Genomic DNA, 72,089 nt, shown 5'->3' with positions numbered 1-72,089 from the left:
ACCTTTATAGTCACCCAGTTACGTTGTGACGTTTGATACACCCAAAGCACTCCTACGGTATCCAGGAGTTGCACAATCTCACGGTCGAAGGAAAAGATACTTGACATTAGAAAAGCATTAGCATACGAACAATACGATCTAGTGCTAGGCTTAGGATTGGGTGTTGTCCACCACATCATTCTCCCAATGATGTGATCCCATTATCAATGACATCCAATGTCCATGATCAGGAAACCATGATCATCTATTGACTAACGAGCTAGCCAACTAGAGGCTTGCTAGGGACACATTGTGATCTATTCATTCACACATGTATTACTGTTTCCTGTTAATACAATTATAGCATGAACGATAGACGATTATCATGAACAAGGAAATATGATAATAACCATTTTATTATTGCCTCTAGGGCATATTTCCAACAGTCTCCCACTTGCACTAGAGTCAATAATCTAGTTACATTGTGATGTATCGAACGCCCATAGCATTATGGTGTTGATCATGTTTTGCTCGTGGAAGAGGTTTAGTCAACGGGTCTGCAATATTCAGATCCGTGTGTACTTTACAAATATCTATCACTCCGCTCTGGACATGGTCCTGGATGGAGTTGTAGCGGCGCTTGATGTGCTTCGTCTTCCGATGAAACCTGGGCTCCTTGGCTATGGCAATGGCTCCAGTGTGATCACAGAAGAGTGTCATAGGACCCGACGTGCTTGGAACCACTCCAAGGTCGGTGATGAGCTCCTTCATCCAAATTCCTTCATGAGCCGCTTCTGAAGCAGCTATGTACTCCGCTTCACATGCAGATGCTGCCACGACTTCTTGCTTGCTGCTGCACCAGCTCACTGCCCCACCATTCAACACATATACGTATCCGGTTTGTGACTTAGAGTCATCCGGATCTGTGTCGAAGCTAGCATCGACGTAACCCTTTACGACGAGCTCTTCGTCACCTCCATAAACGAGAAACATTTCCTTAGTCCTTTTCAGGTACTTAAGGATATTCTTGACCGCTGTCCAGTGTTCCGCACCGGGATTACTTTGGTACCTCCCTACCAAGCTTATCGCAAGGTTTATATCAGGTCTAGTACACAGCATGGCATACATTAGAGAGCCCACGGCTGAAGCGTAGGGGACAGAACCCATCTTCTCTCTATCTGCTGCCGTGGTCGACGACTGAGTCTTACTCAATCTCATACCTTGCAAAACTAGCAAGAACCCTTTCTTTGAGTTTTCCATATTGAACTTCTTCAATATCTTGTCAAGGTATGTACTTTGCGGAAGACCTATGAGGCGTCTCGATCTATCTCTATAGATCTTGATGCCTAATATGTATGCAGCTTCTCCAAGGTCCTTCATTGAAAAACTCTTGTTCAAATAGGCCTTTATGCTCTCCAACATCTCTATATCATTCCCCATCAATAATATGTCATCCACATATAGTACGAGGAAAGCTACAGAGCTCCCACTCACTTTCTTGTACAGACAGGCTTCTCCGTAAACCTGTATGAACCCAAACGCTTTAATCACCTCATTAAAACGAATGTTCCAACTCCGAGATGCTTGCACCAGCCCATAGATGGAGCGCTGGAGCTTGCACACTTTGTCAGCACCCTTAGGGTCGACAAAACCTTCTGGTTGCATCATATACAACTCTTCCTTAAGGTTCCCGTTAAGGAACGCTGTTTTGACGTCCATTTGCCAAATTTCATAATCATAAAAGGCGGCAATTGCTAACATGATTCGGACTGATTTCAGCTTCGCTACGGGAGAGAAAGTCTCTTCGTAGTCAACTCCTTGAATTTGTCGAAAACCCTTTGCGACAAGTCGAGCTTTGTAAACGGTTACATTATCGTTTGCATCAGTCTTCTTCTTGAAGATCCATTTATTTTCTATGGCTCGTCGGTCATCGGGCAAGTCCACCAAAGTCCATACTTTGTTCTCATACATGGATCCTATCTCAGATTTCATGGCCTAAAGCCATTTGTTGGAATCCGGGCCCGCCATCGCTTCTTCATAGTTCGAAGGTTCACCGTTGTCTAACAACATGATTTCCATCACAGGGTTGCCGTACCACTCTTGCGCGGAGCGTACCCTTGTGGACCTTCGCGGTTCAGTAGTAACTTGATCCGAAGCTTCATGATCATCATCATTAACTTCCTCTTCAGTCGGTGTAGGCACCATAGGAACAACTTCTTGCACTGCGCTACTTTCCTGTTCGAGAGGGGGTGTAATTACCTCATCAAGTTCTACCTTCCTCCCACTTACTTCTTTCGAGAGAAACTCTTTCTCTAGAAAGGATCCGTTCTTGGCAACAAAGGTTTTACCTTCGAATCTAAGATAGAAGGTATACCCAATAGTTTCCTTAGGGTATCCTATGAATACGCATTTCTCCGCTTTGGGTTTGAGCTTTTCTGGTTGAAGTTTCTTCACATAAGCATCGCAGCCCCAAACTTTAAGAAATGACAACTTAGGTTTCTAGACAAACCACAGTTCATACGGTGTCGTCTCAACGGATTTAGACGGTGCCCTATTTAAAGTGAATGCTGCAGTTTCTAATGCGTATCCCCAAAATGATAGGGTAAGTCGGTGAGAGACATCATAGATCGTACCATATCTAATAAGGTGCGATTACGACGTTCAGACACTCCGTTGCGCTGCGGTGTGCCAGGCGGCGTTAGTTTTGAAACGATTCCACACCTCCTTAGGTGTGTGCCAAACTCGTGACTCAAATATTCTCCTCCACGATCAGATCGTAGACATTTAATTTTTCTGTCACGTTGATTCTCAACCTCACTCTGAAATTCCTTGAAGTTTTCAAACGTCTCAGATTTGTGCTTCATCAAGTAGATATACCCATACCTACTCAAATCATCGGTGAGAGTGAGAACATAACGATAACCACCGCGAGCTTCAACGTTCATTGGACCACACACATCAGTATGTATTATTTCCAATAAGTCGGTGGCTCTCTCCATTATTCCTGACAATGGAGTCTTAGTCATCTTGCCCATGAGGCACGGTTCGCATGTGTCAAATGATTCAAAGTCAAGAGACTCTAGCAGTCCATCAGTATGGAGCTTCTTCATGCGCTTAACGCCGATATGACCAAGGCGGCAGTGCCACAAGTATGTGGAACTATCATTATCAACTTTGCATCTTTTGGTACTCACACTATGAATATGTGTAACATCATGATTGAGATTCATCAAGAATAAACCATTCACCAGCGGAGCATGACCATAAAACATATCACTCATATAAATAGAACAACCATTATTCTCTGACTTAAATGAGTAGCTGTCTCGCATTAAGCAAGACCCTGATACAATGTTCATGCTTAAAGATGGTACTAAATAACAATTATTAAGGTTTAAAACTAATCCCTACGGTAGATGTAGAGGTAGCGTGCCGACGGCGATCACATCGACCTTTGAACCATTCCCGACGCGCATCGTCACCTCGTCCTTGGCCAGTCTCCGCTTATTCCGCAGTTCCTGCTTTGAGTTGCAAATGTGAGCAACAGCACCGGTATCAAATACCCAGGAGCTACTACGAGCGCTGGTAAGGTACACATCAATAACATGTATATCACATATACCTTTAACGTTGCCGGCCTTCTTGTCCGCTAAGTATTTGGGGCAGTTCCGCTTCCAGTGACCTTTTCCCTTGCAGTAGAAGCACTCAGTCTCAGGCTTGGGTCCGTTCTTTTTCTTCTTCCCGGCATCTGGCTTACCGGGCGCGGCAACAGCTTTGTCGTCTTTCTTGAAGTTCTTCTTACCCCTGCCTTTCTTGAAACTAGTGGTCTTGTTGACCATCAACACTTGATGCTCCTTCTTGATTTCTACTTCTGCAGACTTGAGCATCGAGTACAACTCGGGAATGGTTTTATCCATCCCTTGCATGTTGTAGTTAAGCACAAAGGCTTTGTAGCTTGGTGGGGGAGACTGGAGGATTCTGTCAATGATAGCATCATCCGGAAGTTCGACTCCAAGTGAAGTAAAACGACCGTGTAACCCAAACATTTTGAGTATGTGCTCACTGACAGAACTGTTCTCCTCCATCTTACAGCTGAAGAACTTGTCGGAGACTTCATATCTCTCGACACGGGCATGAGCTTGAAAAACTAGCTTCATCTCTTGGAACATCTCATATGCCCCGTGTTGCTCAAAACATCTTTGGAGCCCCGTTTCTAAACTGTATAACATGCCACACCTGACCAGAGAGTAGTCATCACTCCGTGCTTGCCAGACGTTTAGAACGTCCTGGGCTGCTGCGGGAGCGGGAGGGTCACCTAGCGGCGCATTAAGGACATAAGCCTTTTTAGCTGCTTCAAGGATGAGCTTCAGGTTGCGAACCCAGTCCGCATAGTTGCTACCATCATCTTTCAGCTTGTTTTTCTCTAGGAATGCGTTGAAGTTGAGGTTGACGTTGGACATCTACAATATTTATAAAGACAACTTTTAGACTAAGTTCATGACAATTAAGTTCATTTAATCAAATTAAGTATGAACTCCCACTTAAATCGACATCCCTCTAGTCATCTAAGTGATACATGATCCATGTTGACTAACCCGTGTCCGATCATCACGTGAGACGGACTAGTCACCATGGTGAGCAACTTCATGCTGATCGTATTCAACCATACGACTCATGTTCGACCTTTCGGTCTCTTGTATTCGAGGTCATGTCTGTACATGCTAAGCTCGTCGAGTCAACCTAAGTGTTTCGCGTGTGTAAATCTGGCTTACACCCGTTGTATGCGAACGTTAGAATCTATCACACCCGATCATCACGTGGTGCTTCGAGACAACGAACCTTCGCAACGGTGCACACTTAGGGGAATACGTTCTCGAAATTTTAATAGGGATCATCTTATTATGCTACCTCGTTTTAAGCAATAAGATGTAAAACATGATAAACATCACAATGCAATCATATAGTGACATGATATGGCCATTATCATCTTTGCTCATTTTATCTCCATCTTGAGGCATCGCATGATCATCATCGTCACCGGCGTGACACCATGATCTCCATCATCATGATCTCCATCATCGTGTCTTCGTGAAGTCGTCACGCCAACTACTACTATCACTACTACTATGGCTAACCGTTAGCAATGAAGTAAAAGTAGTAAGCACATGGCGTTGCATCTCATACAATAAATTAAGACAACTCCTATGGCTCCTGCCGGTTGTCATACTCATCGACATGCAAGTCATGAAACCTATTACAATAACATGATCATCTCATACATCATACATGCAACATCACAACTTTGGCCATATCACATCACATGTCAAAAGTGTTGGGTAACGTAGCATGTGAAAAGTGTTGGGTAACGTAGCATAAATTCAAAATTTTCCTACGCATGTTCAGATCTTCCTATGGAGAGACCAGCAACGAGAGAGGGGTAAGAGCATCTTCATACCTTTGAAGATCGCTAAGCGGAAGCGTTGCTAGAACGCGGTTGATGGAGTCGTACTCGCAGCGATTCCGATCTAGTGCCGAACAACGGCACCTCCGCGTTCAACACACGTGCAGCCCGGTGACGTCTCCCGCACCTTGATCCAGCAAGGAGGAGGGAGAGGTTGGGGAAGAAGACCAGCAACACGACGGCGTGGTGTTGCAGGAGAGACGAGGTCTCCCGGCAGGGCTTCGCCAAGCGCCGGCAGAGAGGAGGAGGAAGAAGTGGAGGGCTGCGCCGAGGGAGAGGGAAAACCGTGTCCTCCAAAGGTCAAAAGTGCCCACTATATATAGGGGAAGGGTAGAGGGGGTGCCACCCCTAGGGTTCCCACCCTAGGGGGTGCGGCAGCCCTCCCAGATGGGGGGAGTGGCGGCCAGGGCAAGGAGGAGGGGTGGCGCACCCCTCTGGTGGGCCTAAGGCCCAACTTAGTTAGGGTCCCCCCCCCCTGCCCCTTTTTTCTGGTGCACATGGGCTGGGTGGGGGGGCACCAGCCCACTTAGGGGCTGGTTCCCTTCCCCACTCAGCCCATCTAGCCTCCCGGGGTCGTCACCCCCCTTCGGTGGTCCCCCGGGACCACCTCCGGTGGTCCCGGTGGTCCCGGTACGTTACCGGTGATGCCCGAAACACTTCCGGTGTCCGAAACCATCCGTCCTATATATCAATCTTTACCTCCGGACCATTCCGGAGCTCCTCGTGACGTCCGGGATCTCATCTGGGACTCCGAACAACTTTCGGTAATCTCGTATAACAATTCCCTATAACCCTAGCGTCATCGAACCTTAAGTGTGTAGACCCTACGGGTTCGGGAGACAGGCAGACATGACCGAGACATCTCTCTGGCCAATAACCATCAGCGGGGTCTGGATACCCGTGGTGGCTCCCACTAGCTCCACGATGATCTCATCGGATGAACCACGATGTCAAGGATTCAATCAATCCCGTATACAATTCCCTTTGTCTGTCGGTATAGAACTTGCCCGAGATTCGATCGTCGGTATACCTATACCTTGTTCAATCTCGTTACCGGTAAGTCTCTTTACTCGTTCCGTAGCACGTCATCGTGTGACTAACTCCTTAGTCACATTGAGCGCATGATGATGTTCTACCGAGTGGGCCCAGAGATACCTCTCCGTCACACGGAGTGACAAATCCCGATCTCGATTCGTGCCAACCCAACAGACACTTTCGGAGGTACCCGTAGTGCACCTTTATAGTCACCCAGTTACATTGTGACGTTTGATACACCCAAAGCACTCCTACGGTATCCGGGAGTTGCACAATCTCATGGTCGAAGGAAAAGATACTTGACATTAGAAAAGCATTAGCATACGAACAATACGATCTAGTGCTAGGCTTAGGATTGGGTCTTGTCCACCACATCATTCTCCCAATGATGTGATCCCGTTATCAATGACATCCAATGTCCATGATCAGGAAACCATGATCATCTATTGACTAACGAGCTAGCCAACTAGAGGCTTGCTAGGGACACATTGTGATCTATTCATTCACACATGTATTACTGTTTCCTGTTAATACAATTATAGCATGAACGATAGACGATTATCATGAACAAGGAAATATGATAATAACCATTTTATTATTGCCTCTAGGGCATATTTCCAACAAAAAGTTCAGGTCTTACATAGTTGATTCCAAAGTCACTATTCACACTGGTCACGCTGCTATTAAGTACCTCATGGAGAAGATAGACGCTAAACCTAGACTTATCAGATGGGTTCTCTTGCTACAAGAATTTGTTTTGCACGTTGTCGACAGGAAGGGTGTTGATAACCCCGTAGAAGATAACTTGTCTAGGTTGGAGAACGTTCTTGATGACCCACAACCTATTGATGATAGCTTCCCCGATGAGCAACTGAATGTCGTCAATACTTCACATAGTGCACCGTGGTATGCTGATTATGCAAACTATATCGTTGCCAAACATATACCACCTAGTTTCACATACCAGCAAAAGAAGAAATTATTCTTTGACTTGAGACATTACTTTTGGGATGATCCTCACCTTTATAAGTAAGGAGTAGATGGCGTTATTAGATGTTGTGTACCTGAACATGAACAGGGACAGATCCTACAGAAGTGTCACTCTGAGGCCTACGGAGGACACCATGCGGGAGATAGAACTGCACATAAGGTATTGCAATTAGGTTTCTATTGGCCAACTCTCTTCGAGGATGCCCGTAAGTTTGTATTGTGTTGTGACGAATGTCAAAGAATAGGTAATATCGGCAAACGTCACGAAATGCGTGATACGTCTCCAACGTATCTATAATTTTTTATGGTTCCATGCTATTATCTTGTCAACTTTGGATGTTTTATATGCATGAATATGCTATTTTATATCTTTTTTGGGACTAACCTATTAACTCAGTGCCAAGTGCTAGTTTCTGTTTTTTCCATGTTTTTGACCCTTTTTCAGACGGAGTCCAAATGGAATAAAACTTTGCGATGATTTTTTTGGACCAAAAGAGACCCCCGAAGATTTGCAAGAAGGACAGAAGAGCCACGAGGCAGTCACAAGCCCATGAGGCATCCCCACCCCCTAGGCCGCACCTAGCGGGCTTGTGACCTCCTCGTGGGCCCAACCGACGTAATTCCACCGCCATGAATACCTATAAATTCAGAAACCCCCAAAAAGAAACCTAGATCGGGAGTTTCGCCGCCGCAAGCCTCTATAGCCACCAAAACCAATCTGGAGCCCGTTTTGGCACCCTGCCAGAGGGGGAATCCATCTCCGGTGGCCATCTTCATCATCCCGGCGATCTCCATGACGAGGAGGGAGTAGTTCTCCCTCGGGGCTGAGGGTATGTACCAGTAGCTATGTGTTTGATCTCTCTCTCTCGTGATCTTTAGATGTCATGATCTCGATGTACCACGGGTTTTGCTACTATAGTTGGATCTTATGATGTTATTCCCCCTCTCCCTTCTTGTAATGAATTGAGTTTCCCCTTTAAAGTTATCTTATCGGATTGGGTCTTTGAGAACACTTGATGTATGTCTTGCACGTGTCTATCTGTGGTGATCAACTTGCGGGTTTGTGACATTGGGAGCCAATGCATATGGGTTGGCACACGTTTGGATATTCATGTGAGTACTCAATGTATGTTTTGGTGATCAACTTGCGGGGTTCGTGACATTGGGAACCTATGCATTGGGTTGGCACACGTTTTGACTCTCCGGTAGAAACTTCGGGGCACTCTTTGAAGTCCTATGTGTTGGTTGAATAGATGATTCTGAGCTTCTATGATGCATATCGTGTAATCATGCCCAAGGATACTTGAGGTGACAATGGAGTATCTAGGTGACATTAGGGTCTTGGTTGATATGTATCTTAAGGTGTTATTCTAGTACGAACTCTATGAAATATTGAACGGAAAGAATAGCTTCGTGCTATTTTACTATGGACTCTTGAATAGATCGATTAGAAAGAATAACTTTGTGGTGCTTTCGTACCCGACAATAATCTCTTCGTTTGTTCTCCGCTATTAGTGACTTTGGAGTGACTCCTTGTTGCATGTTGATGGCTAGTTATATGATCCATTTATGTTATCATTGTTGAGAGAACTTCACTAGTGAAAGTATGAACCCTAGGCCTTGTTTCCACGCATTGCAATACCGTTCGTGCTCACTTTTACTTTTGGTTACCTTGCTGTTTTTGTAATTTCAGATTACAAAAACCTATATCTACCATCCATATTGCACTTGTATCACCATCTCTTCGCCGAACTAGTGCACCTATACAATTTACCATTTTATTGGGTGTGTTGGGGACACAAGAGACTCTTTGTTATTTGGTTGCAGGGTTGCTTGAGAGAGACCATCTTCATCCTACGCCTCGTGTGGATTGATAAACCTTAGGTCACCCACTTGAGGGAAAATTGCTACTGTCCTACAAACCTCTGCACTTGGAGGCCCAACAACATCTACAAGGAGAAGGTTGCGTAGTAGACATCAAGCTCTTTTCTGCCGCCGTTGCCGGGAGGCTAGGTAAGCGGCACTACCATCCCGTCAACGAAGCTCTTTTCTGGCGCCGTTGTCGGGGAGGTTAGCGCTTGAAGGTATATCTTTAGATCTTGCAATTGAATCTTTTTGTTTCTTGTTCTTTCACTATAAAACTACAAAAAATGGAATTGAGGATGCCTCATATGCTCCATCTTTTCAATGTCTTTCGTGAGCATGATGGGAAGGAAAATTGTGATCAAGTGTTGAAAGAAGAATTACGTAGAATGCTTGGCATAGAATATGTGAATGATGAGCATGATTGCAATGTTGTTAGCATGAATTCTTTGAATACCCATGATGCTAATGATATGCAAAGCCACGAGCTTGGGGATGCTATATTTGATGAAGATGATCTTTTAGTTCTTCCACTTTGAATGATCAAAATCATTTTGATGAAAGCATGCCCCCTATCTATGATGATTATTGTGAGGATACTTATGCTATAAAGAAGAGGGATGATAAAACTTGTCATACTCTTGAGAACCCCTTTGCTAAACCTTGCTTTTTCATTGTGGACACAATTTGTAATGCTCAAGTGTTTTACGATACTCCCACTACTATTCTTGAGAATAGATTTCCTTATGTGGAGAGTAGTAAAATTCCTATGCTTGTAGATCATGAAAAGAAAGCCTTAGGTTCTGGTTATATTGTTGAATTCATTCATGATGCTACTGAAAATTACTATGAGAGAGGATCATATGCTTCTACTTATTGCAATAGTATCAAGCTTCCTCTCCATGTGTTGAAATTTTTGAAGCTTTGCTTGTTTTACCTTCCTATTCTAGTTGATTCTTGCTCCAATAAGTTGTTTGATCACAAAATCCCTATGCATAGGAAGTGGGTTAGACTTAAATGTGCTAGCCATATGCTCCATGATGCTACCATTATGTTCCAATCCTTATCTTTTATGTGAGCATCATTGAAATCGTCATGCCTAACTAAGGGCGTTAAACAATAGCGCTTGTTGGGAGGCAACCCAATGAATTTATTTTTGCTTTTTGCTTTTTGTTTTGTTGCGTGCACACCATCGTAATTATGTTATGATTGTGTTTTTTTGTGTTTCTTTTTGTGTTTGAGCCAAGTAAAACCTTTATGACTAGTTTTGGTGATGGTTGTTTGATCTTGCTGGAAAAAGACAGAAACTTTCCGCTCACAAAATTATTTTTCATTTTTATCCAGAAAGAGCTTTTGAGTTTATTCTTATTGCTGCTAGTTGATACTCCAATTGCCAAAATTGTCGTAATTTTTTAGAATTTTTGAGATACCCTAAGTATACGAAGTATACAAATCATTACAGACTGTTCTGTTTTTGACAGATTCTGTTTTTAATAAATAGTTTGCTTGTTTTGGTGTTTCCATAGATTATTTTGAGTAATATAAATTGTGGAAATAGTAATATACAGTAGTCATTGTGTGAAAATAATTATGAGTCTTGTTTTTACAGTACCCAAGTGATTTATTTGCTCGTTATCATACTAACCCATCTCACGAAGTTCCGTTAAGTTTTGTGTTGTGAAGTTTTCAAGTTTTGGGTAGAGTTTCGATGGACTATGGAAAAGGAGTGGCAAGAGCCTAAGCTTGGGGATGCCCAAGGCACCCCAAAGCCATATTCAAGGACACCAAAGAGCCTAAGCTTGGGGATGCCCCGGGAAGGCATCCCCTCTTTCGTCTTCAATCCATCGGTAACTTTACTTGGGGCTATATTCTTATTCACCACATGATATGTGTTTTGCTTGGAGAATCATTTTATTGTCTTTGAATAAGGTACTCAGGATCTAAAATTCTTAGATGGGAGAGTCTCCACATAGCCAAATAGTTGTTCAACTACTCATTGAGCTTCACTTATATCTTTTGGAGTAGTTTGTCTTTTGCTCTAGTGCTTCACTTATATCTTTGTAGAGCATTGCAATGGTTCTATTTTATAGAACTAGTTGAACTCTCGTGCTTCACTTAGATCATTTTGAGAGTCTTAAACAGCATGGTACCTTGCTTAGGTTATGAATCTAGTCCTAATAGGATATGCATCCAAAGAGGATATAAACCTTCATATTCATCTGCATTGATTAGTAAGAGAAGTTTCATTCCTCTCAATTGGTTTTGAGATATGGATATGGTAATATTAGAGTTATGCTACTAGGGTGTTGTGAATCTAGAAATACTCGTGTTGAACTTAGTGATTCCCGTAGCATGCATGTATGGTGAACCTCTATGTTAGGAAGTCGGAGCATAATTGATTTATTGATTGTCATCCTTTGTGTGGCGGTCGGGATCACGCGATGGTTAACACCTACCAACCCTTCCCCTAGGAGTATGCATTTAGCACCTTGTTTCGATTACTAATAAAAACTTTCGCAATAAGTATATGAGTTCTTCATGACTAATGTGAGTCCATGGTATAGACGCACTTTCACCTTCCACCATTGCTAGTCTCTCTAGTACCGCGCAACTTTCGCCGGTGCACAAACCCACCATATACCTTCCTCAAAACAGTCACCATACCTACCTATTATGGCATTTTCATAGCCATTCCGAGATATATTGCCATGCAACTCCCACCGTTCCATCTCATGACATGTGCCGTCACTTTCATATTGCCATTGCATGATCGTAAGATAGCTAGCGAGATGTTTCAATGTCATACGCTAAGCTAGATCGTTGCACATCCCGGTATAATGCCGGAGGCATTTCATATAAGTCATCATTCCTCTAAGTATTGAGTTGTGAGTAAATAAAAGTGTGATGGTCATCATTATTAGAGCATTGTCCCATGTGAGGAAATAAAAAAAGAGACCAAAGATGCCCACCAAAAAAAAAGAGACCAAAGAGCCCAATCAAAAAAAATGAGAGAAAAAGAGAGAAGGGACAATGCTACTATCCTTTTCCACACTTGTGCTTCGAAATAGCACCATGTTCTTCATGATAGAGAGTCTCTTGTTTTGACACTTCCATATACTAGTGGGAATTTTCATTATATAACTTGGCTTGTATATTCCAATGATGGGCTTCCTCAAAATTACCCTAGGTCTTCATGAGCAAGCAAGTTGGGTGCACACCCACTAGTTTTCCTTTTGAGCTTTCACACACTTATAGCTCTTGTGCATCCATTGCTTGGCAAACCCTACTCATTCACATTTATATCTATTGATGGGCATCTCTGCCCATTGGTACGCCGAGTCAATGTGACCATCTCCTCCTTTTTGCCTCACAACCTCCACCACACTCTATTCCACCTATAGTGATATATCCATGGCTCACGCTCATGTATTGCGTGAGAGTTGAAAAAGTTTGAAGAAGTAAGAGTGCAAAACAATTACTTGGCCAATATTGGGGTTGTGCATGATTTAAATTCGTTGTGTGGGGATGATGGAGCATAGCCAGACTATATGATTTTGTAGAGATAACTTTCTTTGTCCTTGTTATTACAAAAGGTCATGATTACTTTGCTAGTATGCTTGAAGTATTATTGTTTTCATGTCAATAGTGAACTATTGTTTTGAATCTTACGGATCTGAACATTCATGCCACAAGAAAGAAGTTACAAAGGACAAATATGTTAGGTAGCATTCCACGTCAAAAATTCAGTCTTTATCACTTCCCTACTCGATGACGAGCAGAAGTTAAGCTTGGGGATGCTTGATACGTCTCCAACGTATCTATAATTTTTTATGGTTCCATGCTATTATCTTGTCAACTTTGGATGTTTTATATGCATGAATATGCTATTTTATATCTTTTTTGGGACTAACCTATTAACTCAGTGCCAAGTGCCAGTTTCTATTTTTTCCGTGTTTTTGACCCTTTTCAGGCGGAGTCCAAATGGAATAAAACTTTGCGATGATTCTTTTTGGACCAAAAGAGACCCCCGAAGCTTTCCAAGAAGGCCAGAAGAGCCACGAGAGAGTCACAAGACCAGGAGGCGCCCCCACCCCCTAGGCCGCACCTAGCGGGCTTGTGACCTCCTCGTGGGCCCAACCAACCTAATTCAACCGCCATAAATACCTATAAATTCAGAAACCCCCAAAAAGAAATCTAGATCGGGACTTCCGCTGCCGCAAGCCTCTGTAGCCACCAAAAACCAATCTGGAGCTAGTTCCGGCACCCTGCCGGAGGGGGAATCCATCTCCGGTGGCCATCTTCATCATCCCGGCGATCTCCATGACGAGGAGGGAGTAGTTCTTCCTCGGGGCTGAGGGTATGTACCAGTAGCTATGTGTTTGATATCTCTCTCTCGTGTTCTTGAGATGTCATGATCTCGATGTACCGCGGGCTTTGCTACTATAGTTGGATCTTATGATGTTCTTCCCCCTCTCCCTTCTTGTAATGAATTGAGTTTCCCCTTTGAAGTTATCTTATCGGATTGAGTCTTTGAGAACACTTGATGTATGTCTTGCACATGTCTATCTGTGGTGATCAACTTGCGGGTTTGTGACATTGGGAACCTATGCATATGGGTTCGCACACGTTTGGATATTCATGTGAGTACTCGATGTATGTTTTGGTGATCAACTTGCGGGTTTCGTGACATTGGGAACCTATGCATATGGGTTGGCACACGTTTTGACTCTCCGGTAGAAACTTCGGGGCACTCTTTGAAGTCCTATGTGTTGGTTGAATAGATGATTCTGAGAGTGTGTGATGCATATCGTATAATCATGCCCACGGATACTTGAGGTGACAATGGAGTATCTAGGTGACATTAGGGTCTTGGTTGATATGTATCTTAAGGTGTTATTCTAGTACGAACTCTATGAAAGATTGAACATAAAGAATAGCTTCGTGCTATTTTACTACGGACTTCTGAATAGATCAATCAGAAAGAATAACTTTGTGGTGGTTTCATACCCGGCAATAATCTCTTCGTTTGTTCTCCGTTATTAGTGACTTTGGAGTGACTCTTTGTTGCATGTTGAGGGCTAGTTATATGATCCATTTATGTTATCATTGTTGAGAGAACTCCACTAGTGAAAGTATGAACCCTAGGCCTTGTTTCCACGCATTGTAATACCGTTCGTGCTCACTTTTACTTTTGGTTACCTTGCTGTTTTTGTAATTTCAGATTACAAAAACCTATATATAACATCCATATTGCACTTGTATCACCATCTCTTCGCCGAACTAGTGCACCTATACAATTTACCATTGTATTGGGTGTGTTGGGGACACAACAGACTCTTTGTTATTTGGTTGCAGGGTTGCTTGATAGAGACCAACTTCATCCTACGCCTCCCGTGGATTGATAAACCTTAGGTCACCCACTTGAGGGAAAATTGCTACTGTCCTACAAACCTCTACACTTGGAGGCCCAACAACGTCTACAAGGAGAAGGTTGCATAGTAGACATCAATGCATATGAACTATTCACTTGTTATTGAACCATTTGATGTTTGGGGCTTTGAATATATGGGACCTTTTCCAAAATCCAATGGGTATACTCACATCCTAGTTGATGTCGATTACGTCACTAAGTGGGTAGAAGCTATCCCCACTAGTAGTGTTGATCACAACACTTCTATCAGGATGCTTAAAGAAGTTATTTTCCCTAGATTTGGAGTCCCTAGATATCTAATGACCGACGGTGGTTCACATTTCATTCATGGTGCTTTCCGTAAAACGCTTGCTAAGTACGATGTCAACCATAGAATTGTGTCCCCCTATCACCCTCAGTCCAGTGGTCAAGTAGAGCTAAGCAATAGAGAAATTAAACTAATTCTGCAAAAGACTGTCAACAGGTCAAGAAAGAATTGGTCTAAGAAGCTCGATGATGCACCGTGGGCTTATAGAACTGCCTATAAGAATCCCATGGGCATGCCTCCGTACAGAATGGTATACGGGAAAGCATGTCATTTACCTCTTGAGCTAGAGCATAAAGCTTATTGGGCAATCAAAGAGCTCAACTTTGATTTCAAACTTGCCGGTGAGAAGAGGTTATTTGATATTAGCTCGCCTGATGAATGGAGAACTCGGGCATATGAGAATGCCAAGTTGTTCAAAGAAAAGGTTAAGAGGTGGCATGATAAGAGGATACAAAAGCATGCGTTCAATGTAGGTGATTATGTCTTGCTATATAATTCTCGTTTAAGATTTTTTGCAGGCAAGCTTCTCTCTAAATGGGAAGGTCCCTATATTGTTGAGGAAGTATATCTTTCCGGTGCTATCAAAATCAACAACACAGAAGATAATTGTCCGAGAGTTGAAAATGGGCAGAGAATCAAGCATTATATCTCACGTACTGCCATAAATGTTGAAAGCAATATTATCAATACCATAACTCCGGAAGAATACCTAAGTGATATTTATCAGCCTGTTTCAGACTCTGAAAATGAAGAGGTATGTGATTCTGTAAGAAAACATACTCCAAAACATTTCCAGTAGGAATTTTTCTCCTTTTTGGAATATTTGAAAAAATAGAAAAATTGGAAGTAGTGCGGAAAGCGCGCGAGGAGGCGACAAGCCTGCCAAGCGCGGGCCCACCCCCTGGCCGCGCTTGGGGGGCTTGTGGCCACCCCGTGTGCCTCCCGAACTCCGTATTCGTGCGGAGTACTCCTTCTGGTCTAAAAAAATCATTATAGATTCTCCCGAAAGGTCTGACCCTCGTATCACGCAAATTCCCTCTGTTTTCGTTTCGAGCTTTTTTCTGTTGCAGATCTAGATTGCTATGACGTCCCCAAAAGCTCCGAAGGACAAGATCTTCGAGAAGGTCATCAATCCCTACCTCGCGGGAGTGCTGCAACACCCTCAATCTATCGAGATGCGTGAGGGGATGTTGCACATCCGTGATGTTGAGGGGCCCAAGAAGACCGGAGGCGTGCAGGCGAGGCTCGAAGCAATGGAGCAACAGGTCTTCAAGTACCAAGGGATGGTGGAGCGGGGACTCAACGTCAACCACATGATGATCACGGAGTTCACCAATAAGCACAAGATTGATGCCAATGATATTGGGAAGCACCTCTCCAGGCTCTATGACAGGATTGATCACCTCCAAGCCCAGATCTATGACCTGCAGAACCAAAACTGTGAGTATGAGTATAGATTTAAATCAATACAGTTGGCTGCAGATTTGAGGATTCCGGAGACTCGTTCATCTTTCCATGATGGAGCACCTATGCCTTGGAAGACGGAGGATCAAACCCATGTTGAAACAACTCCACCACCATCACCTCCAAAGGAAGACAACTAAGCATGGGTACGGGCAATCCTCTTGGCTTGTGCCAAGCTTGGGGGAGTTGCCCCGGTATCGTATCACCATCACATCTTTTGCCTTTACCTTTGTTTTAGTTTGTTCCTTTTCAGTTTTCTCTTTCTCTAGTAGAATAAAGGTCTTAGTGTTTTAGTCTTGAGTTTTGCTTTGTGTCACCCCCGATGTATTCAAGCTCGTGAGCCATATAATAAAGAGTGTATTAGTTGAAGGTCCTTGCCTCTTGCCGTGATCAAAAGATTGAGAAAATAACAAAAGCATGAAAGATCATGTAATGATCTTATGGGAAGTGCTGGCTTCACATATAAAAGAATGTTGATTGAAACTTGTTGAGGGTAGACAAACATAGATCTTGGTCATTGTTGCAATTAATAGGAAGTGATAAAGAAGGAGAGGTTCACATATAAATATATCATCTTTGACACCATCCATGATTGTGAACACTCACTAAACTATTGCATGCTTAGAAGTAGATGTTGGACAAGGAAGACAACATAATGAATTGTCTTTGCTTGGTTCTGAATAATGTTATATGATTAGAGATCCCTTAGCATGTGACAATTGCTTCCACCTCATATTAGCCAAAACTCCCGCACCAAGTAGAGATACTACTTGTGCATCCATAAACCTTCAACCCAGTTTTGCCATGAGAGTCCACCATACCTACCTATGGATTGAATAAGATCCCTCAAGTAAGTTGTCATTGGTGCAGGCAATAAAAATTGCTCCCTAATATGTATGATCTATTAGTGTGTGGAAAATAAGCTTTGTACGAACCTGTGATGAGGAAGACATAAAAGTGACAGACTGCATAATAAAGTTCTTTATCACAGGAGGCAATATAAAGTGACGTTCCTCCGCACTAAGAGGACACGCATCCCAACCTCAAAAGTGCATGACAATCTCTGATTTCCTCTGCTAAGGGCCTATCTTGTACCTTTACTTTTTGCCCTTGAAAGAGTCATGGTGATCTTCCCCAATTCCCTATTTCGTCTTTATCTTGGCTAACGTCATATGCTTGGGAAAGATCTGTATTCATATGTCAACTTGGAGGTAAGTATTCATGAATTATTATTGTTGACATTACCCTTGAGGTAAGCAGTTGGGGGCGAAACTATAAGCGCCTATCTTTCTCTGTGTCGAGCTGAAACTTTGATCTCATGAGTACCACGTGAGTTGTAGCAATTGTAGAGAACGAAAAGATGATTGAGTATGTGGATTTGCTTTACAAGCTCTTATTTGACTCTTTCTGATGTTGTGATAAATTGCAATTGCTTCAATGACTAAAGGCTATCGGTTGTTAATTCTCGGTAAGGTTCTTGATCCATACTTTACTTTATGAAGGAATTGTCACTTTAGCATCAGAGATTATATGTTGGTATTGTTGTTCTGATCATGATCATGATGCCTGCATGTTCGTATCTTGTTTTGTCGACACCTCTCTCTCTAAACATGTGGTCATGTTTATTGACCTAGGCTTTCGCTTGAGGACAAGCGAGATCTAAGCTTGGGGGAGTTGATACGTCCATTTTGCATAATGCTTTCATGTTGATATTTATCGCTTTTTGGACTGTTATTTCACTTGACAGTACAATACTTATGCCTTTTCTCTCTTATTTTGCAAGGTTTACATGAAGAGGGAGAATGTCGTCAGCTGGAATTCTTGCCTGAAAAAGGAGCAAGTTTGAGATGCCTATTCTGCGCAACTCCAAAAGCCGTGAAAATCAACGTGCATTTTTTTGGGATTTATAAAAAATATTGGGCTGAAGAAGTGCTAGAGGGGCGCCAGCAGGTGGCCACAAGCCTGCTAGGCGCGGCCACCCCCTGGACGCGCCTAGGGGGCTTGTGGGCTCCCTGCTGGCCCACTGGCCCCCCTCTTTTGCTACAAGAAGGGTTTTGGTCTGGAAAAAATCAGGAGAAGGCTTTTCGGAGGATTCGCCGCCACCACGAGGCGGAACTTGAGTAGAACCAATCTAGAGCTCCGGCAGGACGATCCTGCCAGGGAAACTTCCCTCCCGGAGGGGGAAATCGTCGCCATGGTCATCACCAACACTCCTCTCATCGGACGGGACTCGTCACCATCACCATCTTCATCAGCACCATCTCATCTCCAAACCCTAGTTCATCTCTTGTAACCAATCTCCGTCTCGCGCCTCCGATTGGTACTTGTAAGGTTGCTAGTAGTGTTAATTACTCCTTGTAGTTGATGCTAGTTGGATTACTTGGTGCAAGAGTTTATGTTCAGATCTTTGATGCTACTCATTACCTCTCTGGTCATGAATATGATTATGCTTTGTGAGTAGTTACTTTTGTTCGTGAGGACATGGGATAAGTCATGCTATAAGTAGTCATGTGAATTTGGTATTCGTTCGATATTTTGATGTGTTGTATGTTGTTTTTCCTCTAGTGGTGTTATGTGAACGTCGACTACATAACACTTCACCATTATTTGGGCCTAGAGGAAGGCATTGGGAAGTAGTAATAGATGATGGGTTGCTAGAGTGATAGAAGCTTAAACCCTAGTTTATGTGTTGCTTCGTAAGGGGCTGATTTGGATACACTAGTTTAATGCTATGGTTAGACTTTGTCTTAATTCTTCTTTCATAGTTGCGGATGCTTGCGAGAGGGGTTAACCATAAGTGGGATGCTTGTCCAAGTAAAGGCAGTACCCAAGCGCCGGTCCACCCACATATCAAACTATCAAAGTAACGAACGCGAATCATATGAACATGATGAAAACTAGCATGACAGAAATTCTCGTGTGTCCTCGGGAGCGTTTTTCCTCCTATAAGACTTTGTCCACGCTTGTCCCTTGCTACAAAAGGGATTGGGCCACTTTGCTGCACCATTGTTACTTTTGTTACTTGCTACTTGATACGAATCATCTCACCACACAACCACTTGTTACCGATAATTTCAGTGCCTGCAGATATTACCTTGCTGAAAACCACTTGTCAGATCCTTGTGCTCCTCGTTGGGTTCGACACTCCTACTTATCGAAAGGACTATGATAGATCCCCTATACTTGTGGTTCATCAGTGGGCGTGATGAACTCACCAAGTACATGACCTCGGCAAGCCTCCCTTGCTAGGATGACGACCGAAACTCCCGGCAAGCTCCCTTGTGAGGACGAAGACCCAAGGCCCCGTCAAGCTCCTTGCCGGGATGATGGGGCTCGGCACTAGAGGGCAACCGCCCTTGCCACAGTGCCACCGCCCCCCAAGTTCCAGCGCATTCCACATGTTCCAGCACAGCGTCCAAGTGTCGAAACACCTGGATACGTGTCTTCACTAGCACATCGCTAACAAGGACAAGACATGCATTTAATGCACCTGACAACGGTAGATGGATAAGCACCGCCCTAGGTTCACTATAACTCCTCCGTGAACCTACCACCGAGCACTGTAGGTGACCCCTTTGCCTATAAAAGGAGGCCCTTAGCTCATTCATGAGGGATTAGACTCTTTGGACATTGACTCATAAGACGATCATCAACAGTCACTGTAAAAAACAACAAAATGCTTAATACAATCAGACAAGCAGGACGTAGGGCTTTACGCGTAAGCGGCCCGAACCAGGGTAAAAAGGCTTGCCGGGTGCTGATCGCTGGCTCTGCTCTTCACGTCACCTATCCCCGCCCTACGATCACAAGGGTTTCACGTTGATTCCCATAGGTGTCGACTTCGCACCGCCGACATCCTTCAACAACAAAAGACGAACGGAGCTAGCTAGAATGCATAGCTTGTTAGCACGGAACACAAATCCATCACTAATGACAAACTTGTTTCATGTTCTCCCTTCTTTACAATTCTGCAACACATCTTTAAATTCAGCATCATGCACATATTGATTTTTGATGGATTCCAAACCAAATATTTTAAAGTCAAGTTTTGAAAGCATAGTATAACGACGAGACTATGCATCGGCAATAACATTTTCTTTACCCTTCTTGTGTTTAATGACATAAGGGAAAGTTTCAATGAATTCAACCCATTTAGCATGTCTACGGTTCAGTTTTGCTTGACCTTTAATACATTTCAAATATTCATGATCAGAATGTATAACAAATTCTTTGGGCCATAAATAATGTTCCCATGTTTCCAAAGTCCGAACAAGAGCATATAATTCCTTATCATAAGTAGAATAATTCAGACTAGGCCCACTCAATTTTTCAGAAAAGTATGCAACAGGTTTACCATATTGTAATAACACACCTCTTAATCCAATTCCACTAGCATCACATTCAAGCTCGAAAGTCTTATTAAAATCAGGAAGTTGGAGTAATTGTTAATTTATCTTTCAATACCGTGAAGGCTTCTTCCTATGCGGTACCCCAAGCAAAAGGGACATCCTTCTTTGTAAGCTCATTGAGAGGTGCAACAGTGGTGATGAGATCTCTCACAAAATGCCTATAGAAACCAGCGAGGCCAAGAAAACTGCTCACTTGTGTGACCATTTTGGGCTGCGGCTAACTCTCAATAGCTTCAATCTTGGCTTTATCAACTTCAATTCCTTGTGGAGTAACAACATAGCCAAGAAAATATACTCGGTCGGTGCGAAAGGTGCACTTCCCAAGGTTACCCAACAAACATGCATCACCTAGAGCAAGAAAAATAGCATGCAAATGTTCCAAATGTTCCTCCAAAGATCTCCTATAAATCAGTATATCATCAAAATGGACTAGCACAAATCGTCCAATGAAAGAACGTAAAACCTCGTTCATTTATCTCATGGAAGTGCTAGGTGCATTAGTTAAACCAAAAGGCATGACTAACCACTCATATAACCCAAACTTAGTTTTAAATGTTGTTTTGCGTTCATCTCCGAATTTCATGCGAATTTGATATTCTAGGAATAGCACAATGACTAAGGGATTCACGTATATAACCTTTGCCGTGTAGCTCCTGTACTTGACGCATAATCTCCTTCGTCTCCTTTGGATTTGTACGGTATGGAGCACAGTTGGGTAGCAATGCACCAGGAATTAAGTCAATTTGATGCTCAATTCCTCTAATAGGTGGTAATCTCGATGGATGTCTTGTGGAAAGACGTCAGCGAACTCCTGCAAAATGTTAGTGACAGCAGGAGGCAAAGAGGGAGGCACATCCTCGAAAGAAAATAATACCTCTTTGCACACAAAAGCATAGCAAACAGATGTTGTAAAATCCAGATCAGTAATATCAGATTTAGTAGCAAGTAAACATCCACTCTTTAATTTTATTTCAGATGCAACGCTAGATGATGGTTTATTAGGCTTATTGTGATGCTCAAATTCCTTTGCCACAATCTAATTTTCACTCTTATTCAGCTTATGTTTTGCTTTACTAGCTCTAGCAACATCATCTTTCATAATATGTTCAGGATACATAGGAAGCAAGGTTATATTGTGATCCTTATGAACAAGAGTATATTGATTTATCCTACCATGGTGTACAGAATTTTTATCAAATTGCCATGGTCTACCAAGTAAAACAGAGCATGCTTGCATGGGTACCACATCACAATCAACATAATCAAAATATGTAGCAATGCTAAAATGTACATGAACATTACATGTTACCTTAACCTTGCCACAGTTGTTGAACCATTGGATGTAATATGGATGAGGATGCGGTCTCGTGGTGAGAGACAATTTCTCCAACATCTCCATGCTAGCCAAGTTGTTGCAACTCCCCCCATTAATGATGATGCAAACAGAACGTTCCTTCACAACTCCTTTTGTATGGAACAAATTGTGCCGCTGATTTTGCTTAACCTGTGTTACCTCCACACTCAAAACACGTTGAGTGACTAAACTTTCATACCTGTCGGCATAGTCAATGGCCATGTATTGTGTTTCTTGTTCAGTATCGTCGACACCCTATTCGTCACTGGCAAGAAGAGCCAAAGTCTCCTCCTCATAATCACTAGCGGAGTCATATCCACCATCCTCGGTAACAATCATCACACGCTTGGATGGGCAGTCTCGAACATAGTGACCTCCACCCTGGCAGCAAAGACATATGACCTCATGTGTTCGCCGTGTGGATGCAACAGATGAAGACACACTCTGTGCAAGCCTGGAAGGTGTGCTCTTGGTGGAAGGTGGGGCAAGTACATGTTTCCTGCTATCTCGGCTGGAGTTAGTGGCTGAAATAGGTGGTGCCGCAACAGGATGTGTGGAAGAAGATGAGGTTCATGACGTCCATGATGAAGTGCGACCTACAGAAAAAATTAGTTCTCGCCAATGCATGTCGATCCTGCACTTCACGTTCAGCTTTCCAAGCAAGATGGAATAAGTGAGTGATAGTGTTATACTCCTTATACTCTAAAATTGAATATCTCTATTTAATCCACCCATAAAACATGCAAGCATAGATTCATTGTCCTCAACAATACCACATCTAATCATGCCAATTTGTAATTCTTGATAATATTCTTCTACATTTTTTTCCTTGTCTTAAATGCTGCAATTTTTGAAGTAATTCACGTTAATAATATGGTGGAACCTAACGAGTACGCATAGTAGTTTTCAAAACAGCCAAAGTAGTTGGAATATTAGCATGATGTATTCTAGAATGTTCAGATCACCAAACACAAGCAAAACTAGTGAATGAACAAATAGCAGCAACAACACGTCTATCCTCAGAAAATTGTAAGCATGTAAAACGTTGCTCTGTTTCTAACTCCCAAGTAAGATATATATCAGGAACATATCTACCATCAAATGTAGGAATATTCAATTTAAGTTTAGGGAGATGGTCATGATCCCGTACCCGAAGGGATGGTGCAGCCCTACCATTGCGATTGTATCCATGTGGATGACCCGGTGCTTGTGGTGGTGGTTATTGTCCCTAGTGCTGATTTGGAGCAACCTCTCCCTCTTCATCATAATCACCATCATAATCCTCATTCTGCTGAGCCACAAAAACCACAGTAGTAGCAGCAGGAGGAGCAACAACACCGGAATTTTGTTCTTGGCCGGAAGGCACATGTCGCGCTCGTCCCACATAATCCGGGCCTCGTTTTTGTCATTGTTGTTGTTGTTGGAGAGGGACGGAAGCTGCATCTGGTGGTGGTATATTGGCAAGTACCTCATTGAACTTGGCGTCCATCTTGGTGTCAAATGTCTTCTCAAAACTGCCTAGCTTCTCCATGGCCTCTCCAAGGCTGGTCATGAAGTCTTGTACCTGGTCAGCCAACATTTGCTGAAATTTATCATGGAGCTCCCAGTTGGTAAGGACCTCCCACTCGAACTCGTCATCTTGTGATCCTGGCATGGTTAGCAGCAATAGGAACATAGAAGAATATGAACCTACAAACTACTAGGAAGTGGTGGTGGTGGTGGTGTTGATGGTATGTCACAAATCCGTCAAGAAAATCTCAAATTCTTACCAGTTTTAAACCAGCAGCAGGTGGTGATCGGCAACCGGTGTAGTCAAAACTCTCAAAGCTTGGATAGAGTGATTTTCAGGTGGTGTCAAACGCACGATGTAGATGTACGTGGAGCTGGTAAGGCTTATAATTTGGTAGTAGAAAGGGTCAGCAATAATTAGTTCAGATATGCAAAGTTGAAAGGACGCTCAACGACGCTACAGTGATGCTCCTAGGCTAGACCGTACTACACACGCGAGCCTAGAACACCAACAAAATCACGACGCTACACGTAATCAAGGGAAGAGCCACTCTGGTTTTCTTTTTTTCTTCTTTTTTCTGCTTTTTTGCGCTCTTTTTTTATATAGAAAATCGGTATGATGGCGAGTGTATCAAAATTCTTCCAAAGGACTAAAACAGGATAAGCACGAATTTTTTTGACTATTATTTTTGGGAGTGATTCGGGGCTGCGACGACCAAAAATTGCGATACAAAATTGCTATGATGGCGAGTGTCTCAAAACGCACTGGACAACCTAAAAACATGATAGGGAAAAATATTTTCACCCGCTGAAATTTTGGTCTAAAGGCTGCTCTGAAGACTATGCCACACACATTTTTTTCTTTTTTTCCGAAACCTACTCAGGCAAGGAAACGCAAAACCGAAAACAAAGGAATCTCGAAACGACACCTAATATGTAAAGGACTCGGATTGGTGGCGGATATGTGGTGGGATAGATGGTAGTGATGACGATAATAATGGGTGATGCTATATGGCAGCAGTGATGATAGTGGTGGGTGGCAGTGAGATCGAAGATGGGGCGGCGGTGACGTGACAACTTGTGAATAGAACTCAAAACTCTAAAGTACTAGACTCTAAGACCAGGAACTCGACATGACGATGCAACCGCAAGTTCAACAAAGCAAAATACCGAACAAAAATTGCAAAAGGCTCTGGTTGGTTAGGATAGGATGAACTAACCCTATTTTCTTGGCTTTTTTGCGTGGACTATAGGTATGAAGAACATATGCGATCTAAACTACGAAAAACTAGTAAAATCCCACCGAGCAACCTAGAAATCTGATACCACTTGATAGAAGCGAAGTTGTCCCTGTCTTTCGATGAGATGGTGCCTAATGTTTTTGGTGGAGTAGACTTTAACGATCCAACTACAAACGTGCGAAGATGTCGTGATGACCCACAAGTATAGGGGATCAATCGTAGTCCTTTCGATAAGTAAGAGTGTCGAACCCAACGAGGAGCGGAAGGCTCTGATAAATGGTTTTCATCAAGGTAATAACTGCAAGCACTGAAAGTAGCGGTAACAAGTGATGGTGTAGTGAGGTGAAACGTAGCAAGTGAAAAGTAACAAGTAACAAGTAGTAGCAATTGTGCAGCAAAGTGGCCCAATCCCTTTTGTAGCAAGGGACAAGCCTGAAAAACGCTCCCGAGGACACACGGGAATTTCTGTCATGCTAGTTTCATCATGTTCATGTGATTCGCGTTCGTTACTTTGATAGTTTGATATGTGGGTGGACCGGCGCTTGGGTACTGCCCTTACTTGGACAAGCATCCCACTTATGATTAACCCCTCTCGCAAGTATCCGCAACTACGAAAGAAGAATTAAGACAACGTCTAACCATAGCATTAAACTAGTGGATCCAAATCAACCCCTTACGAAGCAACGCATAGACTGTGGTTTAAGCTTCTGTCACTCTAGCAACCCATCATCTACTTACTACTCCCCAATGCCTTCCTCTAGGCCCAAATATGGTGAAGTGTTATGTAGTCGACGTTCACATAACACCACTAGAGGAAAAGACAACATACAGCATATCAAAATACTGAACGAATACCAAATTCACATGACTATTATTAGCAAGACTTATCCCATGTCCTCAGGAACAAAAGTAATTACTCACAAAGCATAATCATAATCATGATCAGTGGTGTAATGAGTAGCATCAAGGATCTGAACATAAACTCTTCCACCAAGTAATCCAACTAGCATCAACTACAAAGAGTAATCAACACTACTAGCAACCTTACAAGTACCAATCGGAGTCGCGAGACGGAGATTGGTTACAAGAGATGAACTAGGGTTTGGAGAGGAGATGGTGCTGATGAAGATGTTGATGAAGATGACTCCCCTCCGACGAGAGGAGTGTTGGTGATGACGATGGCGACGATTTCCCCCTCCGGGAGGGAAGTTTCCCCGGCAGGATCGTCCTCCCGGAGCTCTAGATTGGTTCTGCTCAAGTTCCGCCTCGTGGCGGCGGAGAATCCACAAAAAAGCTCCACCCTGATTTTTTCTCAGACGAAACCCTTCATATAGCAAAAGAGGGGGGCCAGTTGGCCGCCAGGGTACCCACAAGCCCTGTAGCCGCCGCCAGGGGGGTAGGTGGCGGCTACCAGGCTTGTGGGCCCCTGGTAGCTCCCCTGTGGCACTTCTTTCGCCCAGTATTTTTTATATAATCCCAAAAAATGCCACGTTGATTTTCAGGGCATTTGGAGTTGTGTAGACTAGAGGACTCATACTTGCTCCTTTTCCAGTCCAGAATTCCAGCTGCTAGTATTCTCCCTCTTCAAATAAACCTTGCAAAATAAGAGAGAAAAGACATAAGTATGGTACCACAAAGTAATATAACAGCCCAAAAAGCGATAAATATCAACATGAAAGCATGATGCAAAATGGACGTATCAACTCCCCCAAGCTTAGACCTTGCTTGTCCTCAAGCGAAAACCAAGATCCATAAACATGTCCACATGTTTAGGGATGAAGGTGTCGATAAAACATAATACGGACATGAGGGCATCATGAGCACACATAGAACAGCAATACATCATAAAGATTCTTATGGGAAAGTAACAATTCCTTCACAAAGAAAGTACGAAACAAAAACTTTACCGAGAAGTAGCCAACAACAGTCCATAGTCATTGAAGCAATTGCAATTTATCATAACATCAGAAAGAGTCAAATAAGAGCTTGTAAAGCAAACCCACATACTCAATCATCTCTTTTGTTTTCCACAATTGTTACAACTCACGTGGTACTCATGGTATCAAAGTTTCAGCTGGACACAGAGAAAGATAGGGGCTTATAGTGTTGCCTCCTAACCATTTACCTCAAGGGTAAAGTCAACAATAATAAAGCATAAGTACTAATCTCCAAGTTGAAATATGAATATAGATCTTTCCCTAGCATGTGACGGTAGCCAAGACAAATGCAAAATAAGGAATTGGTGAAGATCACCATGACTCTTCCAAGGGCAAAAAGTAAATGTACAAGATAGGCCCTTCGCAGAGGGAAGCAGAGGTTGTCATGCGCTTTTGAGGTTTGGATGCGTGTCCTCTTAGTGCGGAGGAACGTCACTTTATATTGCCTCCTGTGATAAAGAACTTTATTATGCAGTCTGTCACTTTTATGTCTTCCTCATCACAGGTTCGTATAAAGCTTATTTTCCACACACTAATAGATCATACATATTAGGGAGCAATTTTTATTGCTTGCACCGATGACAACTTACTTGAGGGATCTCATTCAATCCATAGGCAGGTATGGTTGACTCTCATGGCAAAACTGGGTTGAAGGTTTATGGATGCACAAGTAGTATCTCTACTTGGTGCGGGAGTTTTGGCTAATATGAGGTGGAAGCAATCGTCACATGCTAAGGTATCTCTAATCATATAACATTGTTTGGAACCAAGCAAACACAATTCATTATGTTGTCTTCCTTGTCCAACATCTACTTCTATGCATGTAATAGTTTGGCGAGTGCTCACAATTGTAAAAAGTGTCTAAGATGATATATTTATATATGAACCTCTCTTTCCTTATTACTTCTTATTAATTGCAACAATGATTGAGTTCTATGTTGGTCTATTCTCAACAAGTTTCAATCATCATACTTGTTATATGTGAAGCTACCACTTTCCATAGGATCATCTCATGATCTTTCATGCTATCGTTCTTTTCATACTTTTGATCACGGCACAAAACAAAGCCCTTGACTAAGATACTATTTATTATATAGCTCGCAAGCTCGAATACATCGGGGGAGAGACACAAGGCAAAAGACTCAAACTAAACACTAAAGATTTATTCCACTAAGAGAAGAAAGTAAAAACTGAAAAGGAAGAACTAAAACAAAGGTAAAAGCAAAAGATATAAAGGTGATATGATACCAGGGCAACTCCCCCAAGCTTGGCAAAAGCCAAGGGGATTGCACATACCAATGCTTAGTGATGGTGGTGGAGTTGTTGAAGCAGTCTGATCCTTCGTCTTCCAAGGCATAGGTGCTCCATCATGGCAGGATGAACGAGTCGCCGGAGTCCTCAAATCTGCAGCCAACCGTATTGATTTAAATCTATACTCATACTCACAGTTTTGGTTCTGCAGGTCATAGATCTGGCCCTGGAGTTGATCAACCCTATTATAGAGCCTAGAGAGGTGCTTCCCAATGTCAATGGCATCCATCTTCTGATTGTTGTTGAACTCCGTGATCATCATGTGGTTGGCGTTGAGTCCACGCTCCACCATCCCTTGGCACTTGAAGACTTGTTGCTCCATTGCTTCGAGCCTCGTCTCCATGCTTCCGGTCTTCTTAGGCCCCCCAACATCACGGATGTGCAACATCCCCTCGCTCATCTTGATAGATTGGGGGTGCTGCAATACTTCCGTGAGGTAGGGATTGATGACCTTCTCGAAGATCTTGTCCTTAGGAACTTTTGGGGAAGTCATGACGATCTAGATCTGCAACAGAAACAGACTCGAAACGAAAACAGAGGAAAACTACGCGATACGGAGATCAAAACCCTCGGGCGTATATATAATGATTTTTTCTGGATCAGAAGGAGTGCTCCGCAAGAAAACGGAGTCCGGGAGGCACACGAGGTGACCACAAGCCCTGTAGCCGCCGCCAGGGGGTAGGTGGCGGCTACCAAGCTTGTGGCCGCCTCGTGCGCTCTCCGGACTACCTTTTTTTATATTTTTCCATAAATTCCAAAACGGAGAAAATTTCCTATTGGAAACGTTTCGGGGTCCAATTACTTACCGAAACACATACCTCATCGTTTTCAGGGTCTGAAACAGGCTGATAAACATCCCTTATGTACTCCTCTGGAGTTATGATATTGATGATATTGGTCTCAACATTTATGGGAGTACCAGAGATATAATGCTTGATTCTTTGCCCATTTACCACTCTAGGAAAATTACCTTCCGTGCTATTGATTTTGATAGCACCGGAACAATATACTTCCTCGACAACGTAAGGACCTTCCCATTTAGAGAGAAGCTTGCCTGCGAAGAATCTTAAGCGAGAATTGTATAGCAGGACATAATCACCTACATTGAACTCTTGTTTTTGTATTCTTCTATCGTGCCATCTCTTAACCTTTTCCTTGAACAACTTGGCATTATCATATGCATGGGCCCTCCATTCATCTAATGAGCTGATATCAAACAACTGCTTCTCACCGGCAAGTTTGAAATCGAAGTTGAGCTCTTTGATTGCCCAATAAGCTTTGTGTTCCAGCTCAAGAGGTAAATGACAGGCCTTACCGTAAACCATTTCATATGGCGACATGCCCATGGGATTCTTATAAGAAGTCCTATAAGCCCATAGTGCATCGTCAAGTTTGCTAGACCAATTCTTTCGAGATCTATTGACAGTCTTTTGTAAGATCAATTTGATCTCCCTATTACTCAACTCCACTTGACCACTAGACTGAGGATGATAAGGATATGCAACTCTATGGCTGACATCATACTTGGCGAGCATCTTGCGGAAAACACCATGAATGAAGTGTGAACCGCCATCAGTCATCAAATATCTAGGGACTCCAAATCTTGGGAAAATGACTTCTTTGAGCATCTTAATAGAGGTGTGGTGATCAGCATTTCTAGTGGGGATAGCTTCTACCCACTTAGTGACGTAATCCACAGCAACTAAGATGTGAGTATACCCATTGGAACTCGGGAAGGGTCCCATATAATCAAAGCCCCAGACATCAAATGGTTCAATGACAAGTGAATAGTTCATAGGCACTTCCTGACACTTACTGATGTTCCCTATTCTTTGGCATTCGTCACAAGACAAGACAAACTTATGGGCATCCTTGAAGAGAGTGGGCCAATAGAAACCTGATTGCAATACCTTATGAGCAGTTCTATCTCCAACATGGTGTCCTCCGTAGGCTTCGGAATGACACTTCTGCAGGATCTGTCCCTGTTCATGTTCAGGCACACAACGTCTAATAACACCATCTACTCCTTCCTTATAAAGGTGAGGATCATCCCAAAAGTAGTGTCTCAAATCAAAGAAGAATTTCTTCTTTTGCTGGTAGGTGAAACTGGGTGGTATGTATTTGGCTACGATATAGTTTGCGTAATCAGCATACCACGGTGCACTATGTGAAGTGCGGATGACATTTAATTGCTCATCAGGAAAGCTGTCATCAATAGGTCATGGGTCATCAAGGACATTCTCTAGCTTGGACAAGTTATCTGCTACAGGGTTATCAGCACCCTTTCGGTCAACAACGTGCAAATCAAATTCCTGTAGCAGGAGAACCCATCTAATTAGCCTAGGCTTAGCGTCCTTCTTCTCCATAAGGTACTTAATAGCAGCATGATCATAGTGAATAGTGACTTTGGGGTCAACTATATAAGATCTGAACTTTTCACATGCAAACACGACTGCTAAAAACTCCTTTTTCGTAGTGGCATAGTTTCTTTGGGCACTGTCTAGAGTCTTACTAGCATAGTGAATAACATTCAACTTCTTGTCAACTCTTTGTCCTAGAACAGCACCAACAGCATAATCACTAGCGTCACACATGATCTCAAAAGGCAAGTTCCAATCAGGTGGTTGAACAATAGGTGCGGTTATCAAGGCCTTCTTAAGTATTTCGAAAGCTTCCTCACAATCCTCATCAAAAACAAAAGGAACATCCTTCTACAAGAGGTTGGTAAGAGGCCTAGAAATCTTAGAGAAGTCTTTAATGAACCTTCTATAGAAACCAGCATGACCTAGGAAACTTCGTATACCTCTAATATCTGTGGGGCAAGGCATTTTATCAATTGCATCAACCTTAGCCTTATCAACTTCAATGCCTCTTTCAGAAATTTTATGTCCTAAGACGATGCCTTCATTAACCATAAAGTGGCACTTCTCCCAATTCAAGACAAGATTGGTGTCTTTACATCTCTGTAAGACTCGATCAAGGTTGCTGAGGCAATCATCAAAGGAAGATCCGTAAATGGAGGAAGTCATCCATGAAAACCTCGACAATCTTTTCACAAAAGTCAGAGAATATAGCCATCATACATCTTTGAAAGGTGGCAGGTGCATTGCATAAGCCAAAAGGCATACGTCTATAAGAAAAGGTACCGAAGGGGCAAGTGAAAGTGGTTTTCTCCGGATCAGATTGTGCAACAGGTATTTGCGAGAAACCTGAATAACCATCTAGAAAGCATAAGTGTGTGTGTTTAGATAGCCTTTCTAGCATTTGGTCGATAAAAGGCAAAGGGTAATGATCTTTTCTAGTGGCTTTATTCAATTTCCTAAAATCGATCACCATCCTATAGCCAGTAATAATCCTCTGTGGGATCAATTCATCCTTATCATTAGGAACGACGGTGATACCTCCCTTCTTAGGTACGCAATGTACTGGACTTACCCAATCACCATGAGCAACGGGATAAATGATTCCTGCTTCCAGAAGCTTTAATATTTCTTTTCTCACGACCTCTTTCATCTTAGGATTTAATCTCCTTTGATGATCAGCAACTGGTTTAGAATCAAGGGTCAGTTTTACTCTTGTGCTGGCATAGAGTAGGACTAATGCCTTTAAGATCATCAAGAGTATATCCAATAGCAGCACGGTGCTTCCTCAGAGTTTTTAGTAACTTCTTTTCTTCATGCTCGGAGAGGCTAGCACTAATAATAACAGGATATATCTCCTTTTCATCAAGCTAGGCATACTTAAGAGTATCAGGCAACTGTTTAAGCTTGAACACAGGATCACCCTTTGGTGGGGGAGGACCCCCAAGGAGTTCAAGAGGCAGAATATTCTTGAGAATAGGATATTGTTCTAAAACAATTTTATCTATCTCATCTCTTTCATCCATATGCATATCATTTTCATGCTCAAGCAGATATTGCTCTAAAGGATCCGTAGGAGGCACTGCAATAGAGGCAAGAGCAATGATTTCATCCCCTACCAGACAACTATTTTTCATGGGGTTGTCTTCCAAACTTGGAGAAGTTAAATTCATGAGACACACCCTCAAAACTAACAGTGACAGTCTGCTTAACGCAATCAATATGAGCATTGACAGTGTTGAGAAAGGGTCTACCAAATATGATGGGACAAAAGCTATCTTGTGCAGTAGCAAGGACGAGGAAATCAATAGCATACTTCGTCTTACCACACAGGACTTCTACGTCTCTCACAATTCCCACAGGGCAGATAGTGTCTCTATTAGCTAGCGTAATAGTGACATCAATGGGTTCTAACTCAGCACATGCAATCTCATCTTTGATTTCATCATATAGGGACCGGGGTATTGCACTAACACTAGCACCCATATCACATAAACCATGATAACAGTGATCTCCTATCTTGACAGAAACAACGGGTAGGCCAACTATAGGTCCGTATTTGTCTTTTGCGTGAGGTTTAGCAATTCTAGCGGAGTCCTCACAGAATTTGATAACATGCCCGTCTATTTCTTCGGCTAAGAGATCTTTGATAATAGCAACACTAGGTTCAACTCTAATTTCCTCAGGAGGTGCAAGTGGTCTAATGTAACCCCTACGTATCACAGTTGGAGCTTTAGAATAATCCTTTTTCCTAGCAGGGTAAGGTGGTTTCTCAGCATAGGCACAAGGAACAATAGGATCACTAAAGGCAATGACTTTCTCCTCAACTAGATTGGGTTTAACTATGTTGACTTCTACAGGAGGATGATACTTAAACCACTTCTCTTTGGGAAGATCAACATGAGCAGCAAAAGATTCACATAGAGAAGCTACTATCTCAGAGTCAAGTCCATACTTAGCGCTAAAATCTCTAGAAGTGTTTGTTTCAACAAAAGATTTAACGCAATCAAACTGGAAATTCATACCTGACTCCTTACCTTCTTCAAGCTCCCAATCTTCAGAATTACGTTTGATTCTTTCCAATAAATTTCACTTGTGATCAATATCCTTCTTCATAAAAGAACCGGTACAAGAAGTGTCAAGCATGGTACGATCTTCATGAGAAAGCCGAGCATAAAAGTTTTAAGTGATAATTTCTCTCGAGAGCTCATGATTGGGGCATGAATATAGCATTGATTTAAGCCTCCCCCAAGCTTGAGCTATGATTTCCCTGTCACGAGGCCAAAAATTATAAATATAATTCCGATCACGATGTACTAAATGCAAAGGATAAAACTTTTGATGAAATTCCAATTTCAACCGATTGTAGTCCCATGATCCAGTATCATGACATAGCCTATACCATGTCAACGCCTTATCCTTCAAAGATAAAGGAAAGACTTTCTTCTTTGCCTCATCCTCGGGCAAACCTGCAAGCTTAAATAAACCACAAACTTCATCTACATAGATTAGATGCAAGTCTCGATGTGATGATCCATCTCGTGTAAAAGGATTAGCCAGCAGTTTCTCAAGCATACCCTAAGGAATTTCATAAAAGATATTTTCAGTAGGTACCTCAGGTTGAGGAGCAACTCCTCGAGCTTCCGTTCATGGTGAAGATACCCCGAACAAATTCCTCAAAGGAACAGTTTCCATAGTGACAAGTGAGAATAAATTTCAGCATGGTATATAAATGTTTCCTTACCAAATTCCACTTACAAAAGGCGCTTCACTCCCCGGCAATGGCGCCAGAAAAGAGTCTTGATGACCCAAAAGTATAGGGGATCAATCATAGTCCTTTCGATAAGTAAGAGTGTCGAACCCAACGAGGAGCGGAAGGCTCTGATAAACGGTTTTCAGCAAGGTAATAACTGCAAGCACTGAAAGTAGCGATAACAAGTGATGGTGTAGTGAGGAGAAACGTAGCAAGTGAAAAGTAACAAGTAACAAGTAGTAGCAACGGTGTAGCAAGGTGGCCCAATCCCTTTTGTAGCAAGGGACAAGCCTGAACAAAGTCTTATAGGAGGAACAACGCTCCCGAGGACACACGGGAATTTCTGTCATGCTAGTTTCATCATGTTCATGCGATTCGCGTTCGTTACTTTGATAGTTTGATATGTGGGTGGACCGGCGGTTGGGTACTCCCCTTACTTGGACAAGCATCCCACTTATGATTAACCCCTCTCGCAAGCATCCGCGACTACGAAAGAAGAATTAAGACAACGTCTAACCATAGCATTAAAGTAGTGGATCCAAATCAGCCCCTTACGAAGCAACGCATAGACTTGGTTTAAGCTTTTGTCACTCTAGAAACCCATCATCTACTTACTACTCCCCAATGCCTTCCTCTAGGCCCAAATATGGTGAAGAGTTATTTAGTCGACGTTCACATAACACCACTAGAGGAAAAGGCAACATACAACATATCAAAGTACCGAACGAATACCAAATTCACATGACTATTATTAGCAAGACTTATCCCATGTCCTCAGGAACAAAAGTAACTACTCACAAAGCATAATCATAATCATGATCAGAGGTGTAATGAGTAGCATCAAGGATCTGAACATAAACTCTTCCACCAAGTAATCCAACTAGCATCAACTACAAAGAGTAATCAACACTACTAGCAACCTTACAAGTACAAATCGGAGTCGCGAGACGGAGATTGGTTACAAGAGATGAATTAGGGTTTGGAGAGGAGATGGTGTTGATGAATATGTTGATGAAGATGACTCCCCTCTGACGAGAGGAGTGTTGGTGATGATGATGGCAACGATTTCCCCCTCCGGGAGGGAAGTTTCCCCGGCAGGATCGTCCTGCCGGAGCTCTAGATTGGTTCTGCTCAAGTTCCGCCTCATGGTGGCGGAGGATCCACGAAAAATCTCCACCCCGATTTTTTCTCGGACAAAACCCTTCATATAGCAAAAGAGGGGGGCCAATGGGCCGCCAGGGTGCCCACAAGCCCTGTAGCCACCGCTAGGGGGGTAGGTGGCGGCTACCAGGCTTGTGGGCCCCTGGTAGCTCCCCTCTCGCACTTCTTTCGCCCAGTATTTTTCATATAATCCCGAAAAATTCCACGTTGATTTTCAGGGCATTTGGAGTTGCGTAGAATAGAGGACTTAGACTTGCTCCTTTTCAAGTCCAGAGTTCCAACTGTCGGTATTCTCCCTCTTCAAATAAACCTTGCAAAATAAGAGAGAAAAGGCATAAGTATGGTACCACAAAGTAATATAACAGCCCAAAAAGCGATAAATATCAACATGAAAGCATGATGCAAAATGGATGTATCATGTCGCGCCTTAGCAATCGCTAAACCAACTCGAAGAGGTTAGTAACCACACCGGAGCACGATCAACCTGACCACGGCGGTCTTTTTCTTGCACGCAAACGAAGAAGAAGCAAGAAACTGAATTTGCAATCTGATATTGTAAATATAAGAGGAATGCTTTATTGATGAAAGTGGGGTTATGTGACATCTTGGTGTGGTCGTAGAACACAAACGAAGAACGTCAAGTTGCAGGTATGGCAAACTTGTAATCTAAACAAAACCCAAGTCTAAACGGTGCCCTAAGGGTTGTATATATGAGGGAATAGAGAGGAATTTCGTGACCCTTGGATGAGGGGGTCTGAAAACGACCCTAAATTCGGTTTCCCCACACATACGGACTCTAAAAACAGCCTATGTGGTTGTATTTAGAATTTACATGGGCGTGGCCCAAAAATAAGATGATGCAACACCTATAATAACCTATGGACTAAAATTATGAAGTGACATCGTGTATATTTCATCCAAGCATTCATGCTTTCCTTATGGTGGCCTCAAAGTCCGGAAAGCACCATTTCTTCTAACAACAATCGGTAATTTTACTTGGAGCTATACTTTTATTCGTCACATATCATGAGTTTTCCTTGGAGCGTCTTTTTTCATTTGTGTCTTTGCTTTCTTTGCTAGTTAGTTTCTCATAATAAACCTAATTGGACACACCCATTTGAGGGAGCCAAATTATGCTACGATTTGTTAGAATCGCTCTTTATGCTTCACTTAAATGTTTTTGAGCCATGGAATTGATCAAGTACTTCACTTATATCTTTTTGAGCATGGTGGTGTTGTTATTTTGAAGAAAATTTCTCTCATGCTTCACTTAGATTATTCTGAGAGTAGAAGAAATTTTGAAGAAATCCTCTCTTGCTTCACTTATATTATTTTGAGAGTTGAAACTTTTAAAGAAACGTGTGCTTTCGTTCTTCACTTATATTTGTTTGAGAGCTTGTTATTTGCAATGGCAATTTGCTTTAAATGAAAATTAGTTGCAAAGTGATAAATATCCAGGAATGATACAATAAAAACTTTCATGAAGAGCATGGGATGTTAAGCTTGATTATTTGCAATAGTTTTGCGATATGAAGATAGTGATATGTGAGTTATGTTGATGAGTAATTATGCTCTAGTAGGAATATTGGTGTTAAGGTTTGTGATTCCCTATGCATGCACATGAAGTCAATAATTATGCTATGAAATTACATCCTACTTCTGTTACATTATTCGGTGTCAGTTATGTTTAATGTTCACTTATGATGATTTATGTTCCTTGGTTGGGTGCTGCTCAATCTATTTGCTAGGCTTCACTTGTACTAAGCAGGAATACTGCTTGTGCATCCAAATCCTAAACCCAAATTTGTGCCCAATGAGTCCATCATACCTACCTATATGCAATATTTCAACGCTGTTCCAAGTAAATTTGCAAGAGCAAGCTCTAATGTTCAAAATAAATTTCTGTTTTGTGTGCCCGTCCAAAATGCATTTTTTAATTTTATGTTGTCAAATAATAAATTCCTTGGAAAGTGTTGGTATGCACGGTATCCATGGATACGGCTAGCCGTGGAATGTGAAAGAATGATGAAAAAATGAATAAACTTTATTTTCAGTTTGGGAACCGCCTATAATTTCTTTAGCATGGAGAATATTGGAAACTCTTAGTCGTTTTCGTTGACAGGAAAATCATACCACCTAAATTCTTTTTCATCTCTAAGTTTTTCACTTTGAGATCTCGCACCTATACAAATCCATGCTTCCCTCTGCGAAGGGCATATCTATTTACTTTATGCATTTTTTATTTTCGAATTTGAGTCACCATCTTCTCTTATAAAGCACAAACTAAGGAACACCATTATCATACTTGAGCATTGGATGAAGTTAATATTTGAGTGTTTTGCATGAATGGATCAAGGATAGAGCATGATGGGCTAGGGATAACGTTTTTTAGCGCTGATATTTTGACAGACTTGGTTGCTTGTTGATATGCTTCAGTATTGAAATTTTCATGTCAAACTATAGACTACTGCTTTGCATCATCTATAAGTCCATATGTCCATGCAGAAAGAAAAAGAATGTGATGAACATGTGAGGCAACATTCCAAATCAAAAATTCTATTTTTATCATTTACCTACTCGAGGATGAGTAGGAATTAAGCTTGGGGATGCTGATACGTCTCCAACATATCTATAATTTTTATTGTTCCATGCTGTTATATTATCATTCTTGGATGTTTTACGATCATTTTATAGCAAGTTTATATCATATTTTGGGACTAACCTATTGGCATAGTGCATAGTAGTGGTTATTGTTTTTTTTGCTGTTTTTCTCCTTCGCAGAAAATCAATATAAGATGACGTCCAAATGCCACAAAACTTTACGGAGATTTTTTTGGACCAGAAGGAAACTTGGGATCCAAGAATGAGGAGCAGACGAGGCCGAGGCGACCCACTAGACACCAGGGCGCGCCCAGGGCCCCTAGCGTGCCCTCGTTTCTAGTGGGCCCCTCACCCGTATCCTCCACCCCCTCTGAGCTCTATAAACACCCCAATATTGAGAAAACCCTAGAGGAGTCGACGGAAAATCTTTTCAGCCACCGCAAGTTCCAAAAGCCACAAAATCCAATCTAGAGCTCGTTCCTAAGAGAAACACGGTCACGAAGGGGTTCAACATCCCCATTGGTGCTCCTTCGATGATGCGTGAGTAGTTCATATCAGACCTATGGGTCCATAGCAGTAGCTAGATGGCTTTCTCTCTCATTTTGTTTCTCAATACAATTGTCACTTGGAGATCAATGGGATGCAACTCTTTCTTTTGCGGTGTGTTTGTTGGGATCCGATGAATTGTGAGTTTATGATTAAATCTATGAAAACATATTCATGCTTGATTATTATAGCCTCATATTTCTTCTTTGATATTTGATTTTTGTCTGGCCAACTTGATCTTTTATTTTGCAATGGGAAGAGGTGCTTTGTGATGGGTTCAATCTTGCGGTGCTCAATCTTAGTGACAGAAATAAACATGGCATGCATGTATCGTTGCTATCAAGGAGAAAACGACAAGGTCTATTCCTACATGAATAGATCTTGTCTACATCATGTCATCGTTCTTAAGGCATTACTCTGTTTCTCCATGAACTCAATACACTAGATGCATGCTCGATAGCGGTTGATGTGTGGAGTAATAGAAGTAGATCCAGGCAAAAGTCGGTCTACTTGTCTTAGACGTGATGCCTATATACTTGATCATTCTCTTGAATATCGTCATAATTATTTGCTCATTTATCAATTGCCCAATAGTAATTTGTATATCCACCATTTGTTATTTTCTCGAGAGAAGCCACTAGTGAAACCTACGCCCCCCGGGTCTACTTCACATCATCTATTTGCAATCTCTACTTTGCTATTCGCATGTCTATTTTATTTGCTCTTTTATTTTCAGAACTATATTATAAAAAAAACCAAAATACCTTGCTGCATTTTATTTGCTATCACTCATATTTGCATCTATCAATCTACCTTACTTTACCCACGAGGGGTTGATAACCCGTCCATGCGTTGGGTTGCGAGGAGTTGCTATTTGTGTGCAGGTGCTACTTACATAGTCTTGTGGATCTTCCTACTGGATTGATACCTTGGTTTCATAACTCACGGAAATAGTTGTCATCGTTGTGCTACATCACCCTTTAAGCTTGGAGGGAAACCAACGCAATCAGCAAGGAGTCAGGCCTCTGAAAGAGTGGGGGAGAGAGTCTCCCCCTTGGGATTCCTCCTCCATGGCCTCTCCCCTCTGGTCCTTGGCCTCTATAGCGCCCGGAGGGGCGAGAGCCCCTCCGAGATTGGATCTCTCTCTGCTTTCTTCTCGGTTTCGCTGTTGTTTTCTGGCTTTTCACTATTTCTTAAAATATCTGGAGATCCGTAACTACGATTGGGCTGAAATTTTGAGAGGATTTTTATCATCTTTCTTGCGGCGAAAGAAGGGCTTCAATTGCCTTACAGTGTGGTCTCGAGCCATCAGGGCGCGCGGAGGGCGGTGGGCGTGCCCTGTTGGCTTGGCACCAACATGTGGCCCCCCTCCGACAGTTCTTCGCTCCGTATTTTTAATATATTCCAAAAATCGTCAAAAAATTTCAGGCGATTCCAAGAACTTTTGTTTTCTGCACACAAAAGACCACCGCGATAATTCTGCTGAAAACAACACCGGTCCGGGTTAGTTGTAAATAAATCATATAAAGTGCATAAAAAGCCATATACAAAATTATAAACATAGGTAAATATGGCATGAATACTTTATAAATTATCGATACGTTGGAGACATATCATCAACGAGGGTGGGAAGAAGGACAAGAACCAACACAGATGGGTTGACATGCGTTGGAAGACAAGACATGGACCTATTAAGATCTTGGGGCACGTTTGGTTGCCCGCATAAGATCCAACCAGGCCCGTGTGAGAGAAAACGAGCTAATTGGTTGCCATCATACACTATTGGGCCTGCATCGCATGAACTTTAAAGCAGCTATGGGTCTATCTCACGAGGAACGCTTGAATTGGCAGTTTCTCATGAGCCAGGCCCTCGCGAGGCACGTGGGAGGCAGGGGCTGCCCGCGAGGAGCCACCCTCGAGAAGCCACATTGCTTCCCGAATCGGTGGTAGTTATTACACTCATCTTCCCTCATTCCTCTCTCTCCCTCTCCACTCTCCCCTCTCTCCACTCACCTACAGCGGCGAGGGGATGCAGTAGATTGAAGAAGAACAAGTCGACCTCAGGCCACCTTCATCGGCATCCACGACGAAACACGTTGGCAATGGCGGTAAGCAATCCCCCTCTCCGCACCTACTACTTTGCATTCGATTCGAGTTTAGGTTTGATCCACGTTAGGGGAATGGGGAATCGGGGTATCATAACATCATCATGACTAGTGGTAGATAGGAGGTTCCTGATACAGATTGAGTACAATAGGGATGGGGATTAGGGTTCATCTTACACAATACACATAGATCTTAGCCTCGGGGACCCCAGAGGCGCTTGGAGAGGCGGGTGACCTTGGACTTTCTCTTGGTCTTCTCCTCGACCCGCACCATCGTCTCTTCTTCCTTGTCGGAGTCCATCTCGATGGGCATGCTTGGTGTCCTGGCTCTGGCGCCCTCACAATCATGGCCACCGCATTTTCTTCCACCTCCATAGCCACCAGTTCTTGATCCTTCTCGAGCGGCACCACCACAGTGTTTGTGGTGAAGTACACTACCGCACGATGGTCATGAGGACGTCGGTACTGTCCGTACTTGGCCCACTTTTCCCTCTATCCAGCAACGCCAGAGTCGGCCTAATTCATGGTCCAACGAAGTATGTCGAGTGACATAGTGCCCTTCGCTGGGTGAGGAATCAATGTCTTCAACTCCTTCGATGTGGCCTTCTTCACCACATCGTCTGATTCTTTGTGCAGCTTGTCCATGCTGTTGAAGTTTAAGCACACTGCCATGGTGTTCTCAAACTTGGTGCGGTCACCGAGCGAGCATCCTAGGAAGAATGCCCTTCATCCAATGCTCCAAGGGAAGGGGTTGGGAATGGGGTTGGGACTTGGGGTTGAGGTTGGGGTTCAACTTGTTGTCGGAGTTCATGGCGATGGGTTGAAGGAAGAGTGAGTGACACATAGGTGGAGTGGTGACCGTCAGGCTGGGTAAATAAAAGGGGTTCTGGGCGATAGGTTTTAATGACGATGTTGCAATGTTCATATTGCAGATCGTGACCGTTTGAACCTCTTCACAATGCAGATCGACACGTGGAGCAAGGGGAAGGAGGTGGTGCCACCAAAGGGGCAAGACAAGGGCAAGGACGTGGTGCCTTCCGCAAAGGTGACGCCCGTCCAGAGCCCTCGCACGGAAGATGATGAGCTGGAAGAGCCTCGAGCGGCAAGCGCCAAAACTACGACCACTACCATGAGGTGGGAGGGCCAACCAACTTTCGCAAGGTGACTATGCCCCCCAGCTGGAGGCCATACCTATGTCGTTGGACTTCACGAATCACTTCGAGTCAATGTCACATGAGTTCAAGCTAAAGACGAACATTGACTCCTCCTCGAGGGTGACCGTTCATGTGTTGAACGGAGGGTCACCCTCGATCAGGGTTGGGCCACCTTCGCCACCGTCCATCAAATCAAGATAGGCTTCATGATGACCTTCAAGCTACTCACTCCCGACATGCCGAAGGTCATCGATGTCATTGAAGTGGTGACCAGGTGCGGGAAACACAACGACACCTTCGCCGTGAACCCTTAGGACAACCCGACATGCCCCACCCTGCTTTTAGTTCCATCTCAAACTGGTTTGCGTGTAAACTGATGTGTGTGTTTTAATTGTGGCACAATATCTATATCTATTATGTTATGTTATGTGTGTTCTTCCTGAGGCCGTTGTATGCTCGTAACCTCACCACCGCGTTCAAAATGTTTCCACATAACAACCGGTGCATGCCACCAAACATTACGCTCTATGTTTGCGCTTACACAAATGGGTAACCAAACAATATGTCTAGAGTGATACCTCATGCAAGAGTATATGCATACAACCAAACTAAATGGAGATATTAGTTTTGTGTCTGTTTTACCTCAACCAGGCCTTGTTTATCTAGGCTTCACGGGCCAGTCCCAGCGCCTACCAAACACGTCCTCGATGACTTAGGATGAGGTATGGTATTTACACTGACCCCTCAATTGCCAAATCCCTGAGCCATGAGACAAGGTTTCTCAGCCGCGTGGGTAGGAAGAAATCGAGGGGGATTAAGGCCTTGTTTGGCAGGAAGGGGGTGGGGAGGATTGTGTAGGGAGGTTTCAGAGGATTGGGTGAATCCCTTACTTCCACCCAATCCTTTCAAATCCCCTCAATTGTTAAATCCGTGAGCCATGAGAAAAGATTTCTGAGCCGCGTGGGTAGGAAAAAATCGAGGGGGATTACAGAGGATTGAAGAGGTTTGCTCACCACAAACCCTGTCCATTAAATGAACATACGCGAAATCGCGTGGTTTTTGATCCCCTCGAAAATAATCCCCTACAAACCTTCTCAAACCCTGCGCACCAAACAAGGCCTGAATGACTTCTTTTTTGATAGGATCAATCGATTAGACAAAAAAAGAACACTCGATTGAATCCCGACCGACTAAGGTTATATTGCGGGCCCACTCGTCATCGACCCAGAGGATCGGGCCGGATCGAGGAGGCAAGAGGTTCTCTCGTATTGCGGAGAAAGAAGATCCGCAGAATTAAAATAACGTTAAAATTCGAAACCCTTATCCGTATCCTGCAGCTGACACATGGATCGCACGCGTGGAGCCCACGACGCGACACTGGACAGGCGTTAAATGCGTTTTCACCCTCTACTTCACAAGTCTGACAGGAAATCCACGCACACAAATCCAAAGGAAACCCCTAGGCAGTTTTACACTCAGCTCCCTCGTACCCGCGCAGGCAGGCGGTGCGAGGCCTCGCTCGCTGTACGCACAGAAATCCAAAGGAAACCCCTAGGCAGTTTTACACTCAGCTCCTCGTACCCGCGCAGGCAGGCGGTGCGAGGCCTCGCTCGCTGGCGCCTGGGCCCCACCCGGCACGACTTAATTGCCCCAACGGTGTCCATCCTTCGCACCGAAGGAAAAGGCGTGATAAAAGAGGACTCTAGCACCCGAGCCTTGGCCCGCACCCGCACATCGCCACTCTCCCCCACGCCACCACCACCGCCGCTGCGGCTTACGGCTACGCAGCTCTCGCGTCCCTCGACGCCGCCGCCGCTGTCCGAGGTTTCCGGCCGCTAACTTCGTCTCCTCTAGGATTGACCCGCTCCTCCACACGATCGCTGCGTCCTCCGCCTCTCCCACAGGGTTTCTCTGCCGCCATGTCCGGCCTGAGCGCGCCGCCGTTCGACGGCCTCGCGTCGGGGCCCGACCCCTGGGACGTCGTCGTCAAGGTGATCCTTCTCTTGGTCTTGAGCTGTGGTTTTGTTTCCCCAGTGATTAAGGGATACGTGCGAGAGAGGGGAACCGCTTTTTGAGGGGTTTGATTCGCGTCGTTCAAGGGGGCGGCTTCGTGATTGCTGGTTGATTGGGCGTGGCTTAGGTGTGAGGTTGGGGTTTGCTCACTTATCGGACGTATTTTACGTGTTTGGTTTTGTGGTTACTTTCTGCAGCTTTTTTCTAGGAGTAACCATAGTTTAGTCAAATATAATTGATCTCTTACAATCGAATAGGTGTAGAATAAGATTGATCACACAGGTTGTGCGCATGATGTGGCTGAGGCTCCTATATTTCTTGGTAGTACGAGGGAACGCGTGTATGCCGTTCTCTCCGGGATCTGTTTTCGAGTAAAAATGGGATATGCTCTTGGTGTGCCTCAGCAAGTGATATGTTGGATTAGTGATCGATGGACGTTGCGGGCACGGCCTTGCTCATGTTTGTTGCTAAAATATGCACCTGACCCTGTTTTACTCCAAAATATGTTTGACAGATCAACTTCATACTATTATTTGATCATGGATCGGTGCCTATTGTATATATGCGTAGCACAAAGTAACACTTCATATTTTAGACATCTAAGCTCAAATCTGAGCAATTAAATCCAGTTTATTGCTGGGTTAAAACTTGTAATTGCTATATCAGTACCGATATCAAATATTGTTTATTGAATCTTGATTATGGGGTTAATTGTATCATCGATGCATGTAATCACTAGTCAGCTGACCAGTCCTTTGTCCATCACATGTCATGGTAGTCTTGTCCTTCACTTTATGGCTCTTTGAATAAAGTTGTGTAGTTTGCTCTAGTAACTTTCCGATTGAGTATTCCCATGCATCGATCCTTCTGTATATTTTGTAACTTCATGACTTGATGAACAAGTTATATTTTTATGAGTTCAACATTGGTTGGTCATTGATGAGTCTAATTTTGTTTACATTTCATCTTACTTCTTAATGTGTAGTGAGAGATTAATAACATTGCATCCATTAAGAGACCAACCTTATCTATGGTAGTTTTCCGTCTCTTGTATAGGCTGCCATCAGCTCGTCACATAAGCTAAATTGATTCAATAGACTCTTTGATTAATTATGTTTTGACCCTCGCATAGGCTACTGTCATGTAAGTTAAATTGGTACATTTTCTCTCTGTACATTTGTGTAAACTATGCTTTCATTATGGCCCTTACCTAATTGATAGAAGAGAAGAAATTATGATCAGTCTTTGTACATCTATAATCTAGAACCATAAGACTTGCACTATCATTGAGTAGTTTATTCTCTTACCTAATTGGTAGAAGAGAAGAAATTATGATCAATGCAACCATTCAGTTTGATATCAGTACCTCTAGCTATAAGGAAAGTTATGCTCTGGACATCAAATTCCTCTAGCATAGCGTAGCTGCCAACATAACTGAAAGTAAATATGAGCTATCCTCTTATGTTGCTTACCAATTGGGCATGATGTCTGTACCATATATTACCATCACCATATGCTCTCTGAGTATTGCTCGTTTGACTGTCCTTCGACTTATGTAGTATAAGGACTAGTGAGTTCTTCGACCATTGTTTTGACCTGATCTCTTATAGTTTAGCTATGCATTGAGGTCGTGTAAAAATTGGTTGCGTTTTGGATCATTATGATGTCCTCATGGTTTGGGTGTCATATGATCTAATTGTGTTCTATCATAGGGTTCTCATTTCTCCCTTCTCCATATTCCAGGTCAAATATGGTGACACACTTAAGAGGTTCAATGGCTATGTCAACGGAACACACTTCACTTTGAATCTATCTGCTCTTCGTTCCAAAATTGCAAGTGCTTTTAAGTTTGGCCCTGATGCTGACTTCATTCTCACTTACACTGATGAGGATGGGGATGTTGTCATGCTGGACGATGACGAGGACTTGCATGATGCAGCTATCCATCAGAAACTGAACCCTCTCAGGATTAATGTTCAGGTAAAGAATAGCCATGCTGATGCATCTCACATTAACCGGCAGGATTCAAGACCTAAACCTGTTAGGGACACTACTCAGGATCCATTAGCTCAGATAAAATCAGTAATTGATGAAGCTTTGAAGCCCATATCAGAACCTTTGAGATCCACTGCAAGGGAAGATCCACTAGCTCATTTAAAATCAGCCCTTGATGAAGCTATGAAGTCTATCCATGAGCCAGTTCCTGAATCCCTTGCAAAACTTTCACGTGAAGTACTTGATGCAGCACCACCACAATTAACTGATCTGATAAAACCTTTTGTGAACTTGATCACATCAACCAACAGTAGCCAATCTGCTGGGCATGCTGAGAGTTCACCTGTCTCCAGTGGTGTGCAGCAAGCACAGGTTGATCTCAAAGCTAATGATCAGCCTAAAGTTGATTCAAGTTTGGGTTCATCTGAGACAAGAGGTCTTAAAAGTGTGTTAGCTGAAGTTCCTGCTGCAGTCATCACTGAAGCTTCTCAAGGCCAACAAGGATCATTATATCCTTCTGTTGAGGATTTGCTGTTCACCTCTAATTCAGGTGGTAACAGTTCTGGTTGCAAGGGTATGAGTAATGCTGAAAGTAAGGGGAAGTCTGTCATGCCCTCTGCTGAACCACTGTCTCGTTCCACTGTTCCCAATTTTCGTCCAAGTCATCCAAATGCATCTGGATATGAATGGTACCAGCCACGAAGATCGACGGATGGATGGTCCCAGCCGAAATCCATTTGGCAACCTGAAGCTAATGTCAAACCAGCAAGTGATCCTGGATGGCGTGTTCCAATGTATAAGGCGCCTCACCCATCCCCACCAGTCCCCCATGCACCCTTGGGCTATGGACATTCTCCACAATTTCCTTACCCTGGCCGTCTGCTATCTGCTGGGCGTCTGCATGGGAATCTTAGTAATAACAGTGAGAGGTCACCACGAATTTCACATAGGTGGATCCAGTGTGATGGTTGTGGAGTTCAACCAATTGTTGGGCCACGCTACAAGTCTAATGTGTAAGATCTTCTTAAATTGCAACTACTCTCAGAACTATAATTATTTGTCATAGCTATTTCTTGGTCTCCTTACTCTTGACATCTTCTGTTTCTGCCATCAGGAAAGAAGATTATGATCTGTGTGATACCTGCTTTCGTCGTATGGGAAGTGAGGTTGAGTACACCAGAATAGACAAGCCTATCCTGCCACACAAGTTATCTCGGGACCTTAATTTGGTGAGTTGCTTTAGTCAGTACAAATAAGTTGCTAGGTGTGAAGTAACGGAGGCGATTGGCCCCTTAAGTAGGAGTTGAATCAATCTTGAAAGCTTTTCAGAGACTAATTTTTGCAATTGGGCATTCGCTCCTAATTATATTTCAGCTCTCAGGGTTGAATAATATACACCGCCCTAGGATAATAATGATAGTACCCATACTATATACTTTCTTGGCTACTAGTAGATTAATATATTCTTGATTTCAGTGCCGGAAAATCCATTCACGTGTTTCGATGAAGTCAAAACGTGAGAAACTTGAAAGCCGCTTCATTTTGGATGTAACGGTGCTGGATGGCACACTTATGTCTCCTTCAAGCCCGTTCACTAAGATTTGGCGCATGCACAACAATGGGTCTATCATGTGGCCCCTGGGAACACAGCTAATTTGGGTCGGTGGAGATCAATTTGCACTGCAGACCTCTGTCCCACTAGAGGTATAGCTACCATGCATATTGTTTCAAGCTCTGCTACGAATTGCATGTTAAGCTGAATATCAGCTGCGATTAAAAAAATCTCCAGTTCTGAGTTGGTATGGTTGTGCAGATTCCATTGAATGGATTTCCGGTGGATCAAGAGATGGATGTTGCTGTTGATTTTGTGGCGCCTGCAAGGCCTGGGAGGTATATATCTTACTGGAGACTGGCATCGCCTTCTGGTCAAAAATTTGGTCAGCGAGTTTGGGTTCATATCCAGGTTGGGTATCCTACCATTTCTTTTTCTGTACGTGGATGTATGATCTAGATGCTTGCCTTTGTTATTATCACCTCAATCCTGAATGCATCTGCAGGTGGAAGATCCATCTTTTGTGAGTGACAACAAGACAGCTGCTGTGAACTTGAATCAGCCTCAGGAAAGCAACATCACAAACACAAGTAGTCTGCCTCAGGAAAGCGACATCACAAACGCAAGTAATTTGATTGATGTCAACGTTGAGCCTGCCAACCAAGTCCTAGATGAACATGTCAATGACACTAGAATTGAACTGCTGGAGCCTTTGATATACCGTGAAGCTGCTGAGCCCAAGAAATCTCCCTCAGCATCTGCAGCAGCTCCTCTATACCCCAAAGTTGATGTTCCGTCATCCAGTGAAAATGCAGCTGGTTTTGTGCCAAGTGTTAATGTACTTGCACCGGAAGTCATTCCGGAACCTTCTGCGACTACACCCGCTGAAGTGCCCACAAGTTTGCTTACTAGTATCCCTGTGGATCTGACCGTAGCTGCAACCGCACCTGTGGATGTGGCATCTGCGCTGCTTGACATCGACAGACTTACAGAAGAGAAACTGCTGCAGGAGCTGGAGGAAATGGGCTTTAAGCAGGTTGATCTGAACAAGGAGATACTGAGGCAGAATAAGTACAACCTGGAGCAGTCGGTGGATGATCTGTGTGGTGTCAATGAATGGGACCCTCTGCTGGCGGAACTGAGCGAAATGGTAAGATACATGCCCTAATCTGAATGTCGCTGATACTGATGATTGCTGTGGCAAGCTCTTGAGCCTAGTGTTGTTCCTCTTCCAGGGATTTGATGACAGGGAGACGAACAAGGAGCTGCTTGCCAAGAATGGAGGAAGCATCAAACGAGCTGTGATGGACCTCATCGCCAGGGAGAAGAAGGACAAGTGAAGATCGTGAGCTCTCGAACACCTATTTATCTATATCTATTTATATATGCCTAAATAACGAGACAGTGTGTCCCGTAGTTTGCCTATGAACTGCTGTGAAGACTTGTTGGTGTGACTTCTGTGTGCGGTGTGAACTTTATTATGTTGTGACCGTGGTGGGTCAGCTGCGTGTGGTTGCTGTAATCGGCTTAGTTGCTCTGTTCCTACTATTCAACTATTGTGAGTGGAAGACCTATGTGCTTTCACCTAGTTATATTATTATGTGATTCCGTGTCGACATTCCTGTGAGGCCCACTTCTATTTCGTGTTACGTAAACATAAACTAAAAACGAATGTTTGGAGTAGTTGAGAAGAACAAACATAATTGTGTTTATTTTTAAATTGATTACTGGCTAAACCTTCATAAAATGTATTCACAAAATATTTAGTGAAGTCTGGAAATATCATACTCTCTCCCTTCTTAAATACTCCATTATGAAATATACCTCTTTTAGAGGTTTCATTACAGACTATTCCCTCCATTCCTAAATATTAGTCTTTCATTAGGGGACTATAGTCCCTCCATTCCTAAATATTAGTCTTTCATTAGGGGACTACACCGATGCGTCCGTGTTTCGAACTGAACTGATGTCTCCAAACATTCGTGTCTCTTTAGACTATATAGAAGGCATCCTGTAATCATCGATAAGTTTTACTCAATCACTTTTGATTACGAACACGTTATCAACATTGCCTGCCAGATAGAGAAATAGCAATAGAGAAAGAGAGAAGGAAAAAAGCACTTGTCGTCGGTGAGATGTCGCCCCTCACCTTCTTTTTCCTTTGCCTCATCAACGAGGACAACCGGCGGAGTCGTTTCCTTGCCTGTTGTCGCCGGGCTGGTGCTGGACGTGGCTTGACCGTCGTTGGACACGGCCGAGGTGCCGTTGGTGGCTCCGCTTGGGGCGGTTTTCGCGCCCCTCGTCATGCCGTGGGTGGCCAGCGCGCCGTAGCGAACGCTGCCCAGGACACCCACGTTGGTCTTGGCGTCGCCGCACATGCCCCCATCAGTCTTGACCCATGGTTGTTCGCCGGCCTTGCCGTGCTGATGCTGCATGCGGACACCGTCGCGCCCACGAGTGGAGACTTGCCTCCGCCCCCTCCTTCATCGGTGCACTGGCTATCGTCGTAGTCGCCTCCACTCCCTCCTCCGGCGATGCATTGGCTGCCCCCCCCACACGCGACGCCTGCTGCAGAGGACGTTGGCCCGAGTCACCGCCCGCCTGACTACATACCCACGCTGATGCGCACCGAGGTGACCGCGGAGGAGGCGCTCCCCTTCGTCTCAGCGCTGACCAACGTCTCCGATGTCATCCGCTTTGGGGTCGGGGTTGAATCCACCAACGGACTTGCCTCGCCACAGATGGAGATGGCTGCGGGCTGTGGGCGCCGCGCTGAGCGAAGCTTCGGCCGCCTATTCGAACGGGCCGACGAGCCGCGGCCTTTGCCTTGGCGCCGCTTGCGAGGACCCGTCGTCATCACCTCTTCCTCTGACGAGGAAGGGCCCTCCGTGATGCGCCGGTAATCATCGGAGTAGTGAGGGTAGGCGGCGACCCTCACTCCAGCAGGTGGCGGCTGGGATCTTCTACGGCCTTCCCGGCGATGTGGAGAATGAGAGGCAATGTGGAGAACGAGAGGTGGAGGGGGAGAACGAGCGGTCGTGGTGCTGGTTCTGGTCTTTGGACCTTATCCATCACCGCTCGATCCCTTCGATCGCCTTTTATGTGGTGCGAGTGGGCATGGGCTGGCCAAAGGCTATGGAGGCCTAGGCCCAGGCGCCTGGTGTTGCCTCCGACCACCTCATGTGGATTTCCCCCCTATGCTTCTATTAGTCTAGTACTAATTATTGTATATTGCAGTTTTTAGACTATGTTTAGTATTGTTTAATACCTAGTTTTTAGACTATGTTTAGTATTGTTTAGTACCTAATTTGGCTGCTATTTGCATTTAGTCTAGTTTTAGATTTATTCTAGGTTAGGACTTGTGTAATTATTAGTGTGTTTATATTATGCAATGACTTGATAATATAAATAAAGTATCGGATTTCATTTGGGAAGTATGACATGTTTCATGTGTTTACCACATATTTCTTGAACATGTTTTTGCGATTGAGATCGGTTTCTCTCGCGTATCAAACTTGTAAATTTTTGAATATTTTCTCCCCTATTATATTTGGAATCATAAGGTAATGAGTTAGGATCTACTGCTCATTTGTAGATTATCCTCTCTTACTGTAATGTCTATGCTTTGTCAATCTTGACAAGCGTTTACCTTCAACGTGTATTCCTTATATCTAAATTGTAGCATACACAAGGTAATGGCCATGCAACCCATTACTATGAGATCTAAGTGATCTTCAATGTGTTATGTTCACACAATTGAGGTTGAGAATTTTTCAAGTTTTCACTTGACTATCAAATTTTTGCATTCTTATTACACAACCATGATGGTTTTTAATTTACCGCCAATAAATTAATTATCTATGGTTCCCCATTAGGCAAAGATGACCGCCAAAGAATTTTAGGAGCTTGCCCTCAATGGCTACAATTGCCTTACATGGGCTATGGACATCAAGATCAGTCTTGCGTCCCATGGGATAGCGCGTGCAATCCAGCCCTCGGAGGCTCCTCTCCTGGCTAGAGCCACGCCGCTGACAGAACAACAGAATTATGATAGGACTCATCTCCGCCTTCAGGATTTCAAGTCCATTGGTGAGTACAATCATGCTGTTCATAAGATATGTTCCAAACCGCGCTTTTGTGAGAAGGAACCTACTGAGGGGGAGAAGATAGAAATCTGTCTACCATGCTCCCTTCAGACAGGATCCTCCAACAACAATACCATGCTCGTAAATATACTGTCTATTCCGAGCTTATTCACATGTTACTTCAGGGTGAAACGCATGATGAGGGGCACAACCTTTACCTGAAGTTTATCTGAATGTCATGAATAGACAAAAGTTTAATGGTACCTTTCGGGGTAAACAGTCCAATTTCAAGCAAAAGAGAAAGCGCAATGGGAACAGAAAATTCAGAAACTCAGGTAAGGGAAAGGGCACTGCAAATCCCAAGTTCAATAAATCTAAGCTTTGCAACAAGTGTGGATGCTACACCCATTCGACTGAAAAGTGCTCAATGCTCAAGCATATGGTTATGCTGTACCATCAATCTCAAGGACGCAAAGCACCTCAAGGGAAAAGGTTTGAAGCCAACTTCAACCTTCATCCACATAGCACAAAATGGAGCTGGTGATTCGCACGACGTTCCTCCCGGACCGAGCAATGCCATGATTCCTTATCCTCTTGAGGACCCTGCTGAAACGGAGGCCATGTTGCTTGAGTACACCTCAAACAATATGTTTGGCGACTTTGCCTAGTCCCTCGATCTCCTTACTGATCTACTTAATTATGTCCATTTGTGATGATTGTAATAAGAACATAATTTGTTGTTGTCTTTGTATTATATTGTATTAGCACATTTGATATACTAAGATTGTATTCTATGTATTAACATAAGGTTTTCTTATTGAAAATTATTTTGTTTTATATAGTTTTCTACGGGAACAATCCGATGGAAGAGGAATTATACCTTGTAGACAGTGATACCACAAACTCCGTACCGAGGGAGATGAAATATTTCCAAACCGTGAAAAAGATGAATGGAGATATTCTAACTATCATTGGACGCGATACAATGATTGTTGGTATTGGACGTGCCATATTCACCCTCCCAAGTGGTAACAAGTGACGATTGAGGATGCTTTATTGTATCCCGACTCATCATGTACCCTGCTTAGTTATCGAGATATCCGTAAGAATGGTTTTAATATTGAAACCCATGAAGACAACAAAGAGGAGTATCTACTCTTTACTAAAGATCACGGATAAGGAAAAAAGGTGCATGAGAAAATTCCTTCTCTATTGTCTGGTTTGTACTATACGTATATCAAACCCGTGGAACATGTTGCATACAAAGTAAATTTTCAGAACGTTGACGCATTCGAAATCAGGCATGATCGCTTGGGCCATCCTGTAATCGAGATGATGAGAAAAATTACTAGCAATTCCATTGGTCACAATTTGCTTGAGTTAAAATTTCCTCAATCTTCTAATTTTGTGTGCACATCTTGTGCCACGGGAAAGCTAATTTTGAGGCCTTCACATTTCAAAATACAAGCTGAACCACTTTAGTTCCTTGAACGTATTCAAGGAGACATTTGTGGTCCCATTTAGCCATTATCTGGACCTTTTCCGTATTTCATGGTTCTAATTGACGCATCTACACGATGGTCACATGTGTGTCTCCTATCCACACAGAACCATGCATTTGCCAAGATAACGAGGCAATTCACTCAGTTACAAGCTCGTTATCCTGAAAGTCGAATTAAGTCAATTCCAATAGACAACGCTCCAAAATTCTCCTCACGTGCTTTCAATGATTACTGCATAGCTTTGGGGATTGGAGTTCCGCACTCTGTTCCATATGTCCGTACACAGAATGGTTTTGCTGAAGCATTGATTAAGAGGATTAAACTCATTGCAAGACCTTTGTTGATGAATTGCAACTTGCCAACATCTTGTTGGGGTCATGCTGTTTTACACGCTATTGACTTGATACAATTGAGCCCAACTGCATATCACAGTTCTTCCCCTTTGGAATTGGTATGTGGAAATCCTCCTAGCATTTCCCATCTACGTAAGTTCAGATGTGCTGCACACATCTCGGTCTCACCACCACAACGGATATCCATGGGCCCACACAGAAAGTTGGGGATCTATGTGGGGAACAAATCACCATCGATTATTAAGTACCTGGAACCCCTTACTCGGGATCTGTTCACAGCCTGTCACACTGATTGCATATTCAATGAGGAACATTTTCCGGCATTAGGGGGAGATTTCAAGTACCAGAAAGAATGCCCGGAAATTGATTGGAATGCCCATGCCATTTCATCCTCTGATCCACGTACCCACGAGACCGAACTTCAAGTTCGGAAGATCATTAATTTGCAACATCTTACAAATAATGTGCCAGATTCATTTACTGATGTGAACGGTGTTACAAAATCCTTAAATCCAACCAGAAACGCGCCAGAAAGAGTGGAGGTACCAATCAAAACCACTCCACTCCATGTTCCTAAAAAGAGAGGGAGTAGTACGACCTCTGACCTGGAGCAAGCTTCTAGCAAGCAACAAAGGAAATCGAGGAGAAAAACCTCGGAATCAGTAAACGCAGATCAACTCAACATTAACAAACACCTGATGGGTAGTATACACCCAGTGAAAGGGAAACCTCCACAACCCAGCTCCAGTGTGCACAAACTGGCTGGAACATCGGATCACCCAGACCCCATTGTATTGGGAAATCACGAAGAGTCTCTAGGGGTGCAGGAAATTTCTATCAACTATGTTGATTCTGGATAATCATTTGACCGTAATACTAGGACTGTCGACATATATTTTGCTGAAAAGGTTGCATACACCCTTCTAACTGATCATGATCCAAGATCTATTGTTGAGTGTCAAAGGTGCCCCGACTGGCCTAATTAGAAGGATGCAATCCAAGCAGAAATTGCCTTGCTTAACAAAAGAAAGGTATTCACTAAAGCAATACCTACACCTCCCAATGTTTTCCTTGTGGGATTCAAATGGGGTTTTCTCCGGAAGCGGACTAAGAACAATAAGGTGGTGAGATATAACGCAAGGCTCGTAGCACAAGGTTTTACACAGAAAGCCGTCATTGATTTCAATGAATCATACTCTCTAGTAATGAGTGGAACCACTTCCCGATATCTTATACCATTGGCAATGCAAAATCATCTATCCATGCAGTTGATGGACGTTGTGATCGCATATCTTTACGGGTCACTAGATTCGGACATATATATGAAGGTTCCTGACGGAATCTCTGTCCCGAATAACAGTACAAAACGCAACATGTATTGTGTAAAGCTGAATAAGTCATTATATGGCTTAAGACAGTTGGGACGGATGTGGTACAACTGACGAAGTGAGTTCCTTCTTCGTAAAGGTTACTCCAATAGTGCTGATTGCCCATGTGTTTTCATCAAGAAGTCCTCTATAGGATTTTGCATCATTTCTGTGTATGTTGATGATCTCAATAACATTGGCAACACAACAGACATTGATGAAGCACCCAATCACCTAAAGATGGAATTTGAGATGAAGGATTTGGGTAAAACCAAATTTTGCTTAGGGATCCAACTTGAGCACATTCCTTCAGGAATCATGGCACTCCAAGCTGCCTATATCCAGAAAACATAGGAGAAATTCAATATGGACAAATCCTATCCATCTAAAACTCTAATGGTGGTTCGATCTCTAGACGAAGAGAAAGATTCGTTCAGGCCAAGGGATGATGGAGAAGAGGTGTTGGGACCTGAAATTCCATACCTCAGTGCCGTTGGAGCGCTTTTGTATCTTGCAAATTGCACAAGACTTGATATTGCATTTGCAATGAATCTACTTGCTAGACACAACGCAACTCCCACCAAACGTCATTGGTATCGAATGAAGAACATCTTTCGATATCTCCAAGGCACAAAGGATCTTGGCCTATTTTTTCAGTTCCACATGCTGGCTATTTGTGTGATCCCCATAATGCTAGATCATAGACCGACTTTGTGTTCCTACATGGTGGTACTGCTATATCACGAAAGTCTTCAAAATGGACTCTAGTGGAAACATCTACAAATCATTTTGAAATAATTTCATTATTTGAAGCATCATGTAATTGTGTATGGCTTCGGAGAATGATAAACCACATACAAAAATCATGTGGAATTGGTTCGATAGGATCACCCACCATTATCTATGAGGATAATGCAGCCTGTGTTGCACATATGCAAGCATGAGACATCAAGAGCAATATCACTAAGCATATTTCTTCTAAGTGGGTTTTCCCCATAATCTTTGGAAAAGCGGGGAAATAAGCATCTTGCAAGTCAAATCATGCGACAACCTTGCTAGTTTATTTACTAAGTCTCTGCCAAACTCAACATTTTAGAAATATGTTCATGGAATTGGTAAGCGATGACTTAGGGACTTGCAGACGTTAGGGGGAGTCTCTTCTGGAGATATCCTTGTTTATGACATCACATTATGCTATCTCTTTGTGCGTTTATATTTCAGGTTCTCGTCAAGTTTTCACGAAGAACTTTTGGAGAAGAACTCTTTTGAGATGATAGTGCTACCCCGACAATTGTGAGATGATTCTACATGGTCAATGTGACATCCTCAGCTTTTGCTACAGTAATGTATGCAATTAAGCTACAGTGATCCCACACTAATGATGCCACGTCACCGTGATTTCTATCGTTGATCTCGTGGTAGTCGAAATTGAGTCAAATTCAAAATTAAAAAAATAAGTCAAACAAGAAAAGTTTTCGAATGTTAAAATAAAAATGTCGGATGAGTTACAAATATTCCTTAATAATTTATAGAATTGAAACGGGCATTTTAAAAAAAATTTAGAACCCTTATATAATTAAAAACATAAACTATAAAAAAATAACTAAGGGAAAAAAGGAAAAAAAACAGAAAAAACCCCAAAAGCCCCCGGCCCAACTAGGCCAAATGGCCGAGCCGGCCAAATCCCCTCACAGCCCACCAACCCACCTGGGGGTATAAGACCCCCAGGAAACCCCAGCAGCGCCAGCCCCTCGCCCCCATTTCCCCACATGCTGCTGCCACGGTCCTCCTGGCCCCTCGTTAGACCCCCACGTCTCAGCGCTCGAGCGCCAGCCACCCGAAACCCCCTGGCGCTCTCTCGTCAGCTCGCCCCGTACCCCACCGCCTCTCCTCCCGATCCCATCGGCCCATCGCTCCAAGACTTCCCTCTCCCAAGCGCACATTCACCGCGCCAGAGCCCCCCCTGCGCCATCACCTCGCACCGGCCCTCCTCTCCCCTCGCCACCCCACGCCCTCGCGCCCCCATCGCCGGCCGGCCCGAGCCCCACCACCGGTCGCCTTCGCCGGCCACCGGCGGCCAGCTCACCGTTGCCCGGGACTCCGCCGACGTCTTCATCCCGGGATCGGCCCCTCGTCGCTCCTCCTTCGGTCACCCCCACCCCGTTGCCCCGGCGCCCCCGCACCCGACCCTCCCACCGAAGCTCCTCCGCCTACCTCGCCGAAACCGCACTGTCCTCCTCTTCGCTGGCCTCCTCACCTCGTCCCCAACGGCTCCATCGAGCCACGCCGACCCGCCCCCCTACAACGTGGGTGAGAACGCCCCCTCTCCCTCTCCTTCACCCCCGGTTCCGTTTCGGTGTTCATCGCCTCGTCCCGGCGCCGTTGATCTCCTGTAAGAGGAGGAGGTGGAGGTTGCCTCCTGTCTCTGTGTTGAGAGAGATGACAGTGAGTTGAACAAAGAGATGACACAGAGATAGAAAAGAGATGTTAAAAAAAAGAGAAAATAAAAGGATATATGTATATGTGTATGTATGCAAATATATGTATGGACATATGTTTGTATGAAATATGTGTGTATCTATATGGAATATGTGTATATGTGGTATGTATGAAATTACTGGTAAGGATGTGTGTGCGTGTAGCGTATGAGTGGGCTCGCTGTCCCAATGACAGTAGGGCCCCACCACTCTCACCAAATGACAGGTGGGGTCCCTCCTAAAAACATAAAAATAAAAATAATATATTTAATAAATATTTTAATTAATTAAATAGATAAATTAGTAATCTGTTAATATAGATAAATTATTATCCTATTAGAATATGACACGTGGGTCCCCCACTAAATTAATCTCATTAATTAATAATTAACCCTAATTAAAAATTATGTCTATGACACATGGGACCCACTGGTCAGTTTGACCAGTCAACTGCTGATGTCAGCATGACATCATGGTGATGTCATAATAGCATTAATAATTAATTAAACCTGTTTTAATTCCTAAATATTCATAAAACTTTAAAAATTAATATAAAATAAAGCGTAGCTCACATGAAAATATTTTCAACATGAAAGTTGATTAGTAGAACGAGGCGAACCCGGATACTCGGTCCATTCGCCTGTCATGTGTCCCTAGCATAGCAAACATGGAACTTTTCCATCGTTTTTCATCTGACCGGTAGTAGCCAGAGACCCGGAAAATATCGTCAGATATTCTCCCGACCCGTCTATGACGGATGTTACTGCGTTAGCTCATGCCTAGCCTGCATATTGCCATGTCATGCTTAGTGTTGCACCTGTTGCTGTTATTTATTTTTTCTCCCCCCTTTCTTACCGTAGACCCCAAGACTGACGCTGCTGCCGAGTACATCTACCCTCCCGACGACCAGCCCTTTGCCGCAGAGCAACAAGGCAAGCAAACCCCCTTGATCATTCCTATATCGCCCATTTCTTTCTTCCTCCTGCTTGCATTAGAATTTTGCTACTGTTGTAGTTAGCTCCTATATTTGATTCATAGCCTATTATTTTGATGAACTGCTAATTTCATTGCCGCACTTTAAACTGTTTAGTATAGGTGGAGGAGTCATCCCCTCTGACCCCTTAGTCCAGTAGCCCCGCCTAATTGTTGAGTCTCGATCCCTGATCGACGAGCCAGATCTGACACATCACTTACACCCCCCTTAGTTGTGCGGCGCTACAGAGCTACTATCGGGTACCGAGGGTGACACCTCGCGAAGTACTCAGGTTGATACCTCTGTAGTGTAGCTAGTCGGTCATGGTTATCGAGGGTGATTCCTCCTTCACCACTCCCGACGATGTCTTTGTCATGCAACCCCTCAAGTGTGGGATCCTTGAGGGTGATTCCTCTAAGTCCACCTTGACGGTTACATCGTTTGGGATCCAACGAGGGTGATGCCTCGGATCCCCCTGATGTTACAACCACACAGTTACTTGACCTTGTTACTGGGATCTTTGAAGAATAGATGTTAGGCGGGTGGATTTCCGCGTGGATGTGTCTATGACTTAATTAAAATGATAATAGATTTGGGTATTTGATCTGGATTGGTCGGAAGGCCTAATTACGCACTAACCGTCTGCGTGGGAAGAATGATGGGTACTCGACGTCGCGGTATCTGCCGAAGCTCTTCAGACGTCAGCAATGGAGCGGTGCGCGCCCGAGTGGTCCCGAGATGCATCGCGCTTGTGATTAAGGGGTGCTAGGACTGACATCGGCCAACCTTGCATCATGCAGGAGCGTAGAGGGCAAGTGGGCCCACGACCCCTTTGTGCTTAGGAGTTAGACCGGCGGGCTGGTCTCTCTGTTGAGCTTAGATGGGGCTGCAACGTGTCGATATTCCGAGGCCGGGCATGACCCAGAAAAGTGTGTCCGACCAGAGTGTTATCGAGCGTGACGAGGAATATGCTGTGCACCCCTGCAGGGAAGAACTTATCTATTCGAATAGCCGTGTCCACGGTTACAGGACGACTTGGAGTTGTGCCCTGATCTTATACAACTACAATGGTTACTTAACTGTATTAGTTGCCCCGGGATTGCTTCCTCGCAGGGAGTCGAGGGAGGATCTCTGGGCGTGACCTCATTTTAATATTGCTGCAACAATATGACTATTAATTGTGTTACCCTGCTCTACTCTCGTCTATTGCTGCAAGACCCCCTGAAGATGCTAGTCTTTGATAGGACTAGGCCTTCCCTCTCATTCTCACATTGCTGCAGTCAGTCCACATATAACCAATCCCTTATTTGATGCTGATGCATACTTAACATAGTTCTGATATAAGTCTTGCGAGTACTTTGGATGAGTATTCACCGTTGCTTTGCTCCCCCTTTGTCCCCTTGATCCATTGCTGCGACCGGATGTTGGAGCCGAGGAGATGGAGTATCCCGCCGACGATGACTGCTACCCCGACGGTGCCTACTACTACGTGGAGGCCGCTGAAGATCAGGAGTAGTTAGGAGGTTCCCAGGTAGGAGGCCTCTCCTCATTCGATCGTTGTATCTTTTATGCTAGCCTTCTCTAAGGCACCCCATGTTTAATGTCTGTACTCAGATATTTGTTGCTTCCGCTGACTCGTGTGTTTATCGAGCTTCTGTTTTCTAGTCCTCGAGGCCCCTAGCTTGTAATATGAAGCTTGTTTTGTTTTATTTGTGTCTAGAGTTGTGTTGTGATATCTTCCAGTGAGTCCTTGAGTTTGATCGTATGCATTTGCGTGTATGATTAGCGTACGATTAAATCGAGGGTGTCACAGTCACGCATAGATTAGGGGGAGTGTTAAGATCAATTACAAATGTAATTAGGGAAATCTCATGTTGCCCAACCACCGCGCGGTTCCCTCCCGATGGACGCGTCCGCGTCTGGAACCGATGCCTCCAAACTGTCGTGTCTCTCCAGACCATATAAAAGGCATCTTGCAATCATCGACAAGTTTTACTCAATCACTTTTGATTACGAAGTGAAAAAACTATCATATTCTGTCCCTTCATAAATACTCCATTACGAAATATACCTCCTTTTAGAGGTTACATTACGAACTACTCCCTCCGTTCCTAAATATAAGTCTTTCACTAGGAGACTACATGCAGATCAACATGGATGAATCTATATTCTAAAATATGTCTATATACATTTGTATATGGTCTTTTAATAAAACCTCTTAAAAGACTTATATTTAGGAACGAGGGAGTATATTCCACTACAGACTGTATATGATGTATATATAAACATAATATAGAGTGTAGGTTCATTATTTTTTCTCCGTATGTAGTCTTAAGGGATCTAGAGCCTTTTTAGAGATTTCATTATAGACTATACTGATGTATATAAACGTAATTTAGAGTGTAGATTTACTCATTTTTTCATATGTAGTTTCTAGTGCAATCTCAATAACTTATACTCCCTCCATCCGAAATTACTTGTCGCACGAATTTATAAAAATGGATGTATTTAGAACTAAAATACATCTAGATACATCCATTCCCGTGACAAGTATTTTCGGACGGAGAGAGCATTTAGAAACGGAGGGAGTAGATTATCTCTTATTACTATTTTCAGCAATTAACGATGGCTAAAATTAAACTAGAAATGTCAATACATAAGACATCTCGTACAATGAATTGAAATGGGTACTCTCTCACGCAAAAGATAAATAAACCTTAGTCTTGTTGAACACTCAGTAGCTATATCGGATGTAATATTTTATATTTCAACTATGGACCCCGACAATACTGAAAAAGGGTTTTGCCCCGCTTTATATATAAAGCAAACCACCGGTCCAAGAGTACAAGCATAACACCAAATCTAGACACACACACACCCAAGGTAGCACGACGACAAGTACGGGGGTTCTGCTGAGGGCACAACTCAAGAAGCAATAAAAAACAAAATAAGGTCGAGGAACTACAATAGAAGCAACTAATCTGGCTCTGGAGGTGGCGGTGGGGGGGGGGGGGGCGCCAAGCGGAAGGCCATCGTCCGAAGATCTGCGATGATGGAGTTGATGGCGTCTTGACCTGGAGGCGGCTAAGCGACCGCCAAAGCAGTATATAACCAGACATTTTGAACACCGTGTGAGTCGCATGTGTGAGAGGAACTCGTTGAACTACAAGCTTATTTTGGACCATCCATAACGTCCAAGCGAGGACCACAATGGCCAGCCAACGAATGTGACGTCCCGAAAGGGGGAAAGCCTGGATCTCGACGTAAAGATCGGGTAGGTTGGTGTTACACCAATGCCCCCAATGGTCTCGCGGAGTCAAGTCCAAAGGAACTAGGCGAACACGCACGAGAAGAAGATGTGATTTGAGTCTTCCGCCGTTCCACATAGGGGGCACAACCCGTCCCCCGTGCCATTACGCTTAAGCACCTCCATGCTAGATAGGACCCAGTTACGGATCCACTGCCACATGAAGATCCTAATCTTCAGGGGTAGCCTGATCTTCCAGATCAGCTAAAGGGCTCCGGGGCGGGAGTGGCAGCGATGGCCTGGTAAAGAGACTTCGTGGAGAACATGCCCGAAGACTCTAGGTGCCACGAGGTGCTATCGACGCTCTGGTGAACGTCCGGTTCGTTGAGGGCAACAGTCGCCATGATCTCGAGCCAAGCGAGAGTTTCCGGGAGCCCAAATGACCGCAGGAAAGCCAAGCGCCCAAAGTCAATAAGAGTCGCCTCGACGGAGATCCTCGAATCCACTGCGATGGCAAAATGGTCTGGGAAGCGAGCAGCTAGCGGGGACGCTCCCGCCCATCGGTCGAACCAGAACAGGGTGGAGGTCCCTGAGCCCACCTAGATGGAGGTCCCAATATGCAGTACCGGGAGCAGCTGAATGACCGACTGCCAAAACTGCGAGCCACTGGATCTCTGACAGAAGGCCAACAGCTAGCAGTGCAGGTATTTGCTTCAGATGATACGGTGCCAGAGGCCTCCTTCCCATTAGCTATTAACCATAGCCAACGGGTCAAGAGGGCAATGTTCATGCGCCTGGAGGACATGATCCAAGGCCACCCTGGTCGCGTGGTAAGCATATATCAGGCCAGCGCACCATATGGTATTTCTGCTTACCACCATCGCTGGTCCAAAAGAACCTTGCGTCTTCAACGTTTGGAATTTGGCGATGGGAATTTTAGTTAATGCGAGGATGATAAGTTTAATTGGCGATCATGATAATTTCACCTGTATTTTGTCTTTGCTAGAAAATTGACGTACATGCCAACTAAATTTCCAATCCTCGCTCAATTGAAGTTGTCCAAAAATCATTTGATTTGCCACTGACAAAATCTGAATGTTTGGGATTTATCTTTTCGGTCAACTATTGTTATATTAGGGATATTTGCATGTTATTCGGACTTAAGAAAAATAAACAGGGCCAAGGGTGTATAACCGTCCGTGGAGAATTTGGGGCGAGTCCATTGACAAATAATGCGTCTTTTTTAGGGATCGGTGTTGGAGATGCCTAAGAGTATCTCTAGCAGACCTCGTAAAAGAGCGACCTGCAAAATGCGTTTATAGGTTGTCGTAGAGCAATTTTGTGGGGCCATTTCGTGCGTCGAAGATCAAACACCGTATATGAAACTGTAAAATAAAAAAAGTTCGGGGGTGAAACTACATCATGATTCTTCATCAAACCACATCATTCTTTATCAGCAACCTACATCAGTTCTTCATACTACTAGGTAAGGGGGGACTGCGGGCCGTGCAGTGCACCCGAGCCTAGGCTACCAAAAATGAAGGGTGCGGCGGCAACGACGCGACGGAGCATCCAAGTCCTCGTCGGAGTCGAGGTCGATCCGTATCTTGTCCTACTCGGCCTTCATGATGCGCAGGTACGCCACCTCGGACGTGCTCGCCTGTGATGCTGTGACCCCTTGCTCGAGGAAGATCTGCTCGATGTCGAGATGGTGGTGGTTGCCTGCGGCATCCTCCTTCGCCCCCCTCACTGAGCACTCCATGATGGCGCGCATGAAGTGATCCTCCTGCCCCCCCCCCCCCCCGGGGGGGGGAGGTAGTCCTCGGGGCCGATGACCCCTCCTCATGGCGGGACAACATCATCCTTGAGCTTGACGGCGAATGGTCCGAGCTCCTCCAGCCTTCTGTTCATCGAAGTGATGGTCCGTGAGGACGAGGCCCCACAGACGAACTCCCAGCAGCAGATGAGCCGGAGGAGCCAAGGCGTCGGGACGCGAGCTCGCGCTCGTACTCCCCGAGCTCGCAGTGTTCGAAAGCCGGCGGCAGCCGTAGTTCAGCCACCTTCGCGATCCCCGCTTGCGTGCGGTGTCGAAGGCGCGGTGTCCGCGAAGCTCGGCGTCATCCCCTCCTTTTTCGTGGCCGTCCATGGTCGGGACGGCTCGCTATGGTTTTTTTGTCTCGCCGGCACTGAGAAATTAGGGTGGAGTGGGAGATGAATCACGACAGAGCTACGACGGCGGAGGATAGGGTTTGACCCGTATCCGAGCGATGAAACAACAGATATGCCGGTTTGGGGTTCTTTTGCCGGGCCGCGATAAAAATTTACGGGACGGATGTGCGATACGGGGTGTGTTCTGACCACTAAAACAGGCCGAACCTGTATACTCGCTGGAATTTTGCGGGTTCGGACTTTTCACGGGGTATGCTAGAGATACTCTAAGTGGAATGTGATTCACTAGTAAAAACCCCCGCATCTAAGAAGATAGGGATGAACTAACGTGAACATAACTAAGGAGTTTATTAGGTAGGATAATACAAGTCATACCAGGAGAAAACCATTTCCGCTAAGAGCAGTCAGGCTTTTCTTTATCGCGAGTACGCCTAGATAGCATATCTTTGCATTGATAGAAGGGGAGAAAGTTACAGGGTGATGCCGTGGACGTGTGCGCTATAAGGCGCACTCATGGTGATCGAGTGAACAGGGGGGGGGTGAGAAGTGGGGTTGCTCAGCCCCTTACATGGTTTCAGGTTACATGCGTAAGGCTAGCTAGTCCTTTGGCTCCTGCAAATGCCAAGGAGCGGGCTTCGTCCTTGATTGAAGCGATCACTACAGAGGTAGAGGGGGGGATCTTGTCGAAGGTGACCACGTTGCGCTGGCGCCATAGAGCCCATGCAACCAGGGCAACAACGGTGGTGAGTCCTCGACGCTTGGCCACGGGTAGTGTTAGGTGCGCGGTGGTGAGCCAACCAAAGTAGCCATCGGACCAGTCGGGCAGGGGGGGGGGGTGCTAGGGGCGCACCAGGCCAGGATCTCATACCACACAACCCGCGCGAAGACGCACCCGGTCGAGATATGCTGTAGAGTTTTCGGCTCCTGCAAGCAGAGGACACAAGCTGGTTCGTATGGCAGCCCTCATCGGGCAAGCCTGTCGGCGGTCCAGCAATGGTTCAAGGAGGCTTGGTACAGGAAGAACCTAGCTGACAAGGGTGGACCGGTCTGCCAAACCAGTTGCCAGTACTCAGATGTCATGGAGCCAATAAATAGGGCTGTATAGAAGGAGGAGGTAGAGTAGTCACCGCTCTCGGTCCACCGCCATCGGATGGTGTTTGGCTGAGGGGATAACTGCACGCGCTGAAGCTTGCACTAGATTTCCACATAATCAAGCAGGGCCGCGGTACCGGCGTGCCCATGATATCCGAGATCCAAGTGTGGTCAAGGAGGGCCGCTGCAACTGTATGGGTGCGACACCTCCTGTCCGGAACGAGCGCAATCAGGGACGGAGTCAAGAGGGATACAGAGCTACCCTCGAGCCACAGGTCCACCAAGAAGCGGCAGGTAGTGCCATTTCCTACTGACCAAGTGGTGGAAGCCCGGAAGAACTGAGCCGCCTCAGTGTCATTGGGTAGCTGGAGGTGGGACCAGGGGCGCTCGGGTTTAGTTGCCTGTAGCCATAGCCAGCGAACCCGATGGGAGACTCCAGTACAATGAAGGTCCTGGATACCAAGCCCTCCCAACTCGACCGGGCGACAGACACGCGCCCAACTGACAAGGCACGAGCGAGTCCTAGCGTCCTTGCGACTATGCCAGAGGAAGTCCCGGATGATTTTGTTCATTTTCTTTAAGATAGGAGAGGAGAGTGCCATGTCGAGGAGGATGTGGACGGGCATGGCTGTCAACACCTGGCGGACCAAGGCTAAGCGCTCGCCGCGCGTGAGGAGCGCTACCTTCCATGTGGTGAGCTTGTGCAAGAGCTTGTCGACAAGTGGCATAAGGGATGCATCCGCGACCTTTTGGAGGGAAAGGGGTAGGCCGAGGTAGTTCACCGGGAAGGAGGAGACCGGGCAGTTTAGCATTGCGCCAATATCGCGTGTGGACTGGGATGGGCACTGGATAGGCACGGCCATGCACTTGGGAAAGTTCATGCGCAGGCCAGACACGTCCCCAAAGAGATCCAGGAGCTTGTTGACCGTAGTGAGCTTAGAAGCATCGGGGTGGCAGAATACAACCACGTCGTCCGCGAACAGGGACACACTGGAGGCGGCGTGACAGCTCGTAAGGCAAAGGATGATGCCAGATGCCACGACGTGCTGCAGCAGCGAGTTCAGGGTGTCGATAACCAAGACGAAGAGCATCAACGAAACCGGGTCACCCCGACGGAGGCCCTAACAGTCGGAGATGGGAGGTCCTGGTTTGCCATTAATTAAGACACGGGTCGAGGCCGTGGACATAAGGATGGACACCCATTGCCGCCACCGTAGACCAAAGCCCAAGTGCTGCAACACGTGGAGGAGAAAGGGCCACGAAAATGATTCGAATGCCCGCGCAATATCCAGCTTCAGCATAACCCGGGGCTGCTTGAGCTAGTGCAATTGCTTGGCTGCCTACTGCACGAGGAGGAAATTGTCTCCGAATACTCCACTCCCACGAGTTTATCCCAATTAGACCCATGAAGGACAAAACTAGGAACTAAATCTACAAAGGAAACTAGGGAGGGCTACCTCGCCCTGCTACACAACCGACAAAAGTCGGGGAGAGGGAAAGGCACATGGCGGCAAATAATAGAGGGAACTTAGGAGAGGGGGCGGAGAGAACAAGATGTGGTAAATTTTCTATCATGGTTTTTAGATAGCGGAATACTTACTTGCTGTCCATGTCAAATTACTATTAAGGATCGACTATCGCCACACACATGCAACTATAAGACTAAGCTCTTTAGTTTTAAAGAGTCCACATTCAATTGAGGTCTCCAATTAAAATTGGGTCATCCAATTTTATCCGGATTAACAATTTCTCAGAACTTCCTCGTTTATTTTTGATACTATACACTATGCTTCCTAATTTTAAGGCCTCACAATTAATTAGATGTTCAATTTAGAATTGGATCATTCGATTTTGATCGGATCAACACTTTTTCAGCTCTCACATTCACTATGTTTCTTAATTTTAAAGCTCTTTCATTCACTTGATGTATTCAATTTTGAAGTTGTTTTACGATTTTGACCAGGCCAACGGATTTTCAAATCAATCAGCAAGAACTGATCTAGAAAAACGTATCAATCTTACGCACCCTCCCACCACCTAGAAAAGTGAAGCGTCACTATGTGATATTAATTTTTTGAGACAAACTAGCGAAACTTTATTAACCCATAACCCATCACAATGTTTACACGGACAAAAGAAAGGTCTCCCGGTTGGCCTAACCAGACATGGCGGCCACCACCGAAGGAGAGAGTGCATGTTTCTCTAGGTTGTGAGCTTTCTCATTGGAGCTTCTAAACTCATGAATGATATTACAAAAGTGACAATTCGAAGAATGATTTATAATTTCATGTAACACTGCTCCATAGACAATAGAGATTCCCTTTCGAAGGTCGTCAACCACCAGCTCGCTGTTTGAAGCAACGTGAATGTCTCGTATATATAGATCGTCCGAGAGTGCGAAGGCTTCTCTGATTGCCATTGCTCCTAACATTTGAGGATCTGTGATATACCTGAACGACTGAGTCGACGTGCCTAGAAAGTTGTCGTCGTGATCCCGTCATACAGCAGCAATAGATCTAAACCTGCCCCTAGTCGACACCGCAACGTCAACGTTGAGTTTAGCGCACCCCTCCTCCAGCGGTAACCATTGTGCGGGTTTAGGAGCTGTTTGGGCCACCGACGCCGAAAGTTTCTTGTGCCTGACCTCCAGCTCTGACAAATAACACGTTATGAATCCATGTGGAGACTAAAGAATTTCCTCATATATTTCCTTTCGTCTAGTGTCCCAAATTTCCCATGCGGTAACCACCAAGCAGACAAAGTCATGAGCCTTAAGAATTTTATGCAGAGCAAAGAGCCACTCCTTCGGGTGATCATATTGATTTTTACTAATTTTCTCGACCAACTCCTCGGGCGCCAGGGCCCATATGCTCCTTGACATGGTGCAGGTGAGAAGGGCATGTCTCCAACTATCTACCGCTCCACAGAACCTACAAGTATCAACATCAGCCATATGTGTGTGGTGCAAAACATCACCAGTTGGCATGGATTGCCGTGCTAAGCGTGACAAGAACATCCACTGTTTTGAGGGAACTCAAATGTGCCATAGTGCGCTCCACTTCGTGCTCTCTTCGATGGATGAAGTTCCATCTTCTCCCTGCAACCATGCTTCCTGACTAAGTTTACTCCATAAGATCATTTTATGTGCTAATCTCACTATAAACATGCCCTTGGGGTCTTCATGCCAAGCCCAGAAGTCAGACACTATGCGAGTGCATAGTGGAATTTTCAGAATCTCATTAGCATCAAACAGAGTGAACACTTACCAAACCAAACCTTTGTTCCATGTTGCGGTGGTGGCGCATATCTATTCAGAAACTTTCTCCGATAGAGCTGGGATTAAGGACATTATAGGGCGTTTGAAAATATCCCTCAGAATCCAGTTTTGACACCATATGTTGGTTGTATCACCATCACCAATCCTTCTGACATTGCCCTGTGTCAACATATCCCGACCATCTAGTATCACACGCCAAATCTGGGAGGGGTGATTCCCCAACTCGGCTCCAACAGGGCACACTGATGGAAGCAGACAACCTTAAGAACCCTTTCACTTAGTGATGCTTCGTCCGTTAGAACGCGCCATGCTTATCTGGCTAGAAGGGCTAAGTTAAATATTTCCATATCACGAAAACCCAATCCACCAAGGTGTTTTGGATTTGTCATTGTGTCCCATGACACCCAACTAGGCTTCCTTTTGCCCTATTTGCTGCCCCACCAAAGTTGCCTAATGATAGAGGTAATACTCTCACATAGTCCTCTTGGAAAATGGAAGCAGGACATGGAAAATACCGAGATATCCTGCATTACTAACTTGATCAAAACCTCTTTTCCTGTAGCAGAAAGTAATTTTGCCATCCATCCTTTGACCTTCTCCCAAATACGATCACGTAAATATATAAAGTACCATTCTTTGATGACGTAAATATTTACACGGATCAAGCACGTAGGCATACCTAGATAGCGGTAACTTAATGACTCATTGTGAACATGCAAGGAGATCTTAACTGCTTCTCCGATAGCTTCTGGGCATCCTTTGCTAAAGAACGAGGATTTTTCGTGATTGATCCGCCGCCCTCACGCATTACAATAGGTTTCTAACAGGTTTGACATTGCTTGTGACCCCTTCACATTAGCCTTGAAAAGCAAGAGGGTGTCATCTGCAAATAGAAGGTGGTCAATTGGTGGAGCCGTTGGGGGCCACCTTAATACCTGCAATTGTTGACCGAGAAGTGGATTTTAGGAGGCGTGAAAGGCCCTTTGCTACAATCAAGAATAAGTAGTGGGAGATTGGGTCTCCCTGCCGGATCCCTCTCGTTGGTCTGAAGGACTCTAGCTTCTCACCATGAAATAGAACAAAGAAGGAAATTGAAGATACCATGTTCATCACTGTATCAATCCATTGTTGTGCAAATCCCATCTTGGCCATGATGCCTCTCAGGTAACTCCATTCCAATCTGTCGTATGCTTTCATTATATCTAACTTGAGAGCACAATAATTATTTAGATTGGACCTGGTTTGTTTCATAAAGTGCTAGCACTCATAGGCCCATATAATATTATCTATGATCATCCTTCTAGGTACAAAAGCTGACCGTTCCTCATAAATTATGTCATGCAAGACCATCTTTAATCTGTTCAGCACCACTTTTGAAGCAATTTTATAGAGGATATTGCAAAGGCTTTTGGGACTGTACTGAGATAAGAACATGGGGTTGAGTTCCTTGGGAATCAGAACCAAAATAGTGTCGTTGATGCACTCGAGACTCTCCTCCCCGCGCACAATTCTGAGTACGATCCTTGTGACCTCCTCGCCTTAGATGTCCCATTGGCGTTGATAAAAATGCGCTGGGAAACCGTCAGGACCTGGAGACTTGGTGGGGAACATCTGAAACAATGCAACTTTTACCTCATCACTGGTGTACTCGGAAGTTAGTGCCGCATTCATCGCGTTTGTGACCTTCCTCGGGACATGATTAAAACCTCAGCAACATTCTGCACACCGTCATTAGTGTACAATGTTTAGTAAAAATTATTCGTTATCACCTTCAACTCATCCGGATCACTTATTATTGCCCCCAGGGAATTCCGGAGCGCCTTAATCATGTTCTTCTTTCTCCACATTCTAGCACAAAGGTGGGAAAAATTCATATTTTTATCCCCTTGTGACAGCCACTCGATCCTCGCTCGTTGGCGCCACATTATCTCCTCCCTGTGATAATCTCAATTTGCTTCTCATTGATCTTAAGTTCTACGTGAGAGGGAGCTCTCCGAAGTAGATTGCTCTGAAGTTCTTCCAACATAATCTTCAGATGTTTAATTTCCTAACGCACGCTCCCGAAAGTGTCGCTACTCCACCTGCCCAACCCCTTGGCTAAATTGCCCATTTTTTGCCTCATCTCCTGAACTGTCCCAAAAGGTTGGCCAGCAGCCCACATATCCCGGAGCATGTCACGCAACCCCTCATGTGTCTCCCACATGACTTCGTATTTAAAATCGCGTGTCTTGCGCTCCTCCGTGCCTCGCCCAAAGTCCAGCAACAACACCTTATGATTGGATGTCGCCGTCGTCTCGTGTGTCAATGATCCTGATGGGAATGTTGACATCCATTCTGAATTCGCAAATGCTCTATCCAGTCTGCATCGCGTGTAGGTCCACCTCACAACTTTCTTCTCAAATGTCCAAAAAGTACCCTTATACCCCCTTATACCCAAGATCGAGCCACATGCAAACACCCATAGTGTCTCAGAAAGCTTGTATATGTGTGTTGCTTCTCTGTCCAATACCTTGGTGTTCATCTGGATGTAAGACTTTATTAAAGTATCCAATGAAAAGCCAGGGCAAGCTGCTAAGAGTACTAATGTTCTTAAGAGTTGTCCATGTTTGATGCCTCAAGTGGGTTTGTGCCTCTCCATAGACACAAGTCATTCTCGACTTTACCATTCCCTGCTCTTCAACCGAGACATTAAGATGATACACATAATACCCAAGAATCTCAACTTTTATTGAATTATTCCAAAAAATCCTATACCTCCATTTCTACCTTGACTACCAATAGCAAAAGAATTTTCATAACCAATATTACTAGCTAAAGCTTCTACCCTTGATTCATTAATTTGTGTCTCGACGATACCCAAGAGGGTAGGGACAAATTTCCTCATGATATCGCGAAGTTCATGAACTGTTCGATTCAGAGGGGCTTCTTTCTCATCGAACAGTTACATCATAGGGCACTCAAGGGGCTCGGCAGCGCCCCTCAGGTTCCGCCAAATTTGGATCATTCTTCCCTTGATTCCCAGTCTTCCTTGTCATGCTTCTGTCTTGCTCCGACACAACTCTGGCCCTCTTTGGATCTTTTGCAAACGGACTATGTGGGGTCGGTGAAGGTAGCGCCAGGGCACTTGCCTTGGAGCCGCTATCCCCAACGTCATCTGTTGTAGTAGCAGCTGTACTTTGTAGGCCGAGTAGCTTTGGCCCCCTCTTTTCATCGTTTGCTGCATCCAGTATGCATAAACCAAGTCGCGTCCAGTATGTATAAACCAAGTCGCACGAAGATCCTTGAAGACCAAAGCTAAGGGAGGGTGAATACCCGATCCATGCTCCTTGAAGAGGTGATCCAACATCCCACAAACCACACACGAGTGTGGAAATTTCTCATATTTTACCTTACCGATCTGACGAACGCCACCCCACATGATTGACACCACATTTTCAAGGGGTTTGTTGACATTAATCCTGATTCAAACGCGGTGGAAGTTGCACATAAAAACATGCGATTGAGGCTCTATGAAGCGCACTTCTCCTACCTTAGCCGCAAGCAAATGTACCAGATGAACATAAAATCGGGAACATCATGAATCTGCACCCGAATCTCTATGGTGTCGAGCTGAACACACGAGGGCTTGACTACTCCGTCGTATGGCTTAATGATCACAACATCCCCCCTAAATTGCCAGGTGCCTTCTTGCATTACCAAGGAAAATTGGATCGAATACAGGTTATCCTCTACGGGGTTTAAACTTCGCCTCTTGAGTCAGATCCCATGCCAACCTCATATTACGAAAAAATTGGTTGTATGTTTTGGGCGAGTGAACCCTAGCAAGCACAACCCAACACGCCACATTCGGAGGAGCTTCTTTCTCATCGAACACCACATCATCCAAATCCTCTTCTCTCATCCCTAGTTCCTTCACCAGCTTCGCCATATCATCAATCTTTGATGATCCTAACACCGCAGAACCAGATGCCAATGCAGAAGCCATCTTGAACCCTAAGAAGATGAAAGAGAAATCGATTGGGTTGTTTGATGATGCTCGAGTGTTCATCGCTTCCTGGAGCCGTGCTAGGTAAAGAGCAGCGACAAACTATAGAGGTAAGCGAAGGCGGGGAAGGACAAATCTCGACGGCGGAAAAAGATCGGCCCAGGAGGAAACATGAACCCTAACGCGAGGAAAAAATAGGGAGTTGGCATACCATGTGATATTTAATTGTAACAATAATTTCCCAATAAATTGGTTACCAGATAACACATAATCACACACTACTGGAATCAGAGGATTTGCCATCAGCCACTTCTTTGCCGTGTTCCAGCGGATGGCAAAGAAGGCCTTTGCCATCAGCTTCAAGAAAACGGACGACAAAGAACTCGCTAGTGGCAAAGTTTATCTTTGCCATCATCAAGTTCTTTGTCGTTAGTCAACTGACGGCAAAGACCAAAAAGGCACACAACAAAGAACTGCCTGATGGAAAAGATTATGTTTGCCATCAGCCAGTTATTTGCAGTCCGCCAGCTG

General features: G+C 44.3%; 1 protein-coding gene, 1 long non-coding RNA gene and 1 pseudogene across 4 annotated transcripts; 2 read left to right on the top strand and 1 right to left on the bottom strand.

Moving 5' to 3' along the window:
* The first annotated feature begins 43,142 nt into the window (after positions 1–43,142).
* On the top strand, positions 43,143–48,647 carry LOC123403910 (protein NBR1 homolog). 2 transcript variants are annotated; one of them, XM_045097821.1, is made up of 8 exons: positions 43,163–43,462; positions 45,228–45,464; positions 45,543–46,492; positions 46,594–46,708; positions 46,956–47,183; positions 47,293–47,442; positions 47,537–48,181; positions 48,267–48,647. In XM_045097821.1, exons 1-8 carry the CDS (start codon positions 43,391–43,393, stop codon positions 48,369–48,371), a joined length of 2,502 nt encoding a protein of 833 aa, XP_044953756.1. In that variant the 5' UTR covers positions 43,163–43,390; the 3' UTR covers positions 48,372–48,647. The 2 variants fall into 2 exon arrangements, with proteins under 2 accessions (XP_044953755.1, XP_044953756.1); XM_045097820.1 differs by having other exon boundaries at positions 43,143–43,462; positions 45,228–46,492.
* LOC123405450 lies at positions 48,410–49,888 on the bottom strand (annotated as a pseudogene). Its single transcript, XR_006611968.1, has 2 exons — positions 49,641–49,888; positions 48,410–49,512 (listed from the first exon to the last, which is right to left on the bottom strand). The product of XR_006611968.1 is annotated as an uncharacterized LOC123405450 (transcript).
* A 650-nt stretch (positions 49,889–50,538) lies between these two features.
* Positions 50,539–52,413, top strand: LOC123403909. Its single transcript, XR_006611589.1, has 2 exons — positions 50,539–51,120; positions 51,302–52,413. It is a non-coding gene; the product is annotated as an uncharacterized LOC123403909 (long non-coding RNA).
* The last annotated feature ends 19,676 nt before the right edge of the window (positions 52,414–72,089 follow it).

The sequence above is a fragment of the Hordeum vulgare genome, chromosome 6H (assembly GCF_904849725.1).
Source record: "Hordeum vulgare subsp. vulgare chromosome 6H, MorexV3_pseudomolecules_assembly, whole genome shotgun sequence".
Taxonomy (NCBI): domain Eukaryota; kingdom Viridiplantae; phylum Streptophyta; class Magnoliopsida; order Poales; family Poaceae; genus Hordeum; species Hordeum vulgare.
Note: the sequence above shows the minus strand (reverse complement) of the source record. Positions and strands in the feature narration are given on the sequence as shown.

What these genes read in the sequence shown, in the direction of transcription:
- LOC123403910 (XM_045097820.1), top strand. Translation starts at nt 43,391, where the DNA reads ATGTCCGGCCTGAGCGCGCCGCCGTTCGACGGCCTCGCGTCGGGGCCC. An exon ending in CCACGCTACAAGTCTAATGT is followed by an intron (nt 46,493 to 46,593) that starts GTAAGATCTTCT and finishes TTCTGCCATCAG; the next exon opens with GAAAGAAGATTATGATCTGT. An exon ending in TGGCGGAACTGAGCGAAATG is followed by an intron (nt 48,182 to 48,266) that starts GTAAGATACATG and finishes TTCCTCTTCCAG; the next exon opens with GGATTTGATGACAGGGAGAC.